Raw genomic sequence first — 62,235 nt, forward strand, 5'->3', positions numbered from 1 at the left:
CAAATCAAACGATACACAATGAAAAGAATCAGTTAAAGAGGCCAAGGGTATGTGTTCAAATATTGCCTTTGGCCGTTGCACAAAACATTGTTTTCCCTCATATTTCATCGTTTTTAGGCTTTGATCATAGTTTTTGGGAGAGAAAAAGACTCTGGGATAGATGCATACTTACCAATCTTACAGAAAATTTCTTCTTTTCCAAAAATACCGATTTTTTTCTTCTTCATTTTTTCTTTTGAACTAAAGGTGCATTTTCCAAGGCGACGATTGCAATCGTCCACGATTTTTTTTCAAATCGGGCGTCAAAAAAACCACAAATAATAAATCGTTCACGATTTTGGGGTCAAAAAAACCATTGATCTCAATCGTTAACGATTTTGGCCAACGATTTGAAATCGTACACGATTGTAATCGCCGCCTTGGAAAATGGACCTTAACATACAATTTACAAATATATCCTTAAAAATGCTCACAATTATTCTGTATTCAAAATGAGTGCAAGTCGAAGTTAATATTGACTACAGCGAAGAAAGTTTATGTGAAAAAAAAATCGATGTTTACCTTTGGCATTTGAGTTTGAGTGCCACAAATAACACCAACATTTAATTTTCTCTATAAACCAGAGACTTCGGGAAGTCTGTTCCATTTTTGGGTCAACTATTTTTCTGTATTAATTGAAATAGGTTCTGTAGTGCAACGATATTTTTTGAACATACGAGTGACTTTCAATGAGATACAATAAAAAGCAGAGCATGTACTAAGCATAGATATATATCCTGGATATTTTGTCCGATATTCATTGGAGCCAGACTTTGAAATAGAGTAAAAACAATAGAAGTTATTGTTATTGTGATTGTAGTAATGTAAATGGTTTTATACTTAGACCTATAACAATCACTTCTATTGTTTTCACTCCATTATAATGTCTGGCTGCGATAAATATCGGATACTCACAAAATATTCCGGATATATATCTATGCTCAGTATATGCTCTGATAAAAAGAGACAAAACATTTGACTCCAACATTTTCTCGGGTGTTGAAGACTTCACAATCGCCCTCAAATCGCCAAGTCCAAATTTCTTCCATCTCCAGTTTTGTTCAGATTTCAAAATAAATTCAAACTTTTCAAAATGTTAAAAGTGCCAGCGAATGCAATATTAAAATTTGAACCCTGGAATGGGGTGTCGATTTCCCGAAACGAAGTTCGAAACTTTAAAATTGCATCTGAAAAAAAATGTGCTACACATTTTTTTTCTGACAACAAATCACTTTAATCTGAACTGAATCCGGTCATTTTTTGGATAGAATTTATTGCTAATTGCTGTCACAAATTTTATGTTCGCTGTCATTGCTAAACTGACAATAACAATAACTCATATCAGAGATTGTCATTATATAAAAATTCAGACTTGTGGACGATGAACAGAATGGAAATAAACAGCATTTGGCACACGTTTCCAAGTTGAATGTCGTGCAAATGATATGAATGTACTGACAGTTTTGCCGTCAATCAACTCTAAAGAAAATATCACAACTAATTGATTGATATTTAATTGAAAATGAAATTTGCTTATTGCATTCCTTTCACTCCTTTTCACTAAATGAATGCATTTCAATCTCATTAAGTATTCCATGAGGCGCGTTGGCTTGTTCACTACTGGTTTGTCGATTCATCGAGGATAAATAGTAAATGGCAAATACTTCAGAGTTGTTATTTTTTTTTCTATTTTGCTTTCCTCACTGCAATCGATATTGGATAAAAGGAAGTTGGAATACAACTTTAAAATGGTTGGCGAAAGCAATACAGCTTGATAAATAACTAATCATATTAATCAAATAAATTTAACCCGACGAATGTAATAAAATCAACTTAACATACCTTTATACATACACCCTTAGAAAACCATTGAAAAATTGATATATCTAACAGAAATATAGCATGCAAAACAAATCATACTTCAAGGATAAAATAAATGAAATGCAAACGCCAATGTCTGGCTGTTGTGTGTCAGTCGGTTTTAACAGTGAAAAGTCATTTTAAAGGTGCATGCTTACATCGTTCGTTTTGTTAAATATAATGGAAAACATGGGTGCAATGCATTTCTATCTTTTTTTCGTCAAGTTTCTTCGGTATAGGTGTATTATTCGAACACTTTCCTATTTGTTTCATTAGTTCAAAGTCGTAATTTCCTTATATTACCTATCACCATCACCTATCAAATTAATGGCTGTTTTGATTGTATCCTCTAAAACAAACGTTTTGAACTTAAGTGGCACATTGTCCGAGAAATTTAAGGGGGCAATCTTTGAGGAGGCAATCTTTTGAAAAAAATAAAACAAACAAAAAATATTAAAAATATTCAAGCGAAACTCATTTTATTTATGAAGGAGTTGGTCTTTAAAATTAAATAAAGGGGGTCTCCCCTTGTCCTATGCACTTGCCTCCCCTATCTTATGCACGGCATTGATTCAATTTTACAGCACGTGTGGTATTTGGCATAACTCGGTTGATTTATTTCAGTTTAATTCACACATGTTTTTGTGTCATTGAAATGCCTTAAATAACTTTTTCAAGCCATTGAATGTATTGTTTTACTAAAGAAATTTTATAAGGTGCAAAAAATACATTGCAGCAAAACATGAATATTGGAACTTTTCGAGAAAATAATTTTTCGCGAATGAATGTTTTCCCCAAAATTCAAGCATTTTTTCCCGAAGATTTCCCGAATATCGGAACATATTATGTTCTGTGTTAACTGATAATTATTATGAGTGAAGCACGCCGAAATGTTTCCAAAATCATTCAATGGTCTAAATGATTTAACGGCTACGTACTCAAAATTTCGTGACCTCGTATTTTTTCATGATCAATATCTTTAACCATCTATACAAGATGTGTACATTCCTGTACAACGAGTACACGATAACAACGAGTTCTCCAAGAATTGATTGAAACCAAATGTTCTGAAGAGTTCACTGAAAAGGCAATTCATTTTTTAGTAAGTCAAGGTGCATTTTTCCCCTGACTCCCTCCGTTGCATACATTTCTGAGCAAGAACAACGTATTTTCAATGAACTAACGAACAATAAAAAAGGAAGCTAATATATATTTATTTTGGTGTGGCAAGAATATTCAACGAATTCCATCATTATTCGTGTATATGTCACAACATGCATTAAGCATTTATATGCAGTCACATTTAGAATAATGCTAGACGATTTCAAATGTTGATTTCATGCAATATCATAGCTGTACGGATATAGGGAGAACGAATGGTAGATATGAGGAGCAAGTATGCGTTTAGAAAATCATACGAACCGCAAATTTATATCAATGACTGGAGTCATTTGGCTGGCATTTTAAAATCCTATAACGTGTTTATTGCGAATGTCTATGATCAATTGCTAAAGTACATAGTGTACAAACAATACCACTTGTCTACTAAAGTTCCGTCTAGATATGAAACAGTTGAAATGGACAGACAAAAAACGTAAAAGTGGACGTGTGTGTGTTTGGTTTTCTGTGTATAAGAGAATATATGCAAATGGTACATAGCCAGATGCTCGCCACAACCTCAACATTCGAATTGAACTATGACCCTTTCCATGCATGCATTATTTAGAAGTCAAAACATCGGCAATATTATAAACGAAATTAAATTTAATTTAACATGGAAGTGCACGCATAAATTTTCAATCGAATAAAACTTACGGACGATGATAAATAGTAGTGTGCATTCGCAGTACTGTCGTTATTTGTACGAAAAAGGAGTGTGACGGTCGTTTGGGTGTTGGGATCATGTTCGCAACTTTAAAAAAAAAATGGATGAATTCAAAAAGAGCGTTTGTGCGAACGAACGGATGAACGTTCGTTGACAGCTCTGTGCATTAGCCAATTCTCTATTTAATTGCTGTTAGTCTGGTCGCAACTATGCATTGTATTCATCGCTACCTTATGTTTCACTATTATTCGATTCTCGTACAACCATCGGTAGTGCAGAACACCTAAGAGTGGAGAACAGGCGAACAGCGAGAGAGGGAGAGAACAGATTGAGATTGAGGAGAGAACAGAGCGGAAGAGTGAAAATGCACACCAAACAAAAATATGAATGAATGCATTGGCTTAAACTAAATATGCACCATCAAAAAATTCAATCATTTATTCATATATCTATGCCAAATTGAACAGTTGTTTCGTTTAAAATAATTCTTTGCAAAATGACAAAACGCAATGTAGTTGTCTCAATGTCAGCTTTCCAAGCTGAAGGAATCACAATTCCATGGAGATGCATTAGTTAACAGGGAACATTTTCACATAATTGTGATATAACAAACACAAAGAAAATGAAACCATTGAAGCGGGAAATAACGTTATTATAGACTTGTTTTATTGTATGTTTGTTTCAATAGCATACACATCGTGTTGCTGAACATTCTTTTCAGTCAGAAGTCGACGACAATTTTTTTTTCTATTTACTCAGCGTTACCCAACTAATAAATGATATGAAACCCAAAAATGTCAAAATTCCATATGGGTGTTTTGATGATAATAAAAGTTGGTTATCAAACGGTAATACAACATAGATCAGCAAACGTCGTTGACCTATGGTTTCAGCATAATTTAAATAATGTCCAAAACAATGACTTCGATTCGAACTAATATTATATTTAGTGGCTGTTGTTAGAGGTCGGACATTTTTTACAGCGTGGCCGCGTATAATTTCAAAATCAACTTGCCTCCATTAGCATAGCAGGGAATTTTTTTTTTGTTCAACATTTATCGATTTCAAATTTTATTAATTTTTATAATTTACGTAATATTTCTTGTGGTGAACAGTCATTTTCATATGCAGACGCCATAGTGAATTGAATCATTTTATTTGCATGCAACCTTTATGGTTCGGCCAATTTTTTGAGTTATCTTTTTTTATTATAAGCCATTGCATAATCACCCATTAGACTGTGTAATGCAAAACGTTTCATTTATTATTGAACGTTGGAATCAATCATCGTGCACATTGGCGCACACTTCAAATTATTCCAACATTAAAATTGCATGACCAAACCTATATTGTCTAAGCGTACGAATAATAACTTTTGGAAGGATATATATTAAAGTTTCCGACAAAACTTTAATGATTACCGAAACAAATTTAATGTGAAACTAAACTTAATATATAATTTAGATTTTGATTGATTCTACTAAATCCTTAAAATGTGGTTTTGCCTATCTATGCTCATTTTATTTCAATTTTGATTTTCAATATCATTTAAATTACGTTCTTTTTTTATTTGCAATCCAACCCTAGGGGGTAGCCATGATTCATTCGTTTTACTGTGATTCAAAAGATTCACATTGTTTAGATGACATTTGAAATGTCATTTGTGTGTCATACAAGAAATATTTATTTAGAAAACATGATTTCTTGACGTTTTTTAGATGTATTAACTCATTATTTATTATCTATTATCTATTTCGTGTTTTTTCTAGTAAAAATGAAATCAACGATAATATTTAGAATTTGTTGAACGATCATTAGTTAGTAAAACCAAAAACGATGCTTACTTAACATTTGAATGATTCATTTGATTCACTGTTATTCACATGATTCAAAGTTTTATAATTCGTGTCTATCCCCTTGATCGCACCAATGTGGTTTGAAGCGATGTTCCTTGAAAGTCAGAAATATAGAAACTACGCATTCATATTATAGTGGGGGGGAGGAACTGATACACTTTTTTTCATTTGGTCACCAATCGCTTGAACAGACAAGTGTCGAAAAAGTTTTGAAACCGTTTAAACGGTATTGAATTTTCGCAACTTATTGCATCAAATGATTTGTTTTATTGTCTGCCAGGGCAATTTTCTTTGAGAAGGAGCGCTGTCCTTGGACTAAGGAGAACTTATGACTTCAGATTTATGGTGTAAAATTGAGGTGCAAATTCACTTTTTGATCGATTGTTGGAAAACTACTTGTCGTGAAATTCTGGATCCAATCGAATCTGGACCCGATATTAGAACTTTATTTTAATCATCCAAGAAATAACGGATACCGTAAAGTCTCTAAAATCCATCAAAAATTGACGGAGATTTTTTTTCGAACACATTTAAAATTCAAATCAATTTTTTTTTAATTTTTGGATCGTGATTAGCTCCTTACCTCTACATGAATTATTAAATTTCATGATACACATTTCATCAGGTTTCTCGTTACCATATATTTAGGTTTTCTAGAACAACATTCTATAAAATCGAAACCAAAACCACTACAAATATTAAAATGACTAAAATATGTTGACAAACGGATATTATAAATTCTTGTTGTTTTTTTTTCTGGTTAAAGCGGTAGCATTATCATTTTAATTCTATACAACGTTGAACTTTTAATTTCATGTATTTATTTCAAAAACAGTTCGTTATCTATATTTTGTATAATAACTTCATTCGATGGAATTCGTTCGAGCAAGAGCATACAAATATTTGGACAAACACAATGTGAAAATGTGGCTTTCACAAGATAAAGAAAAGATAACCCATAGACAATGGCTTGGGTTTATCAAAACCTGCGTTGAAAGTCTTTGTTTGTGTTTCTTTGAATTCCAAATCATCATATATCATATCTTATATCGAATTTTCAATGAATTTAACGTGCTTCATAATTAAAAAATGTTGACACATCATATGATGATAATATGGGAATAATTTCGTCATGTCTTTTTATTGTTGGTGCGTAGCATTTGTTGTGTGTGTGTGTGTGTGTACGTGTGTGTGTGCTTGATTAGAATTTGTGATGTTCATGGATGCTTTGAACTTTGATGAAACTCCTATCACAGTCGCATTCATTTCATTTATAGTGTTCTATTAACACTTTAACAAGCAAATAAATAACATATCATTCGTTTATAATTAGTGTTACATTTTTTTTATTTGCTAAAAAAACAATCATCAAAGAATATTTATTTTTCTCGATTTCATCCATATTAAACGGAAAGGGTAAGCATGAGCTAGCTAAATGAAACAGTTAAATCATTGTATTAAATGAATGCTCATTTATTTATGTTTTTAAAGTGTAAATAGATTGCTTGTTTGGATCATCCATCGAAATGAAATTATGCGGTTGGGCTTGGTTACAAAACGACCACCCAATCGTTTTTTTTTTCTGTTATCGAATTTATGTTTAAGATTTCTCACACAATACGAAGAAAAATGATGTTTTCATGAATACCATGCGAGTAATTAAATTTTAGCTAAATACTACAACTGAAAGGAAATGAACAATTTGTTTCGAATGGGTTTCAAATCATTTTCAAGTCATTTATATACAAACATGATTTGATTGCATGGGAATTAAGCGGCCGCTCCATCAAATTAAAGTCCAAAGAAACACCGATGTGCGCGCATTTACGATCGAAGCGTGATTTTTTTTTATCACGTGTGATTAATAAAATGAGTATGATTTGGTTTGTTTCGTATAGCACCGAACCTGGCTATAAAGTATTACGTCTTCATTTAACAGATTTGGTTTATTACTTGATTTTGTAGTTACATACTTTTAAGTAAACTCTAAACTGACGTAATATTCAATTTTCATTGGCTTAGAATTTAATAAAGTTTTTTTTTGTTTATAATCAAACAATTTTCAATGAATAATTACTGTTTCACGGAAATATCGATGATGATTTAAAAAATAACACTTTCGCCAAATTATCTGGCAATCGTGTACAGGCCACTGTGAAAATAAAAGCACATCAAATCGACTAATGATCAATCATGACTAAGAGGAATTTTTCGATGAAAAAGTTATAATTTGAGACAGTCGACTATTTTGGGACATTCCAGTTAACCGAAAATTCAAATGTGCTGTACTGAACAATCAAACTTAATCACTCAATATTGTTCAAAATTAATTAAATTCCAAATTATCAAATATTCTCACGAGAATTATAGATGACTTTGGGCATATCTTCTTATTTCGTCTCTATTTAATATACTGAATAGAAAAGTCATTGTCTGTAATTTGGCACTAATGCGTAACTGTTTATGATTTACATTATTATTAAGAAGAATTTTTTTACATTATTATTATTTGTTGTTATTCAAAAACCGGTTACTTTCTAAAAATATACATTAAAAAAACGATTTTTGGCATGTTAGAATTTTTCCGATGAAAGAACTTTTACTTGAGCATCATGCTTCGAAGCATGAAATGTGAAGTTTGGGGTTTTGTTTGTTTTTGGTGTAATTTTTTTCGCCAAATTTGTATGGTTATTTATTTTTGTTAGAAATTCTCCACATTTTATTACAGTTTCACAGATTCGTAAACATTTTTGCAGGTTTTAATGGTGGTGAGATCGTTTTCGATCAATGACGCGTTGTGGATTATTTTCGTTGATTTGGCTATAAATAAAGATTTTCAATGTTTTATAAGGAAGTATATTTTCGCGCAACTCAAACTTCAAATTACCAATGTTAAAATTCGGTGATCGAATAAACTCTGGCGTATTAGAACATACACATTTTTTGATACTTTCCGTGGAATTTGAAAATTCGATTGTTTTTTTTTAACAAACTCAATATACATTTATTGATAGCTAAATTTTCGGCTACGAACTCAAATTTTACAAATCCAATCAAATGATAATGAAATATTATCACATAAATTATATTTGTATGACAACGTAAACAAATTCAAGTTAATAATCCAATTACCAAAACCATTATTTAATTATAACAATAGCATTTCTACTGTTCCATCGTATGTCCAAAAAAATCATTTCTCAAACATGTATTAAGTGTGTTAAGAAATGGGATGAACATCAATAAAACCTTTTAATCAAAAGTTCAACTTATGGAATTCCGGTCATTCGGAAGATAAAGCAGCTGGTAAAATATCTTGAATTGGTTATTGAATCATAAGCAAGAAGAATGGCTTCAATTTTCTCGTTCATTTCACTTTCGAAATTCAACAAGTGAAAGTGTATTTTCGCTAGATAAATCCTCATTACTATTTACTATAAATATCCAGTAGTATAATAGAAATGGAGAGCATCGAATGTTTACATGGGAATGGGAAACCAACCCATGTTGCTCAAAAAAGCCGCACAAATGCATCCATGTGAAAGACGAGAGACTATCAGTAGCAAAAAGCAGAGTGTATGTGTGTACGCGGTAATTTTAGGAGTTGTTTTCTCTGTTATTCTTCTGTGCATTTTCTTCGTCTTTTCGGTCGGTTTCTCGTTCTCATTCCATTTTTCTTTGTTACATTTTGGCGCAATTGAGATCTTTAGCATGGAAAATGCTAAGCCATTACGTCCGCATGGCTTTCTAAACTGCTTCGGAAGTGAGCAAAAGCTATCGATAATAAGACAACCATCAAACTGAAGCAAACTGGCTACATATATAAATCGAATGGGTCTTTTGTTGAATGGGTAACACAGCACTTGAGACTCATCATCACATGCAAACGTTACTGTGTTGCTGTTGCCATGAATGCATCCAAATCGGAAGCGCAACACTTCTGCACGATGAAATAAGCACAATAAAAATGAACACCAGAGATGAAGACAGTCGCTTGTCGGCTGACGACACTGTGTGGTGTATAAAGTGGAAGAACGAACGAGCTGAATGAGAGAGCAAGAGAGAGAGAGCCAGAGAGAGAGAGATTACAAAAAAGAGTCAAGGAAGCACACAGACGACTCCAACAATATTAACACAAAGTTATTCATCTTAAAGCGTTCTAACCGAATGAGATATCCGGCAAACTGCAAAACCACACCATAATGCACACATAACGTATTCAAGTACACTAAATAGATCAGTTTTACACTCGATGCACAGAGCACACACACACACACACACGAGCACTTGTAGAAACAGAGCATAATACGGTTTGAGATTGATTGCTTTTGCTTTGTGCTATAGAACACCATTTTTGATCAAACTTACATCTCTGACTATTCTTTGGATAGCGGTTACATTGGCTTGCAATTGACAACGTTTTATCATTAATTACACAAAAATAGAGAAACATTTGTCGAATGAATAAAAATATTCCCTGAATTGTAACAAAATATATTTCTTGCTTTCATAGCGGCAATGAAATGATCTTAGTGTGCTATTTTACGCTTTGCTTCTCATTTTTTATAGACACATAATGAAAAAAGTGTCTAATTTGCATATTCACTGTCTTCAAGTGTGTAAAATTGTACAGGCACAGGAATGAACGCCAATCCAAGTGAAAAATATGTGTATCGTTTTTATTCGGGGTAAATAAATGTACTCACTTTGCATTTCAAGCGAAAGTGAATGAGTTTGAGCTTTTTTTGGTAGAAGTATACCACTAAACAACGAAGTGAACAGATCTTCAAAATATAAAAACGCAAATATTCTTCCCAAAAAATATAGCCCAGTATTTGAAATATTATAAAGTCTCTCAGCACTTCGTTGTCGAAAGAAGCCAAAAAAAAGTTCCATCTTCACAAGATACAACATAAACATCACACCTAACGTGAACAGTAACATTCAAATAGACACGGAGAAAGTGCTATAAGCCAAGGCGATGATGCTTCAATAATAATACGTGTGTAACCGCTTTAGCTTCAGAGTATCATGCACTCAGTTTTGCTCCAGCTTTGTCCGGAGAAGTGGTTTGAGTGAAAATGCTTGCGATGACGACGACGACGACGACGACTACGACTGGTATGAGTATGCCATTTATCCCAGAATAAACCAAATAATTCTTCTGCGTTAAGCACTTGTTGATTCAACCCTTGTATCTCCGCCAAACAATCTTGTTCTTACTCATACTGCTTGCACACAATACATACTTTCGCTTTGCCTCTTGTTCATTTGTTCTCAGTGAATGTGTTCCTTTAGCCTTTAATGCTTGTGACATTAGATTTTACCCCCATTTTATGTTATACTAAACGATTACTCTGCATTCTACGGTTCATACGGTCGACAAATCAATTAATGAGATCAAAAAGAATGTTTGTATACATTTCACACTTCAATCGCCTGTTGACTACGTGTATAATTAGTAACATTCAAGTTATTCTCCTGGGATTTGATGGCTAAATTTGACGGAAAATATTTAGTTTTCATGTTTGAACGCTGTCTGTTTTTTATAAAGACTGTTCACTCCAGAAATGGCTTCTCATCTGTAGCGGAAGAATTTCGGGTGGATACCCGAAAAAATAAAAACAAAATTGCATTCTACAACATCATAGGACAAGTATAGTTGTCAGACATTGAATGGCACTGTATCTATCCTATAAACATCGAACTAATGAAAATGTGTGGTGGTTCATGTCTTATTTAATATACAATAGTGGAAATTTATCCAATGCACAAACCATTTCTTCTAGTTCCTCACCATTTCTTCTAGTTCCTCTTACATTAGTGTAGGGGGATTCTTCTAAAGTTCAGAGAATGACGTTTGCATATAAATACATATAAAAGACACTTTTAGGCTCGTCCTATGTACAACATTTGTGTAATTTGAACAATTTTCCAGAGATACTTGTCCTTTATCATCCTTTGGCAGTGGATCAAAAATCACAAACCGTAAAAAATGCGAAAAAGAACATACGTTCTCTTGGAGCTCATTGGCAGAGATGGTGTTTCAAAACGATTTAAAACAGTATGTAAAAGTTCACAGCATCTTCATTGAGAACTGAAAAAGGCAGACACACAAATAATTTCCTACTATTAACAGATGGAAACAATACACAACTTCATAGACATTTTCACCTTTGTGCCGGTGTATCATGTTGTACACGGAAAACTCATTACTATAGCGCACCATTTATTTGCCATATAAAAAAAAAATTTGTAATGCATTGCCCTCATATAGAATTTCCGAACAATTTAATTGCGAATAATTCAATGCGTGGAAGTAGCTGCGTCTACTGGTGGGACTTAGACTGGTTAGAATGCTCAATATTATGGGAGCTACAGTTTCTAAGCAAAACTAATTTCAATAACAAAAATGTTAGGTGAAATATTTTTGAATTAAGAAATTAAGATCTATTTCAAAAGTGAATTCACAAGATCATTATTGTGACAAATTCGGATTTTTTCAGTTGAATTTATTTACATTTTTCGAACTCTATTAATTGATCGGAATAGGAAGTTTCCCATTTGTTTTTATTTTATCGTATTTTATTCAGAGACAAGCACAGACTTATGGAACTCAAAATAGTAATTTAAGCCTTCAAAACGTCTGTTGATAATAATTTCACATAAAATCAAATTCTGTGTCTGTATATCTGCAGATTTGTTTATTTGATCGTAGCACATTGAATGAATTCAATTCATTATGCCATGTTATACGAATTAAGAATTAAATATGCATATTGTGTACACAAACACATGTAATTTTCAATGAAAAAGTAATAAAAATGTAGAGCGAATGTTAAATGTGGCTCTTCGAAAACAATAGTTGTTAAAATAGTGCGATCAGTATGTATTTTATGTGCGAAAACAGTAATCAAATGTGTATTAAATTGTAATATATTCATATTTCTTGGCCCATTATTTCATGAAAAGAAAACGAAGAAATATTTAATTTTATTATTATTGTATGTTTTATAAGCGTTTCAATACACGTGTTCGTGGTTATATTGTCGTACGTTCCGTCTGCCGTGAGCCCAAATGTGTTGAAATAGATAGAGTGAACAGCGGGTTTGAATTGCAGGCGGCAATATATGCTGTTGTTCCGTATCGAGAAAATCTACAACAAGTGCAAAGAAATGGGCAACCCTGAGGCTAAAGAAAGAGACAAGAAACAATGGCAATATTAAGAACAACAACGAAAACTAAAATAAAATGAAATGTACGGTGCACAACCACATGTCCCCCACATGAACATCGAAAATAACAACAATAAAACAAATGGATACAAATTGTTTTCACTAGCATTTGATGTGTGTATGTGTATGTTGCCACAGATCATTAATATCTGTTTTGTTAAAATTTATGATGGTTTGAATACAAGTGTGAGTGTTTGAACAGCAACGGAAACTCTCTGCCACAAGTCATTCAGTTCATACAATATATTCATTCTCTATATCTTCCAATAACAATATTTGCGATGAATAAATGTAATATGTATACATTTGCCATTGACTTCTTAACTATAGGAGAATACTGGGCAGACAAATATTTCTGAATGTGGCTACTATATTTGAATTACTCTATTATGGCTGAACATTTATATTAGACCTCCGTTGGGTTTCTCGATTGGTCTATTTAGTGTGAGCCGCATCTCCGAAAACTGTTGAAAGGGGGATTTGATTCTACTTGGTGGTCCGAAATCGAGAGGTCCAAAACCATAGCAAATCAAATAAAGCGATCGAGTAACACATCGGACATCGCCGTCAGGAGAAGGTAATCGGACCCCCCGCATCAATGGTCAGAAATACATAGAATATAGTTTGCAGTTTGTCCCCATCCTTCACTATCTATTTTCATAAAAATTGCCGATTAATTAACACAAAATTTATTTAAATTAAAAAAAAATATTATATCTTTCTCTGATCAAATATCAAATAGATGTAAAAATTGAATAAGTTGTATTTCTCGTACATTTATACATATTTCATTTTCCTTGCAACTTCCGTTGAAATCGCATAAAGCACATGGGCCAGTAATTACATGTAATAAATCAAAGAAAAAAGAGAAAAAAATCACCCATGGAAAAGTACTGTTTGCATCGATACAATGAGCTCTAGCTGTTTATATTTTTCAATAATCTCGTACTAGATATTATGCAAATGTATCGCTACCGTATAATATAGGCTCCGACGACGATGACGACGACGAGTCCGAGTATATATTTGATAGCGCCAACTAAACCGAATGAAATCAAAAATATATAAAATGAATGTTGAAAATAGAGAGCGAACGAGTGAGAGCGGGAGAGAGAGAGAAAGAATAAAACCAAAAGGAAAAACCTCATAACAAGCCACATTGTTGGGCTATTACTTGTGCTACACCACCAAAACCAAAACAAGTATAATTACTACTATTTTTAATACACTTATTTTACTTTGGCAAACACACAGAGTAGCAACAGTAACGCAATAATAAACTACGATGGCTTCATTTTTGCATTATTTTTGAAGTGGAAATTTTGCATTTTTTTTCTATATTCATCGCCTATTTGTTCCAATTTCATTTCGACAAATCTTGTTGTTGTATGTTAAAGTTGAATGCATTTCGACTTAGTTCTCCACGTCTTTGCATTAAATCGTTTGCTGTTATGTTACATATTGTGTTTGCGCGCCGTTTTTTTCCTCACTTTTGAATTAAAAGCATAATATGCTCAAAATACTATTTCAATCAGAGAATACAGGCCACATTTTATTGTATTTCACAGCAGATATTACCGTTTTCACTGCACATTTCTATGTACTAAATCGACCACCAGACATAACTATTAAATCTAAAATGCAATAGGCAAGAAGAGTATAAAAAAGAGACCTGTCCACTTTGCCCCTTTTTTAAAATGCAAAGTACATGAAGAAAAAAAACAAACAACAACTCCAAACGGCCACTTCTCTCTGGGTTGCAGTTTTTATTCGCTCTCTATCTCTCTCTCGCATACTTGATCGATCTCTTTTTCTCCTGAAACTTCTTAATGAAATTTATATTTATTATATTGTATGCAATTAAATGCAAATTATTTCCTGTGTACAAGTCCAAGATAGAGATAGAGGAAGAGAGAGAGAGAGCGAAAGAAATGTTAAAATCGCGTAACTCACTTACAAAACAGTTTGCTGTTTAACATTTTTTTTTCTCTTGTACATCTCTTTCTCTCTTATATCACTCATCATACTCGCATGAAAATCAAGCATCCAACGTACACGTTCCAATTGACCGACAAAATAAATATGCAAATGATGAAATTAAACTTAATAATTATCCCATAAAAATGTGATACGCGAGATAAACAATGACCACTTATGCGGAAGAAATTGAAATTTTTTTTCTTGCACATGCATGTACGGTATCATTTTATGCATTTGTGCATTGTGGCAATCGGTGGCGATGGTGTCAACACATAATTTTTTGTGTAATATGTGTGATCGCATTACCGCCTGTAAACCATTTGACATGGTTAGCGGCGAAATGTTAAACATATATTTGCACCACATTTTTCAACAGCACATTTTAAGCTCGTGTACACTTTGGAATGAAAAATGTGTGTTAATGAGAAACGGCACGAATGAAGAGATCTGATCTTCTTTAAACCATCTTTTCATTTTATTTTTGTGATATTAACATTATTGAAAGAAGAGAGAGTTCTCTTTTTTTTTCGTCTGAATTCTTTGGTTTTTTTTTTTATTCAAAACCAATAATTATAGTTTCACCTCGGATTGATCTTTTATGACATGTTTTGCTATTTGAAATAAATTACGCTCTCGTATTTATAATATAATATATACATTGACTAAACACAAACACGGCAATTCAAATTGAATAGCTTACATAAGAAGCGGTATGCAATGGCTGAGATCAAACTAGCCATCAATGGAAGGGAAAAAAACTGAGAGAGAAAAGAACAAAGATCGATGCATTTTTCCTTTGAAATTGATTCATTGAGTCAAGGAGTCGACGTTTATTCGTTACACCATTTATGAACAAATTGAGTGTGTATGTGTGCACGTGTAAATGTGTGTATTTTTGTGACTGTTATAATACAGAGTCGATTTTTGTTTACATTTTACGACGTCTTTAAAAAATAAATATCACATGTTTTATGAATTGATGATTGCCGTACATTACAAAGGGTTCAAAATAACAACAACAGCCATTCAGCGACGGCAGTAATATTTCTTAATTCTTTGATTTAATAAATACAGGCAACGGCGAGTCGACGCTTTTGTTTGGCATTCTTTAGCAGCCACATTAAAAGTCTCGAAGAAATACACACACACAATGTGCACCATGAAATGCGTCATCGTGTACGGAAATCGTGCCAAATGCCTGTAAAATAACCGGCTTCTTTTTTTTTATAAATATATATGGATATGTATATCAAATTTTCAATTTATCCACATACAACTAAAAAATAAATGGAATGAAAATTGAAAAATGTAGAAATGAAAATCAACAAGACTATATTGACGACTTTAGAATTAAAAAAAAAAAACAACAACAACAATTCATATATACAACAGCATCACATCGAAAAGTAAAAAAAAATGAATTTCCTTTGATGTTACGTCTTCTATATAAACCAAACTTATATTTATAGGATTCATATTAGTTGTGAAGAAAATGCCAAAGCCGATAAAAATAAATGCCATATAAAAACAGTGAACGACGCAACATAAACCGAGAATGATGATGCGACAAGAACCATTGCACGCATTGCCCCATCGTTATTCGATTCATCATAATTTTAATAGAGAATCAACACCGAAAAAAAAAATAAATGCGCGCGTGAATTTCGTCCGGTACAGAAGATCAAAATCGGTTTTGGTGTGTTTTATTATTGATTTCATATGTTTTAACTATTCTTTTTTAATAACCGTCAGTACTTATGGATTTATCGTTTTTCCATCAAAATGAGTAAAAGAGCGAGAGAGAGAGAGAGAGAGTGAAGGGAAAATCCGTCTTTTTTATTCATTTTATATGCATGTAGAGTGTACACACATACCTCTAAACTCTTTTGACTAAGTTTTATGTATGTTATGTTATAATTGCGTTACATTCCGAGCATTTTCGATGGTTTTAATTATTCTTTGTTTGATTCGATTCGACACCATCAACATATGGCCATATTTGCCATGAATTTAACGATTTCTACAGTGTGATCGCGCGCACACTGCTCATACATACCGACCGACTCGATAGCAAGAAATTCAACAACAAAAAATATATATACATATATCACGCGTCTATTTTTGATGTTTTTAAAAACAAGTAATCAACAGAAGTTTTATTTCATCCGATGAAATAGTATAATATGATAGAGTGCTTACTACAAATGCAATGCCCATCAAAAGTTTATTTTAAATATAAACATAAAGCTAAAATTTTAATAAACATTTATTGTAGTCGATCCGAAAACCCGAACAGAGTGTGAATTCATTCGCCATATTCGAATGCAAGTAAAACGAATTCAGTTAGCAAGTTCTCTCCAAGTTATTTTCGACTGAAGTTTGCTTATCACTTGTCACACATACATACACCAATAAAAAGGAAAGAAAAGAAAAACAGATTTTTCTCTCAAATGTGACACATAATAATTAACATCTTCGAAAATGAATCCTTTATATGCTATGTCGCATTCAACAACAAATCGATGCAATGAACAAACGAGCAACAGGACATATATCAAAAATAATAAATATTTGCCAAGCAAAATGGAAACGGCAGCACCGAGCAAGAAGAAAAATGTAAAATTCTTTCTCGTGAATTACATAATGAAAGACGATGCTCTTATTTTCATTGTGTTGTTTTTTTTGTTTTTTCTTTTTCCATTTTTCGCTAAGAACTTTATTCGAAGCCATGAACAAAAATAGTATAAAGACAAGGCTCATAAGATTTTCATGCGATGTTTCGCTACTCGATATCTCACGTTCAAACAAACAAATGCAACACGAACAGAGCGAGATTCGACGAACAAAAAAAGTGTGTGTGTGAGAGAGAGAAAGAAAATATGTATATGAAACATCTAACAAATGAAAATATAATGAAACGAACAGCCGATGCAGATGAAAAATATCCAACTAAATATGTAAAGTTCTCCATTTATAATTGAAACGATCATGGAATAGAGTCAAATTATATTTTTAGTTATTTCATGTATGCGAAAATCTGTGCCAAACCCCATATTCAAGCGAAACAAAAAAAGAAAACAAATGAAAATTTTTTTGGAACTTATTCATGAACACCCCGGCATAGCATTTTAACTATGTTCATATGAGAATACGAAGTGCATTGAAATGGAGCCGAATCGTATTGAATTCAAATATAATGCATATCAGGCTAAGTTCAAGATTCCTTGGAGCCTTCCGATTTACACTGATTTTTGGTATGCAAAAAATGCTTTTGGTTGCCGCTACCACCGACACCACTACAAATCATCGCATTTTCGCATCCACAATACGTCGTCTATATGGTCCTGTTCATTTTTTTTTCTTCTTCTTCTTCTTCTCCAATGAACTATTCCAACGTGGATTGCGGAATGTGACAATAGCAACAACATTTAATGTTCCGTAACACTGTAGACAAATATTTACAATGGAACGATGCATTATATATGAGTGAAAACACGAGGACACTTGCTTCGAATTTTTACATATTGATCGAAATTTGTTGTTTTTTTCATGGTCGTGAAATGCAATTTCCACTTTTCTATAAATAATAGAAAATGTTGTATTTCTTCTTTTACTGGATAAAACGTACTTGCATGTATAATTTTTTTATCGTAGGTTTTTTTTTTGTATTGATATTTTAAGAATAAAACGCATTTTTGACTGTATTAAACAAATTTTGACCTTAGTAATAAAAAAAAAGCGAAGCAAAGCCGATTTTCTATTGCTATTGCCTCGAGGCCAGTCACTTTAGTAAAATAAATGTTTAATCGTGAAATGTGATGCGAAATTTTGAATCGATTTATGATGTGTTTTATTGATGCCTAATATTTTTTACACGGAATTCCTTATAGAATTAACAAAAAAATGTTATCCATGGAAATCAATGGAGTTGATTGGATTGTTATCCAGTGTTTAGTTGATTCATGGCCAGATTACATTCTCAGATATCACGAATATGATTTCGGCCCAGATTTTCAGTGATGCAAAAATCCATATAATAACAACCAGAATATTTTTTTTCCACACCATCTGCTGTCACTCCCCGCATCTCAGAGCATCACATAATTCCTTAAAATATTAATGCCCGTTGCTTTCTATCTGTCGAAAGAAAAACAGTGTATTCCTTCTCTTTTTTTCGCGTCGACGAAATAAACAAAATAACAAATATTTTATAAGGACAAAGTGGAATTTTATTTATATCTTTTTCTTTTGCGATTATGTATGTGTTCTCGGTTGTTTTAACCAAATTCAGTTTGATTTTCATGGAATATTTTATGTCTGTTTTTTTGTCTAACAATATCATATATTCAATGGCATCCAGAAATGACTTAATCAGAAAGGAAAAAACAATGATAGAATCGGTTAGAAACCGGCCGTAAGTCGTGTTTACATAGAAGAAAAAAAAAACAAATGAAACTGTCAAGCTGTGTGCGACACCGTGCGTGATACAATGTTGTGTTATCAACCAATTACAAAATAAAATACAATTTATTATTAAGATGAGGTTTATAAATTGACTACGATAAGAGACGTCTGGTAAGAACGGGAAGTGATGAAAAAAAAAATAACTTACTATACACACAAAATACTTATCATCAAAGTAAGAAGAATATGGGGACACAGATTGTATTTTTATGCCTGTTCAATCGCAAAGAACAATAAAATTATTTATTGTTAGTCATGTCGAGTGATTGACCCAGATATATGGATCGTATGAACAGGATTGGAATGGGATTTGAAACGTTCTACAGGTATTCATTTTGATAAAATTATACAATATATTCAAACAGAAGCAGCCGCATTGTTTAATCTTTCATTCAAATAAAATGTTCAAAATAATTTCATCATCTTTTAAATCGTCACACATTTGCTATTTCTATCTAAAAGAGATTGAAACATTGTTGCTATCTGGATCATTGTCATCAATTGAAATACGTAAGTATGTAAAAATATAATTTTTTTTTCATCACATTTAATTGCAAATCATTAAAACCAAAAAAAAGAAAAAGAAAAAAAGAACAGTGAATGGTTCAATAGTTTATCTCTAGACGTGTAATACAATGTAGTATTGTAGCACTATAAGAACAACTTATAAATATTCTTCATTTCATCACAATTTTTGTTTTAAATTACACTTAAAAATAATATGAAATGTACGTATATATATTTGATAAGAGTTGCTCCTCCTGTTTATAAAGTCAAATGCCGTACACGAATGAGACACTTAGAAAAAAACCAGTAACCAATTTAATGTGTGTTTAAAAAATGTATAGCATTTATTGCAGTTAGCTGGCAGTGGTGTTGAATGGCACTTCAAAGAACAGTTTCGGTAATTCATGTGAATTATGTACCGATTCGAAATCAAATCAAATGCAAACACATTTTATTTTATCAACATTGATGGTCAAACATAAATTAGTAAATATGGACATAAGCATGACTTTCGAATAAAACAGCAACAGAAAAAGTACCAACGAGCTCGAGTACAATGTGGCTTAAAATGTTCAATTTAATTGTAAATGTGATTCAAATCATGAATTTCAGATTCAAATATTGCAAAATGCATTCTTTTATGCATAAAATATGTCGTAAGAGAAATGAACGCATTTACATCAATCGCACGCATAATAGACACACATATACGTATGACGTATGTGCATATCAATAGAGAAACCAAGGACGGGGGAGAGAGAGAAGCGCCCAGAAGATCAATGTTAACACAATGAATATTTAAAAATGAGTACACATGTACCGCACCGGGCACAACGGGATATTCAAGATACTAGAATTATTCGTTACTAAGATAAAAATGTCGTTTCCAAATCATAATTCATAGAATATTCAACTTCCGCATTCACGTGCATTTCAGATTTACGGCATGTGAAACAAATTGATGAATGTCATCCCTGTATAAAAATACACGACATGGTATTTACATGCATTTCTGCGATGTAAAATCTGTTATCATGAGAATTTTCAACTTTAATCCGTCCAATGGAAAATACCTTAATATCCAACCGAAAAAGCGTATATATTGGTGATTCAATCGAATTTCGGTTGAACGAAGAAGAAGACCAACAAAAATGGATTCTTTTAGAAAAATGCATGTGATGTGTATATGTTCTAGGTATATTTGCTTAAAAATTATCACTTGAGCAAGAAAATAATCGACTTTGATGTTGCCCAAAAACTTCCAATCAATTTTCAAACGCAAAACTATAACGAGTATGATAAAAATGCATACAAAGTATTCGGACATTTGGTTGGAATCGCATTAGCTTCGTGGAAATCAGAGACCATCAAGCTTGTGAATTGTACAAATACAATTGGGCCTCTCCCGCTCTATGTCTATGCCTATTTGTACATAGAGTGAAAAAGAAATGAACACATTTCTGTTGATTCCCCACTCGCAATATTCAAATTTTGAGAGTAAAAGAGTAACATTCGTCGTGTGTTGTTTTCTTTCTTCGTTGTGTTTTTTTTTTGTTTTCATTCTTTTTTGAAAATTGTGTGTATTTTGCTGTTAGCGGTGCGCTGAAATTACCATTGCCATCGCCATCGCTGAGTCGATTACCGTTACCGTTGTCAATACTTTGTATTGTTTTCTGCCGTCTTTTTTTTTTTGAATTGCATAGTTGAAAATATTGCAATTTTTACACGGAAAACTTATCGAATACCCAGTGGTTGAATATTGTAGGCGCATGACACGATCGAAACAACATCGATTCAAAACGTAAAACATAACAGCAGTGCCAGAGCACCGAGCTATTCTATTTGTATGTGTGTTGTTGTTGTTGTTTTGTGTGTGTGTGTAGCTGCTGCTGTTTCTGCTACTGCTTGCTTTTGATATTGTTCAATTTTTAGTTTTTGTTGGTGCTTTTAATTTTTTATTTCTCAATTCTCATTTCTATTCATCATCTGTGTGCGCCTTTATGGAATCCGCACTTACAAAATCATCAGCAGAGTGTTTTCTATTGTATAGAAACGTACGGCATTGTATGCATGTGTGTCGCACTGGACTCTCTTTAGTCCCGCTGCTGGCAAACAGACGTATTGGAGGCGAAGCATACACAACAAACATCTACATATATATATATAAATATAAAAATTAGTTTTTGGTTGGCGTTCGTCTATATTGTATATATGAATACACACTTATTTATATCTATATATACAAAATATTCACCTTTTTTTCTGCATGTGCACGCGTGTGAGCGAGCGAGCGAACGAGCGCGAAGCCTGCATATATACGCTGTGCCATATCACACTTGGCTTCAAAAACTGAACTGTTAACTTGGTGTTGTGTTGTGTGTCGTGTCTCTGCGTTTTCTAGTTGGTTGCGTGGTGAGACTATACGCTTGTGTGTGCGAGAGCCAAAGACAGTCAGTTGCCGAATCATGTTTTATATGGTGGAGGAGCAAACTACGGTTTGTTTCAATTTGTAAGCATTTAGTATCGTGCTACATGTATTCGGTGCCAGAAGTCACAGCAAACGACACCAGGCTCATACAAAATAGATACATATCTCGTCAACAAAAAGATATCTCGATTGTTTTGATGTATCTTAAAATTTTGTTTTTGTAAAATTTAAAACTGTGGTTTACGTAAACTTTTTGTCCTTGTTGTCATTGTTTCTTTGCGTTTAAAGAATTTATTTAATCTTGTTAAATGTGCAACTCACAATCAGCTTAAAATTGGAGACGAACAAAAAAAAAGAGAATTAATTGAAAAGTGCGCACCTTGAATTTTCGAAAACTTTCCTTTAAGTTAGTAGAGATCGGTTTCCGTTCGTTACAGACATTATAATTGGTTTTATTCAAATTGTTTTTCTTATCATATTTTCGAGATTTGTGATAAAAAAGGAAGGAAGGTGAAAAAGAAACAAACACACACCAAATATTAATCAACAGAAAAAGAAAAAAATCATAGCAAATCCAATAAAATTGTTTACAATCGCGAAATGCAAACATTCAATTCGAACTCCGGCGCAAAATTTTCTTGTGCTCTGATTTTGTGATCCAAATGAATTCGAATATACACTATACCCATACAAAGCATATATTGTCTTTTATCGAATTAGTTTGATCCATTGTTTTCAATTGTTGATGCAATTTGCAATATATTCGATTTTGTGGTATTAACAGCATCAATCACGTGCAAGTGTTATTGTTCTAATACATTGAAGAAGACAAGTTGATAAGTGTTATCATAAGTGAATTTTGTGGCTAAGTTGAATGAAAAATTCGACGATCAACATGCCATTTTTCCAACAATCAGTGTGAATGAAAGAGAAAAAAAAATTCACAAGAAGATTTTTTCCTTTTGGCAAGAATATATTGACTTGCAATTGATTTTAAATTTAAACTACTAATGTGAATCGACGCATATGAACTAAAATTTGAGAAAAGAAATAGACATAAAAAAAATAGTTTACAGTTACTACATCACTCAATTAACCTTTTGAACGTACACTGACAATGTGATAACTAAACGTTGTTTATATGAAAATATGATGTGAATAGAAAAAAAAACAAGATTTTCTTTCAGTTTTATATAAAAAATAAGAAAAAACTGGCCGTTTAAATAAAGTGAAATTATATTTAAAAAAATCCAAAGTTTGAACTGAATTAAAGTGATATTGAAAACGAACCGATATTTGAAAATTAGACTGGTTAAAATTTGAATTTGACAAAACAAATAATATAGCAACAATGCCTGACAGTCCTCAGCCTGTTTCGCGTCATTCAACGTCGCCCAAGACACCAGCTTGTAGTCCACCATTGATTGCTGATGTTAAACCATCGCCATCATCAAAGGCTAACTCGCCAACCGCATCGCCGTCGCTTCCAAACTCATGGCACAATGCACAGGTTAATATCTTGCAATGCATCGTTTATTATTTCTGATGTAAAATAAAAATGAGCGCAAAAAAAAACTTGACAAAGGCACCTTAAAGGCCATTACAAAGTTTAGGATCAATCAAGAGTTGAAGGAGGACTGGCACACAAAAATACAATGAATTTTTTTAAAAACTTGATAAAATATTAACGTAAATAGAAAAATTAGATGTTAAAGAGTAAATTTGGTGTTATCAACGATCGCTGCCACTCCAGTTTCACTTGATTTGAACTATTCATTATGTTGACTGATAAGTTTTTAGCGGTTCATTTTTTGCAATGAATTTTTTCTCTCTACATCTCTCTCCCTCTCTTTCTAACAAAAAACCCAAAATGTAATCAATTTACAGACCAATTATAAACCACAAACAACGTCCACACCGTTAACCAGTGAAAAATCACCATTGAATCCGCAACAGTATTGTTTACGTTGGAATAACTACACATCAAATCTAACGAATGTATTCGATCAACTGTTGCACAATGAATCGTTTGTTGATGTTACACTTGCCTGTGATGGCAAATCGATAAAAGCTCACAAAATGGTCTTATCAGCCTGTTCACCATATTTTCAATCATTATTTTTTGAAAATCCATGCCAACATCCCATTGTTATATTGCGTGATGTTAAATGGGCTGAATTGAAATCGGTCGTTGAATTTATGTACAAAGGTGAAATAAATTTGGCCCACGATGAAATCGGGCCGCTTCTCAATGTTGCCGAAATGCTAAAAATTCGCGGTTTGGCCGATGTCAAAGGTGATCATGATGCAATTAAATTGGAACATTCATCAGCATCATCGGGATCATTGCCCGAAATAATACCGGTTGCAAAACAACCGAAAATAAATGCATCACCCGATTGGGATCTAAATAAAATCGATTTTCTAATGCGAAATGTGTCCGCATCATCGTCACCATCAGCAACCACCAATGCCAACAACGTCAATCGAAACCAAAGAAAACGTAATTGGCCCAATGGTAGCGGCACAGCCACACTAGCAAACCCATCGAATTCAAGTAGCACAAGCAATCACACAATTAGCCTAAGCAGTAGAAATGTGAAAAACAATAATGGCAACAGTAACAGCACAAACAACAGCAATAACAGCAGTAAGTGTATATTTTAATAAATTCGATTGATTTTTTATTAGACATTAAGTAAAATGTGAATGTGTTTATGTTGAAGTCAATTTTGATTTGTCGGTTTAAAATTGCATTGGCATCCGTACAGTGTGAAAAAGTTCATTAAAAAAAATATATTTCTTTCAAAGAACGAAAATGAAAGATAGATATTTTGAGAGACAGATTGAAATAAGTCGTAACTCATTTCACTTTCTTTCATTCGTACTGTTAATTCACAACGTTTTGGCTGCCACGCGCTTTTGAAAACGAGCACAAGTGTAGCAAACAATGTATAAATAATAGAACAAATAGAAACAACTACGCTTATTTAAAATATATATATATTTTTTTTTTTAAATTTCCACTCATTTTGAAATATTTTTTGTTTCAGTTTTAAAGAATAATAACATTTAAATTGAAGAAAATAAAAGAAGAGTCGACGTAAGCAATTGATTAAAATGATTTTTTTTGTGTACAGGTCTTCCACACACTGATTCACAATCAAATGATGATATGGAAATAAAGCCTGTGAATCCGATCGATGGTTTAGAGACACGTTCACAGTCTTCACTATCGGAAGATCTGCCGGTTGATGCATCAAACACGCCAACACCCCCGACCGTTCGAAATTCTGGATTAAACATTCCCGATGCTGGATCGTTATCATCACTTAGCGGTACTATGAATATTCCTTTTCTTTAAATATCTTGGCACTGTCTTCAATTATTAATATTCTTTTGATTTTGAAACATTTGCCTTATGCAAAGTGATATTAATAAAATTGACGAGAATTTTTCCATTCGAACTACTTCATCGACTATGTATGTTTATGAAAAACTCTGTTCTATTTTCTGTCTACAGGTCTTCCGCACGCCGATTCACATTCAAATGACGATATGGAAATAAAGCCAGGCATCGCTGAAATGATACGTGAAGAAGAGCGCGTAAGTTTTTAGTCTTTCGTTTTTGTTTTGCATTTTGTTGTATTTTATTTCTTATTCTCTCAATTTGCTCTTTATGCGTTGCCAAATGAATAATAAAAGGCAATTGCTTTATTAAGCATTCGTCTATAGCAAATACAAAGAGCTAATCATGTATAAATGTGAATAGTAAACGACAATATTTTACTATTTTATTTAAAATCAAAATATATATTTTATGATTTTTTTCGTTTTGGAATACAAATGAACAAATCACAATAAAACTTAAATGAATAGATATTAAATTTGTTTTTGTTAATTTCTTTTGAATATTGATGTTTTATGGGCGTTTGATTGGAAAGATAGAGATTTGATGTCGATTTTTGTTATTTCTAGGGGAATTATTCATATCAATGAGAATAAAAAGACAATTTTTCATCTCATATCTCTCTGTTAAATGGATTTCTGTAAATAAGAGTAAACATATATCCACGACATCTGGCGCACAGTTGACGCCGTACGATGTCATGACTACATTTTTGTCTTTGATAAATATGGATGGAAAATATTTAGATTTATATTTATTGCGTTCATACTTACTTTCTAAAGTTGCAGATTTAAAAGGGGGTGATTTGAAAAAATGAGAGAAATTAGTAGAAAATGTCAATCTATCTAGTGTAAATCACATCTCGGAAAAAAATTGAAAATGGATTTTTAATTGCACTCGTATGAATTCGAATTATGACCCGAAACCCTAGCAAATCGAAAAAAAGATGTTTTCAATTTCGAGACAGTAACGCATCGCCACCAGGACCTTTCAGGTCCTTGCTCCGGAAGTATGCCTGCACTTTTAGTTCAATTAGAATGATCTAATTCGCCATTATATTCAATACTTACATACTAAATGTCTCTGTATTTCACTTAAATCATATTTCTGTGCAAAAACATACTCTCGTTTATCGTACAACAAGTCATAAAAACGTGCTAGATGTATACCGCTAGCAATATAATAAGCGTTTTATTTCTCGCTGTTTTGCATTTTCTTGATGTTGACAGTATCACCATTTTGGTATGAAGTTTTATTGTTCGCATTGTGCTTTCTTCGTTTGCGAACGAATAAAGCAAAATAATTCAATTCGGCAAAACAAATATTCAAAGAAAGCAATTAAAAGACGAAAGAAATATTAATTTTGTCAACGTTATTTAAAAAAAACCAATTGGTGAAAAAAAAAAGTCTTTTTTCCAACAAAAATTTATAGGTGTTATTAAAAAAATTGCCTACGAATAGTAAAACACAGATACAGACAGGAGTTGCTTGAGAATGTTCGAGCAAATTATTCGAAACGATTAAATTGGTCGCCGTCACCTCTGTCATACGTGCCATGTTTCCTTTACACCTTTTTTTATTATGGTGCCACATTTTTCTCAAATAAGAGCTATTAAGCACCGCATATGCACACGCTTATACATAATAAACCCATCACATTCATCGAGCACAATCGTACTAATCAACGCATCGAATTATTTCACATTGCACCGTACTGCATTATAACCCCAACAAGCATTATGTTTATATTAAAATATTTTAATTTTTTATACATATATCTGCTTCCATTTAGATTCAATCTATTCACTATTTCTCTCTTGTGTGTGTGTGTGTCTGTTTCGTTGAGCAGGTCAAATATTGTGTAAGTGAGTGTTCGCCCTTCGCGAAAAAGTGTAATTTTTTTTATCCATTTCTTCGTTTTTGTTTGCAGCAAAAGCCTTTCATCACTGTTTATTTTAATTATTAAAATTGTTTGTTAATATCGTTGATTGTTTTTGCCTTTGGTTGTTTCCGTCTTCAGATCACAACTTGGCTGCAACTATAACGTGATGATAGAATATAAAATTTCTTTTGAAAGTAGTTTTGAAGTTTATGTCTACATCATGAAACAGCTCAACGCGTCTACGAAATTTAACGAAAAAAAAAAACAACAAAACTCTCTCACACACACACATAGTGTTATGCTTAACCCCGCCGATGCGTAAGAAGGAAATGCGACAAAATATAAATATATAAAAAAAACGAGTAAAAACAACGAAGAAGAAAAAACACACATGCACACGATCGTCTGACGGACGTTTTCAGATGAACATCATGTACGATTTTCTTCTTCTTTTTTTGTTTCAATAAATAAAAATGGAATTACATATAAGTGGAAATACCATCAGCACATCAGATAACTGTTTTCAGTTGAATACAACGCCGACAGTGAGATTATGTGTATTTTCTGTTTGTCTTTCAATAGGTTGATGCCGTGTGCACACTCACAATATATGAATAAATTCATTATATTTTGCTTTTCACTTAAAAATTCATTTCGAATTTACCCTTCATATTTTCGTTAAATCAGAACTCTATCTGATCACTTTACATGTTGCTATTGCATTACATTTTCCATTTACTTAATGTTGTTTAGAAAAAAAAAAAACGACAAAGAAAAACACTATTGGTTAAACGATCACATTATCTTGTTTCCTTCATTTCATGCATTTGAATTTCGTCATGGATTCAAATGATAAAGAAAATGTAAAATGCTTTCAAGGAGAGGAAAATAACGATGAAATGAAGAACAAAAAAAAACAACTAATGATCACATGCGTTGAATTAACGTGAAGCAAAAACATGATACATCTTTTATCATTTGGTTGATTTTTCGGCATTTTCCAAATACAAGTGAAACGACGATTGAAATTTGTTTGCACCATATTTTTTATTCTAAGTATAGAAATGTGCGGCAAATGACAATTTTGAAAATGAAAATGATTACTAAATATGAAATTTATTACGGAAATGTGCATAAAATCCTCTTCAAATTACCATCGACTAATGTTCAGCGTTCTCTGAGTGAATTCAGTCGATTTGGCGTTAATTGCACGACATTTTTTCTCTTCAAAATCATCTTTCTCTCTCTCTCTGTGTATGTATGTATGTGTCTCTCTCCTCTCATTCTTATTTGATTGAATGAACAAGACAGCGGACAAACAGAATGCTCTCTCATCATGAAATCACTATGGTTTCCTTAAAGTCAGACTAAATTGTTTATATTTTTACTAACAAAACAAAACCAAAAATGTTCAAGCAAATAAATTAATTATTATTTTATATGAAATGCCGAACGGAGGAAGGTACATGTGTCACCACAATTTCTCCTTAAATGGTTGAATGCAAACACAAACACTTACAAAATGATGTTTAGTGATGCATATGCAGTGTGTAAACATCGAAAGGAAATTAAGAAAAAAAAATACACACAAAGAGAAAGAGACAGTACACAATATTACAATCGCACGATTACAATTTACAGAATAAATGCAATGTGAGAGCAAAGAAATTAAAAAATATATAAAAAGAAGAAGAAATGAAATGGAATGTTTATCTCACTAAATAACTCAAATTATAAAAATATAATTATAAGTTATAATCGCATTTCGAATATATACACACATACATATCTCAAGTGTACACACAGCGAGACAGAGAGACGATCATTTAAAGCAAGTCACTACCAAAAAATAATAATAATGATAAAAAAACACAACACTAAATGCATTTAATGCAACCGAACATAATGCGGCAAGCATCAGTGTTTTTAAGTTCATATTTTTAGATTTTCCTTTCGAAAAACATTTAAATGTGTTATATTACCGATACAATGAGAGCACGCGGTGTTCCGTTCATAATCTCAAATTTCTCTCATATTTGAAAACACTGGCAATAATAACAAATATCCGTATTTTCAATATTTATATATATATTCATATGCTTTTTTTTTTGTTAATCCATTGAGCATTGAACATTTGTACCGACGACATTTCGGTTTTTCCGTCTTTGGACGGCTGTTTTGTTGGTTGTTCGCGGTGTGCAATGATTCGGTGTTCCTTGTTACAGTGTACAGTAAGAAAGTGATGTGAATGAACGACAAAGAAAAAGAATTAAGAAATTACAAAATTAAAAACGATAAAGAAGAAAAAAAAAATAAACAAACACACACAAATGCAACAACAACAACAACAAACATACACACACCGAGAGAGAATGAAAACAAAAAAACTGCGCCAAGGAAAAAAAATATATCTCTCATTTTAACCGAGAAGAAAAATCATGTAAACATTATATTTCGACCAACATTAACATCGTACACAAAACAAATGTTGCATATGGTCTCCAGCTGTTTGCTTCCATATCATTCATTTCATAGTGAACTCTTTTTTCGCTTCATTTCATGCTATCTTGTTCGCACTCGTACACGCGATGACTTGAATGCGATTTCGTATTCGCATCTTCGTGTGGCGTTCTCTTTTTCTCTGTGTATCAAGACTGTGATTTTTTCCATTGAACTGCATTCTATTTGTCTAATGTGAGCGCCGGTTTCTCATACACATCTTCATACAACTTTTTTTTTAATATATAAGCCTGCTTGTCATCTTCTCGCTGTCCCATATGAACCAAATACTCACTCCACTCGATCAATTCATTTTATTTTTCTATTAAAATTATTTGATCATTCAACTTTTGATCGCAATATAAAGAAAATATACAAATAAGGATGCATTAAATTTGGAAGAAAAGTTCATTTCATAAAGACGTTCATCCAATTTGTATTGGATAATGGAATAAATAAATATTGTTTATTAAATAATAAGTCTGTTTTATACTAATATCGAATGAAAACATAAACATGTCGCCTGATTTTTCATTTCAAGTGATTTTGTCCTCACATTCGTTTTCGGTTTTTTGTATTCATACACAATACATATAGATGGCACCGTCTCTTTTATTATACGCTGATATTAAGTAATTTTTATTTGGATCAACAATTAAAAATAAACCACGAAGACGACGTTTAAGAACGTGTGTGCATGTGTACGTGTTTAATCTGCATGCAATTTGTTTAGTTAACAAACCGTTCGAAAATTTCATCCAGGAAATTATCTCAAGAGACGGGGCTCAAGTGTATCGAATCATTTATACGAAAGAGATGAAGAGAAGAATACCCGATTCAATACTACGAATTACGATTTAATAATAATTTCTCATGTGATTCTCTTTCATTCCATACGAATATTGTTTTCATTTTCAGTCGTGTGGTTGTTTTTTTCGTTGTACGCGTTCCGTTGGAAAAAGAGAGAAAAAGAGAAAAATGCCAGCGTCATTATATAGCATATGAAATACAATTTAGTAAAATATTGTGTTGTTTTGATTATCATTAAAAACTTTATTGATACTTTTTAGCGGTTATTTTCATATTCGCAGTATAATATCTCTTTTTTTTTGCGCTTTTCATTCTTTCGTACGCACACACACACTTTAGTTATTTTAAAGCGCTACGCGTTTTTTTTTTCAAATAAATTGTTTGGCGAACTGATCAAACATAATAGAAATGACAAATGAAATACTTTATGATGATCACACGGCTATAACCACATCCAAATGTTTGGTTTTTTTTTCCTTTAATGGACAAATAGAAATATCATAATACGCACACACTACTTGCGTATAATCTTGGTTGTTTATTCATTGTTGTCAAATCGATACTTTCATTACCATAGATGCAACTATCTTTTTATTCCACTCAGCATCGATCGTATTGTCTATGATTACAAAAACGGGCTCAATTAAATGCAGCTGAAACAAAAATATGATTTTTAATTAAATTTTGTTTTCTCTCCTGAACAAAGATTTAAACATGAATTCCCTAACTGATTTTTATGGAATCTTCCAAAACGATTTCATTTATGAGTTTTTATTTTTAAACTATAATAATGCCGACAGTTTTTCGATTAGTTCCAGAAATTTTTTGGGTTAAGAAATAATTAACCTTTTTTTTTTTTTGATTTTCACGTCCGTTTCTCTACATGTAAAACTCAACAAAGGATACCGCTAAAACACATTTTTATAGTTCTAAAAACAAATCTTAGTAAATAGTTTTCTCAGACTAAAATATTGAAAACACATGCATAAGATCTTATCCTATTATTGTCGTAAGAAATTCACGATCATTCACGTTTGAATTGGATTCAATAAAAAAAAGGAACAAAAATGTAGCCATAATATGTGTAAATAACAAGTTATGCAATGCCAAAAAAACGCTTGAAACACTCCTTACGTTGATTCTGAATGTTTCCAATAAAAAAAACATCTCATCCATATTCAAATAAAATGAAGCATCGAATGGAATTAGTACAACTATCAAATTGAACTTGCATCAACAGAAATTTTCTGTTTACTCAGCAAAAACAATAAGTGCTATAATGTAATTCTCATATATGTGTAGAATCCATCGACCGATTCTGTACATATAAAAATATTTATTGGTTCTCTGGCTCTCTGTGTGCATAATACACACGCATATCATCGTATATGGACAAAGAAATAATTCAAACGAATAGTCGATGATCAAAGGCAAGTCTGCCAATCAATCGACAAAATGAAAATCTCGCAATAGAAATAGAGCATCGCCCTTCGGTTTAAATAAGAAATCACATCATGCGAATTACGGTACGAGCAAAACGCACATTCATAGAGCAATAATTATGATAAATTCAATCAATATCCCTCAAACAATTCTCATCATTTTGAATTCCTACTAGTCTCACATGTATGTTCTCCAATTCTTTCAAGATCCAATGGTTTTCGATAAAGATGAACTGAAGTAAACGGCACACCAAAGTGAGATGGAGAAAAATCGAAACAAGTTAATCATTATTAATAGTTTTTTTTCTCTTCTTTCAACTATTGCTACTTCTTAACTTCGGTCTTTTTGTTTCAAACCTCTTGGAACGCTTTCTACAATTCATTATCCAACCGATAAAATTAGACGAAATAAAATCTATTGCATTTGAATGAATATTATTCATATAAAACTATATAACCAATTAAAATATATACATATTTGGCTAAAAAAAAATGTTCAAATTCATTTCGGACGATGATATTGCAATTAATATGGAGATGACTCAGAGTGTTTATTGTTCATCTTTTTTACTTAATTTCCAGCATACTAATAACTCAAATTTATTTTATTAATTTATTGAAATGAATTAGCTGTTTCAGTGACGCAGAGCCACACTGAAATCGTAAAATTCTCATAAGATAATGATCACAATATTTCCAAAGTCTGTATTGAGCTATTTGAATTAATTTCTTAAATTATATTCCCGAATGTTATTGCATATATACCCAGAAACGGCGTCAAGAATTTTTTTCGCACCGGCACGTGTAATCGCGGTGACGATTAAAGTAAATTACAAAACATATTTTATGAATGCCATTTCGTGTGCGTTTATTTGAAAATATTTTTTCTATTTTTTACGTTTACACACCAAGAAACCATACTCCCTCGATTCAAACGGATTGGGACACCAAGTAGGTTCATTGTAACTAAATAGCACATGCAAAAAAAAAAAAATAAATTTAGCACGTTTATTGACTCTTGATGACATGCCTGAGTCAACTAATGTAAATTGTAATAAACTGGCTCAATTTTCTATACAAAATGAAATAAATTTACATCGAATCATGTATGTTAGCACTTATCTGCTTCGAAGCAGATATGAAAATGTTATAAAACGTGTCTGATGTTGCTCCACAATACAATTGCAACAGCGCACAAATACAAACATAGATCACATCACACAACACCACAAATATTATCATCATGATAAATTAATAATAAAAAAAAATACGTCTCTGTATATTCACCGAAATAGAGAAGATTTCAGAAAAAATATACATATATTTACGAGTAAAATAATAATTGCCGCCATCAAAATGATGTTAATTGCAGAAACAAATTCTTTTGTTCAACATTTGATGTGCATGTAGACTTGACACACAATGTTAGAAATAGTTCATTTTCAAATAATAATAGAATTGAACAAAGAAACATACTATCTGCACATTCACAACACGTGAATCATAAGCATTGAAAGCACATCGGTTTGATGCGACGACAATATTTGAAACTAATTTTTGTTACCGAATCATCTCTTAAAACTGTCTCAATGAACATTAAAAGAATGTTCTACTGTTGAAATTCATGGACCCATCGGATTAAATCATTTTGAATATGAAACGCACACTTAAATGTATCATTCAGCTTCAAATAGATCAGTGTAATTGTCAAACATGCTGAAAAAGACTGAAAAAGAGAGAAAGATGGAGAGAAGGAGAGAGAGAGAAATGGCCACATCAGCTTAAATAGCTTAACAAAGACAATAATACAAATAATGACCGAATATAAAATTATGATTACACTTACGAGGATTCGGAAGAACTAACTAAATAGAATATCAAAACGAAAGTCTACGCATTCAAAAACGTAGTCAGAGAGTCATAAATTAAATTATTATATGAGATGAAGTAATAAAACGTGTGGTTTTAATTAAGAAATAGTTGTTAATTCCACATGCTCAGTGCTTGTAGCAAATTTCATTTCATTTTATTTCATTTTTTTTTCTTTCAAAAACACGAACAATCATATAAAAACGAGCATCATTTCGCAGGCTGTAAGAGAAGTTTTGCACTAATATTAAATAGATTTGCGTCAAAAATGAAAATTTACTCATAAAATATTCGCCATCTGTAGCGATTTTAATAATAATTTCATGTGTATAAATGATAATTTCTGTAAATAAGTTCTTCTAATAATATGACGTTCGCCGTGTTAATTAGAAAAATGTACAAGAAAACGAAAACGACAAAAAAATGATCTCGATTTTCCATTTGGCAAAATGGTTCAAAGTGATTCCAATGACCTTTCGCTATATATGTTTGGCATGGTTGTGTCTCATTATGTTTTCATGCTTCAACGGCAATATCGCACTTCGAATCAGAGACCGGTGTATGGGAGCTCTGGCACACAATGAACTGAAATGAGTATCGCCCATCATCGATTAATAAAATCGTAGTAAACACAGTGTGAGTTCAACTAATATTGTTATTAACGTAAGAAGGATACAGAAATAGTCATAAATTTTAGTTCAATTGCATTCAAAATATTCAGCTTTCCCTTTATTGTAAACCATTGCCACATAACGGCGACAACCGGCTCAACATTGGTGTGTGATTGAGCACAAACTGCTTTATCCACATGCAGAGCGCCTTTTGTTTTGTTTTTTTTTACCTACAATATTCTCTTTCATTCGGATTTTTACATCGATGACGGTGATGATGTTGATGCTGATGATGCGGATTTTTGTTCATTGAAAAAAAAAAAGAAGAAGAGAAACATAATAAATTCACAATATTTTATTGATTTGCATGATAATAAAAACCAAAGAATATTTCAATTTTGCTGTAATTTTACCTACATTGAGTGCGCTTATGAAATGTTTTTGCAATCGCGCTTTGCACTCAATAGATTAACATGAGAAAATTATGTTGGTTTGTTTCGACACATTGATTACTATTTCTGTATTGTTTTTGTAAAAGAATTTCTGTGAATTTCAATAAATATCGGTTTTGTCGTTACAAATACATTATGGAAGTATTCACCATATTTCACCATTCAAATAGATCAGGCAATTGATTGTCGTTGTGCAGATATGATGTCACGCGCACACACTTGATTGCTCCGCTCCGTACGCCAATTCGAACTGGTAAACGAACTGGCTGAAGAAAATAGTGGAAATTGCTACTGTTTAATTTAAACAGATCCATCATGAAATGCATGGGTAACTTCGTGTTTATGTATTTTTAAGATTCTCCTTAATACACTTAGCCAACAATTCCTTATTCACAAGTTGGAAAACGTGGAGCAAAGAGCAAAAAAAAAACATGCAACAACAGTAGCATTGACGGCAACAGCGACGGCAGCAATTGCCGCGCAGCACACAATGAACGAATGAAAAAAAAAACTGTAACACGGAGCAAACACTTTGCTGTACCATCGGAACGAGCAAATTCTGGCGGAAAAAAAGAGAGAAGACACATATACACACATTCAAAAAAGCGAGATTCAGCGAAGAAAAATTGTTTAATATTTACGGCCACATAAATATTAAATACAACAAAATGATGCTGCGAATGTTGTGTTTTTCTTTTTAATTTTTTCTTTTCATTTCTTTGGCTTTTTGTTTCGCTCGTTTTGGCTTCTAATGTTTTGTGTGTTACTGAACAGTCGTGTATACGAACCGTGTTCGAGTGCTTCAATGCGTGCTAACCGATGTGGAAATATTTTTCAGGACCAAGTACACTAAGTGCTGCGACCGAACGAGTCACTCTTTTAGCCACTCGCGCGCGGTGTATAAGTCATAAAAAAAAACTTTTGTCTGTGCTATGCTTGTGTTTAAAGAAAAAGATAGGTGTCAGTCGGAATGGACGATATGAATGCCCAAGACTTATTATTATGATGATGTTCTTAAATTTTATGTGCACTTAACGAATCGAATTCGTATATCATGTGTTCAAAGAGAAAGGTATGAAAGAAAGAGAACGAGAAAGAGAGAAACAAGTACGGATGACAACGAATTTGATGAGTAAAACACTTTGTTTATTTCATACAGATTCATTGTTGAAGAAATAACATTTAACCATTTGTGAAGTAAAGAAAAAAACGTGCTATTTTTCCTATTACAATTGTCGAAAGTTGGCATCGTTCATCTAAAGCTCTAGTACTTATTTAAAAGAAGAAGAAGAAAAAAGTCGTTCGCTTTATTTCAATTTCCTTTAAACCTTTTTTATGATTTAACTTATGAATACTTTCATGAAATCCAAACAAAACAAAAACATGTATCCATGACTGTCCGATCCAACCAGCACTAAATAATTTCAAAATTGCTAATATGTGCAACATCAAACACATTTTCATCTATTTCATGGCATGTATGCATGTACGTTTCTTCGCATTTCATCGCGCCGATCTCTATATGAGCTCTTTGGTTCGTTCATTGTGTATGTATATGCGCGCACACACACACACACTTATACCGTAAACTTCTATCCATGTATATTAAAACTTTGGAGTGCAAGAGTCGAGAGAGTTGAATTAACATCGATATAAACGTGTTATTTAACGTGAAATTATGATTAATTTATTATTCAGTAGGCTATAAATATTCTTCTTATTTTGTGCAAGATGCTATCTGTGTACGGGTAAGATTCTGATGTATTGCCATCGAATCCGATTCGTATATTGCCAACAATGTACAAGCTGACTTAGTTTCACGTCCAGATTTATATTTATTTATCATCTCGTTATCAAATATGTATTATTGGAAGGTTCAAGTGGAATCTGTATATGTGCTGTGGCAGATAGAGAGAAGAGAAGAAAAGAAGTTCTAATCATTTTATTTGTATGCGCATGTATAGTATTATCACGTTGATGTGAATGCCCAAAATAATTACTTCGTTATTAATTCCATGCTTTTATTTCGAACATGTTTGGGTACTTTATGCATCTGCTGCAATCGAGCCTTTTCCCTTTTCACAATTACTCTCCAATATCTCTCATTTGCAATCTATTCCGCGGATAGAACAAGAGCAAAAAGAAAATAAATAAATAAATTGAAACAAAACTGAATATTCCGAATGTTCACGAAACGATAAAATGTACAATTTCCAACGCATGAGATATTTAATTGCACATAAAGCAATTCTCGACAGCATTCTATTTTCCCATTGCAATAATTTTCAAGTGTAAAAATAAGCACAATTTTATGTAAAACGTTGACAAGCAAGAAAGCATCGCATTGCATTGCAAATACGAAAGCGAATTCATTGCGCGTCTTTGTCACATTTACTCGATGCTTCACATTACATTACCGTATAACAAGTAATGTATTGTATTTAGTTGAAAAATTTAAATCATAAATTTCCTGTAATTCACCAAGTCATACCTGAAATGACATACATCAATTAAGATGGGCCTAATTAAATGTTTCAACACACACACACACAACCAGCGATCGAGTGTGCATTTCGGCACAACGCACACTAAACTCGTCTCTCATCCACCGAATGGCACGCATACACAGTGGCAAACATTTTTCACTTTATATCATTTGTATAAAATAATTTACGTAATTTACATCTCTGTTATGAGATATTTCCGCTCAAATCATAATGAATAACGGATTTCGCTCGCGAAAAACGTCGCACGAATTTCGTTTTCATTCATTAATTTGGTAAACATCGCCAACAATTTCTCTGTGATTCTTTTCGTTGTTGGTGTGAAAATGCGGTTTTTATGTCAACATAAACACCAACAGTACAGTATAAAAGCATACACAAAAGACCATATCAATTTGATAAAAATAAATTAGATGGCCTCGAGTTCTGTATAGATTCAAATATGACGTTTTCCTTGCATTTCTTTCTTCATTAAGATCACTTAATCCAAGAGTTCTGTTCCTGAGATTGGGAATTTTGTCTTCATATGCATTTTTCAACAAAACATGACATTTCTTAAAATTAAATTTCTACTCTTGGTCCCATAATATTTATGAATTTCTCATTGGATCGAACACACCGATTGTGTAGTGCAAAAGCAGAGACTATGGTCCAGAGACTGTTTTTCAGATCAATATATGTGAGCTCTAAGAAGCACTGAGGGGATATTGTTGTTCTTCACTTGGCTTATCAATTTCGAATCGAATATGTACATAATCAATGCAACAAAATACGACTTTACGATTGTGATATGCTTTGTATTTATATTTGACCATTCATATGTTGTATTTTTGATTTATTTTACATATTAATATTATTTATTTTTAGATACATTGATATTTAGTTCATCGGTTGTATAGATTTTGTTATTGTTGATTCTTATTTGTGGATATATTGTCTTGTGTGACCCCATTAGAAATCATTTATATGAATATTTGTTGTGGAAGGTGAATGGAATGACTTTCGATCCACAAATCTTTCAAAATTCAATTAGAAATTGGAGCTTTAGTCCAAAGAAACACCATTATGGATTTAATGAAAAATAATTTAAAACAACTGGCTACAACTATTAAACCGCTTATTTCGACCGTACAAACAATATTTCAAATTAAATCATTAGATTATTTATGTTGATCGTTCTTGAACTAAACAAATGATTAAAAACAAAATGATCAAGAACAAGTGAAAAACAAATTATGAAATAAATAAAATAGTGCATATATATAATTAATTATAATATCGAGTTGATTTGATGTAGTTTAGGACAGCGACTAAAATTGATTCAAATCCACGGAAATAAAATGAATAAATCTTGCACAATGGCAATGTTAATGTTGGTTGAGTCTCGAAAGAGAGGGGGAGACAGAGTGAAAGAAAAAGAATCGAAAGATTTAAGCCGAAAGAGTCGAAACAGGAGCCAAATCAATATAAGGCAGCACCTTTTTAGAGCTTCATTCGGTCGTGGAACAGCACATAATTCATAATATAAATGCATAAAATATTTATAGTTATTATGTGATATGTTTTAAGTTCTTTCTGTTTTGTAATAAAATCAACGTTACAAATAAAAGTCAAAGCAGTTGCAACAACGATAAAAAACCCATACACACATACAGCTAAACATCATTGAAAAATTTTGCTCAAGAAGACCAACGGGAATGGTTGGATTTAAACACCAGCGACGTAAAGGAGCGAGAAGAGAGAAAAAAAATGTTATGGCTCTAACATTGTGGGCTAAGTCGTCGGGGCAAAATGAACATTAAACAGCATCATTTCATTCACAATACCTGTGTGCAATCACGTATTCGCTAGTCTTTTTTTTTGTTCGTTCGTTCATTTATTTGTTCGTTCATTCTTTCTTTTGCATTTGTTAAACATTGTATTTAAAGCAAAGAAGTAAGCAGGAATAATTACAGTGCTACCGCTGGCAAGGATATAAAATACATACTGAGACAATGTAGTTATAATGATACCAGTTACGTTTATGCTATTCATTTTGCGTTCAGCGCGCGAAAAAAATATATATATACAACCCTCTTATTGTGTATGCCTGGTGCCAATTTTTGCAAAGTTTTGTTCATTCGCGCGGCTCATTTGCAAGCTAAATTCAAAATAGACATGATATCAAATCACCTTCACTGCCGCTGGTTTATTTTTATTTTATTTCAATTTTTTTTTTTCAAATCGAAATGCAATTCATGCGAAGTGAATTGAAACAGCACATGACAAATTACAAACTATAACAAAAACGTCACAATAGCATTAAATGAATTTGAACTTATATAAAAAAAATCAATAAATAAAGCCAGAACACATTAAAATGGCCTATTTTTGACTTACTTATTTTCTCTCTTTTTTAACAAAAAAAAAATACGAGACCGTTGTGTTGTTACTTGTAAAATTAAATGAACCGACAGTAAAAGGGTGCAAAGTGAAATGCATAATTTAATTTTTTTTCGGCTAATTTAAACAAAGCCACTTTATGCTGTTGTCATTTATGAATATAGTACACGCTGTGTACGTCGTTCTTTGTATATATATATTACGTTGCATCGGCCCAACATGGCTTCGACATTGTTTCCGGTGGCAGTTTTTTTTTACTCTCTACGATTTGACGCGATTGTGAACACAAACTTGTCTGAATTCAATTGATTTTAAGATGTGCTCCATTCTTGAATTAACTTGTGTCGCATTCTTTGAACGAAAAAAAAAAGTTTGATGAAGCCATCAAAAATGACAGAGTTTTGTAATAAGTGAACGAAGTAAAGTTTTCGGACATAAATATTTTGCTTGGATTTTCGTTCATATTTCAATTTATTTTCTTTCATCATTTTTGCTCATTTGTAAAAAGTTCACTTAGCACCTGCTTGAATTATGTAAATCTATTAAAAACTAAGGAAATATTGATGGGAATTTATGCATTGAATAATGACATGGCATTGTCGATTCTTGTAATGATTAATAAACATGTAATGCATCGTATTTGTGCCAAAAAAAGCTATGTTGTTAATGATTGTGTAATGGATTCAGATTCTTGACACGAATGTAAATGTGCAATGGGGGAATAAACTGAAAAAAGTGCAAATCTTGTCATTCCCATAATCAGACAGGAAACCATCCAATTAGCAGCATTTTTTGTGCTTGTTTTTTCAATTTATCTTATAAATATTCAAGAAGAACATTTAAGGTAATCCAATCTAAGTCATTTTGGATGAGCTAATGTCATACATTGATACACTGATATGCAGTCAATTGAATTAAAATTTACACATTGAAAGAGAAGAGAAAAAATATTGTCTGAATAACAAAGTGGTGGTTAGCCGCAAAACGAGCTAAATTATTGAGTAAATAATGATAGTTGAATTTTCCATTGCGACTTTTCCACTGTTTGGACGAATTGAATGAATTGACGATGATGATATAACACAATATCTAATAATGCATGATAAACAAGTGACATGACATATTTGATTTGAACATGTGTCAAACAATGTGCCAAGTGATGGTACTTTTCAATTCTGGTTGTAAATTCATTTATTGTAAACGCCAGCGCCGGTACGACACATTATAATTCAAAGTGAATAGGTCAGGTTTTTTTTCCATATTCATTCCTTCTAGTTTGAGTTTGATCACGGTGTAAATATATGCAGGCAAAATTGCATTGCTTTCATATTATATTGACTGGTCATTTTCTCATGCCACATTTGGTGCGCGCTTGTTATTAGTCCACTTGTTTTGGTCGCCGTCGATGTATATGCACTGCAATAGTTTGTCCATATAATTCATTTTTCTTTCTTTCTCTATCGCTGTCTTTCTTGCTCGTGCTTATTCTCTTTTTATTCTTGTTTTATGGAATAGACTGTGGTCGCATAGTAAACGGAAGCAACAACGGACACCGCAAAATATATTAATTATTTAACATTTTCTAGTAATCGAAGACATACAAACACACATTTATTTATTTGTACTAGATCACATGCGCATAATAAGCTAATAAAAAGCGATTTACATAAATTACTGCATCGATCGAGCGAATATGTAAAATATTTTCTAATTTCTTAGCTCAGTTTGTCTCATTCACTTTATGGAAATTGCTATATATAAATTTCTTTCTGAACATCCATTCAATGTTCTCTATTTACAATGGTCCGTTATCATAAAATAGTTATTAAAACTTAAACATTCGCTATAAAACGGTTTCAACGCCAGCGATTTTATATTTATAGCAATTCACTTGTAAAATTAAAGGCAAACAAGTTTACGAAATGAATGCAAAAATGAGAATGTGAATGAAACAACATGACAAAATAAACACAATCAATCAAAATGACGAAAAATTACTGATTATGACAAAAAGGAAAGACAGCCAAGTATAAATCACAATATTCACATATAAAGGTCTATGCATTTGTTCTGCACATAGTAATAATGACCAACAATGATGATTGCCTTTAAATTGAATCCATTTCCAATTAACTTTCAAATCCTTTTTTATCATAAATGATTCATCGTTCAACTATATATACATATATATGGTGAATTCAATATATTATGGTGAATTGATATTTAGGAATGAACAGCAAATTTAAAACTCATATTGTCGAAACTATTGAAATATTGATACGATACATACACAATTTGTGTCATAGAAAATGTAGCAAACGAAAGCGCGTATCTAAATCCCTTTTATTTTGGTTAATATATATTGAATTTAATGAGACTGAAATGGCAAATCTCAATTCGATTTTGTTCGAATTTCTTTTGATTTTCCAGTTAAATTGCCAATTAAACGTTCCATTTACGTTTCAAATCTTTTGAAATAGAATTTCAATGTGTAAATTAACTACGACCTAGTGAATAAATTATGAGATTCGTTGACAAAGTCCAAAACGAAGAACCATTTCTCTTCAATGTAAAACCATTTAATAGAGAAAAAAAGAAAGATAATCACGATCATCAAGTACTCCTTTCATAATAGCCGATAATTATCCAGACGAAAAATGTGCTTTAAAAATGTATCAAAAGATTATCTATTAAGTATTGTTTGTGCTGTGTGAATCAATTTGTACTCCTTTGAACACACAGAATTGTTCATAAATAAAAATGCATTGGACAATTATTTAGTGCAATGTCACGTCTCGCTCGATTATTATTATTATAAAAACGTGAGTAATGAAAACGAATTGTGGAATGGACGTTCTTGGATTCAATCAAAAATACAGAATTTTAATGTACTTTAAAATGGCCACTTCATCATAACTGCCGTTCTTTCTTTCTCTTTCATTTTGATTTGACAATTTCTAACATTTGATGGACTTTTGATTCGCGTGATATAACGAACAAGTAACGAAAACTTTACATAAGTAAAGAAATGCCAAGATTTTTCAAAATGATCTGCGGCAGCGCATATCATCAATATACAATTGTGGCCATAATGCATTTTATTTTCCAACAAAACATCGCGCAGACATACATGCTTTATTGTTTAATATTTAATGAGGCTCATTCGAATAATTGCGCACAAACGCGATTCATTTTTATTGAATTTTAATAAGTTAATAGGTAAAACACATGATTGGTATTCGATTTAATGTTCGTTATATATATAATATTGCTGTTTGAGGCGGCGAGTACACGACGCCAAAAAAAAAAAAAAATAGCCGTGGCAAATTGGAAAAAATACATGCGCTATGACGATGGGGAAGATGGCCATCATCATCTAAATGGTCAAGAGGGGGAGACAGAGAGAAAAAGCGAAAAAAAGCGACCAAAATGAATTTTTATGCTTTATTGTTTTTCTTAATAAAAATTCCGTTTTACGCCATTATTTATGCGCAATTTACAACCGATTTCAATTAAAACTTATGTGTGTATTTACTTTTTTTCAGGCAAAATTAATGGAATCGAATCCATGGTTGGCTCCATCAACGTCTGCATCGCTTGCAGGTAATTGCACTTACTCGAATTTATACAATTTTGTTTGGCTGCCGTTTTATTTTTTCAACTAAAATTTTGAAACAAAAAAAAAACTGTTTTTTTTTTCTCGTTTTCTCAATTTCTCGGAAATTAAACAAACACCAGAAAGCTATCAGTACCAATTGCAATCAATGTGGCAAAAATGCTGGAGCACAAATCAGAATTTAATCCATAATTTACGTTTTCGTGAACGTGGTCCACTAAAATCATGGCGTCCCGAAACGATGGCCGATGCCATAATGAGCGTACTGAAAGATGGTTTGTCATTGTCACAAGCGGCACGAAAATATGACATTCCATATCCAACATTTGTTCTATATGCAAATCGTGTTCATAATATGCTTGGACCATCAATGGATGGTGGCACTGATTTACGACCAAAGGGTAGAGGCCGACCGCAACGAATTTTATTAGGCGTTTGGCCTGAAGAAACAATCAAAGGTGTGGTAAAAACCGTTGTATTTCGTGACGCAAAAGAGCTACGATGCGAAGAGGCTGGCATGCAACTCACCGCTTTTGGTAGACACTCGGTAAGTTTATCTATCGACAGAATTTCGGTATTATTTATTTTGATGTAATTTAATTGATGATTTGTTTGACTCATGTGTTGTTGTTTTTTTTGTTCTCGTTTTGTTTTGTTTGCTTTCTTCTTTTTTTTTATATAGCCAATGTTTCCGTTCAGTGATGGTCAATTAGATTTCTCTGGTGGTTTGCCAAATCATGCACTGAACGCAAATTTACCGGTCAATTTGGATAGCGAATCGTTAAATTCACTAGCAATAGGCCGTTGTTGGCCTTCATTAGCCAATCAACAAGCATCTTCCGGATGAATAAATTCATCATTGATACGAAGCAAACCGATTCTATTACGCCGCAATAGCAGCCACTCAATCCATTGAATATAAATGAACTGAGTTAACGAAAGACCACGACCGACGGATTCAACTAGATGCATTTTTCTCCAGCACTTTTACACAAGCATTTACACATAGAATCGGAATTCGGCAAGAGGAACAAACTCTGAATTAATTAGCATCCGCGTATAGTTTTTATTTAATTTGAAATCCAGGGATTTAAACATTTTGTTCATTTTTTTTTCTTTCGTATTGTTGCATCGAATGCTTGGTTAGACGATTTCGGTTGGCCGTAGATTTTATGATAATATATTTGATTGAAATTTATCAATCGAACTGTTAAATAAACCAATTTCATTAAAACAAAACACCGTTAAAATGAATTACCTACATTTATTGGGAAAAAAGAGTGGAGATAACATACATATTACAATTATAATTCAAATGACAAGAGCATTTTAGTTGAATTTAATTTCACAATTATATATATTTATTTGTTTATTAATTTTTGTGTCTTGGTTTACGAAAATGTAGACTTTGATTGCAGTTTCATGAATATCGATACATTGACAATTTCTTCGCAATCATACAGTCGAAATACTCATAAAAATAAGTGTCTAAATTTATGTTTGAGTCTCTTGATATCTGTCGATTCAATAGAGTTTTTAGAGAAATGATAAACATATTGGGACTTAAGGCAGTGCTCGAATTGCACAACCGGTACATACACAACACTAAAATAATAATCAAGTGATAAGTACAATTCACAGAGAGACAGAGACACAATCACTTACCCACAGTTATTAGATGAATTAATATGAGAATGGAAACAAGCGACAATTTATAAATTAAAGCGTTAGAATTTAATTAAGAAAAAATGAAGTAACATGGAAAAAGTGCATTTTTAGATCAATAAAAAAATAATTATTATAATATGTATTAGTTAGATTTAATATTAAGATCGAACACAAATACAAACACAAATATACATTTACATGATGACACCCAAAAGGGGCGGCCCATGCATGTATCAAATATTTCGGAACAATCAATTAGGATGGATTCTTGGTTTTCTTTCGAATCGAACTCAATCGATGGAAATCGGCAAGGCAAAGTGCTTCAATGCACCAAATAAACAGCAGTAGCAGTCAATAAGCAATAATAACAGTACATGTTTTTTTTTGTAGCGATATAACTATATAATTTGACCAAACCACATCTGTTATCTATGCTTTGCAATCGATATGGCCCAATCATCATTTTTTTTTCTTAAATTGCATTTTTAGAGTCGTTTATTTTTTTAATATACTTTGAATAATTTCGATTAAGTTCTCGAATGATTATAATATGTATTTGTGATATTTCCGATAAAGAAATGAACCTATCAAATCGCTGTAATAATAATTCGATGACTTTTTTGTTCTCGAAATACAAAATAAGAGAATTTGAAGGCGAACTAGCGAAAATGAGACGGAGTGAAAGATGTGAAAATCGTATTATACACACAACACCTGTAGAAATTGTAGGAAAGCAACAGAGTAAGTTTTATGTACCAATTAGATGAAAATCTGAACACATTTATGTAATTGTGACGATATTAAAAATAGAAATAATACAGACATTTATAAAAACAAATGCGATGCAGAATTTCATTTATCCATTAATCGTGACGATCGTAAGCTGCTTATTTACTTTTTTTCAGATTGTAAGGTGAGTATTTGGAGCTCGTGTAAATCTTACTAATTATGTGTGAAATATATTTCCGTCTATCTTTTATATGAGGGTCTTAATCATTTAATCGGATGTAATTCGATTTGATCAAATTGATATAGATCTTTGATAAATCCGCTTAGGATCCAAAGCTGACTTTTTTAATGACTTGATTTATTATTTTTTCATTTTTTTTAAATAAAAAAATTGTTTTTAATAAAGAAATTTGAAAATTAAAAAAAAAAACATACGGAAAAATTGCGTTAATTTTAAAATATAGAAAGGAACATATATTCAAAAAAGCAGCATCTTCAACATACGACCTATGTAAAAAAAACTGAGCAAATTCAAATGGCATGATGATATGAACAAAACGCGGCGAATTGATCAGTGTAACTGGTAACACTAAGTTGGCAACATATTTGACTGTTAAACGATTTTGTTGAGGTATTGCCACAGCTGTTTCACTGTCACTGACAGCTATCAAAAAAACCAATTGGAAAAAAGGAAAACACAATATATACGAGCAAATATTGTGCAAACTACGACATACATCATTGTAGAAAATCTCATGTTCGTAGTGCTTTCGTTATCGAGTTTATTTGCTTGGTGATGTTTTTGTTTAGTTTTCTGTTTTGAAATGGTTAAATGATGGTTGCACATTTCAATAATATAAAACGTAATTTATTAAATTTTTATAAACGAAAATTTGATGGTGAATTTAAAACAAAAAACAAATGTGTTTGAACACCGTATCAATCAATAATTCAATGTGGGAAAATCAAACGAAGTTCAAATGAAAATTAATAACATAGTTCAGCGTCTTCGATAATATTCCACCGTTGACAATTAAAAGTCGAATTTGAAGTGGCATTGTATGGCGTTTCATTTGTCAAATTGATGTGATTTTCATTCAGAAACAATTTAAATAAACTTCATGACATTTTTCCTAATTGACAAATTTGTGTTCGCTTTCTATTTTTGCAGTGCAACATTTCTGCTTTGCTTATGCATCTTACTTACACAGCGATTACCGTTTTTTTTGTTGTTGTTGATTAATCGAAATAATTGTTTTGTGATTGAATGTCAAATGAAGAGAGACTATTTACAACAAAGAACAACAAATCGCTTTTGTGTTTTCTGATTGATGTGCGTTCGTTGGAATTTTGCTAGCAAAATATAAAATTGTTCGAGACACATTACTAAATGAATGAAATCAATTTCATTTACCGACGTAGTGACTTCAGTAGTGGGGAAAAAATACAAAACAAAACAATTACGACAGACGAACATAATAGATTAAAAATATAACTCACATCCGATTGAAATTCATGAAAATTGAAGAGGCTGCACAAATTCGAAACATTTTGGTATACGCAACGTCAAAGCAATCATCATGTTTGTCAATGGTAAGAAGAATTGTAATCGATTGTGATATTAGATAACCTCGTATCTCGACAATATTCTATTATTATCCATTAAAACCCATGAATCATTTTGTGATTGTACTATATATATGCATGTATGGTTTTTATTCGGTATAATTCATGTGAATATGTACAGATTTCATTCAATTTATTTGACCCAAGCGAAAACCGCAAAACTTACCAAAAACATCCGAAGACGAAACAAATTATCTGTATGAATGTAGCAATAGAAATTTTAGTGTGGAAACAAAGGAAAGAAAATGTGAACATTTTGCAACGTCATAATTTGATTAATTCAACACCATATGTTGTCGCATGATTAAATCATGCATTCATTAGAAGGAATCTTGATGAATGTTGTTTCATGCCATTCACGGTATGTTTTACGTGTATGAATGTCATTTATAATGTCATTATGCCGAAACTGTGTGACCCATTCGAAGAACTTTAACAACAAAAAAACCATGAACCTTAGTAAACACCCTACACTTCCGACTTGAACACACCAAAAAATATCAAAGCATAAATATTTTGCTTACAAATAAAACAAAATTAGTTATATGGCCTTAAATTTCTCGGCAATTGTGTATAACAAAGTTGTGATTGAAAACTTGTATTCTTATCGCCACAACTACACGCTTGAAATGGAATGTAATTTTCGACTGGGCTTTGTTGGAATGTTGAAGTAATAAGAATGCGTCAGAAATAAACATGAAAAAAAAAACACTTGTTAGATGTACTCTTGAATGTGCGTGTGTCGTATCATAGAGCAATTTATTTTTAAAAAAAATACGAATTCATTCGAAATAATGAGTAAAGTCTCATAGTATAGTGGCAGATAGTGTATTAAATAAACATGTTGATCGTAATATGGGCTGCCAATAGTAGTATAGTTCGTAGTGATTAAAACATCGATTTGTGATTGGAACTCACACACGTGTGATGGTTTTATTGTATGCGTGTGTTGTTGCTCAGCTCAATTAGTCATTGAGAGAGTTTTGTCAACTTGAATACTCTGACGAATAGAAGAAAGACTCGTGTGAGACAGTTCAAAAGATCATCATCGCACCACAAACTCTATTGAATCAATTTCTGTAGAAATTCAGCAACAAAAAGAAACTAGATTTTATATTTAAAGCCGTGTTTTAAAAGCAATTGTTTTTCTTGTGTTTTTGTTTTATCATATATTCTTTTTCGTTTATTTTGCTGTGCATTTTTTTATAGTTTCAAATAATTTCGTAGTTTTGTGATTTCACGTCCTATTTTGAGGCACACTCGCGCGCATATTTGAAAACGCGATTGCTGAATGGAGACAAAGCGGCACAGATCATTTTCAAATAAGGACTAGAGCATCACTCTTTTGTTTAAAATTCGATTGAAGCACGTAATTATCATTAGAGCGATGCCGTCGATTTTCAAAAATCCAAGAAATTTGAAAGGCCTTAAATGTGTGTACTAAAATGTATTTTTTATTTGATTTTTTTAGTAGCCGCTTTTAATTTTTCTATTTCGTTAGTTTTTGTAGTAGTGTAAAAATGTAGTAGTTGCGCTTAATTTTCAAATTCGTTTTTTTTTTCCTGCTATTTCGCAATACACAATAATTAAATCAATTTTACTGTATAATATTGACGGATAAAAATTCATTTGAATATAGTGCTACGCAGTTTACTTGGCACCGATGCTGGTCCGAATAAGGTAATCGAGATCAAAACTGATTCGCTGGGAAATTTGCCAGTGTTGCTACGTGATGAGGGAATGGTATTGTATGGGCCGGCACTTGGCCAAATTGAAAATCGAAAAATCCAGTATGAAATTGTAATGAATCGACTATGCAGCGACAATCTGAACACAGCATTCAGGTAAAGACAAAACACATTAATGCTTTAAAATGGCAAAATAACGATTTTTTTTTACATTTGTAGCTTGTACCGTGCAACAAATCAGACTGAAGCCGAAGAAAAATTCAACTCTTTTTTGCATCGACTGCCAACGTTTGTTTCAATTGCCAAAGAGGTGAATTTACATCAAATGATTGATGATAAATAATCAATTTTATTGCTGTTTTATTGAACTCTTGATCTCTTCTTTTTGTCTTAATAGATGTATAACATAAATGGTCTACAAAAAGTGTGCGACATTCTTTTGGAGAATCCATCGTGGACAATAGCTCATTTGATCACGAATTTTAATTTAACCGAATACATAAATCATCCTAAAGTATTGGATCTAATTGATGAGGCTGACTATGTTACAAACATGACACCAATTCAAGTAAGTACAGCTAATATGCCACAAATTTAACATGGAAAACTAAAAATAAATAAGACGTTTGAATTGTCATCATATCGCTTCAAACAAGTTCCAATTTGTGAGATGATTTGACACTTTTATAACTTATGTTGCGTGAAATAAAATTCTGGAAATTCAGCAATAACACTGTTAACATTAAGTGAAATCATAAAAAAAAAAAAAATAAAAACAAAATATTTTTTTTCATTCGGAAAAATCCTGTTTAAAATTTTTTATTTTAAAATAAACAAAAACTTAATTTTTACAATCTCAATTGAATTAAGGGTTTCAAGACAATTAAAAATTTAAATTATTTCCGCAATTTTGAATAATTTCTTTATATTTTGTAAATATTTTTTGTAGCTAGCTATCAAATGCAGTCACCTCGAAATGGTTAAAAAACTATTACCGCAGTGTAAACTCAATCATTTGGATAATAATATGAATTCGATATTTCATTATGCAGCACCAACCACGAAAGAAATCATCAATGTAAGTTTGACTCAAATCATTGACATGCTCAGTGCTCACACGCACTCATGCACACATGCAAGATGTCTTTGCCGTGTATCGGGTCACATGTATATGCTATACATTCAGATTAATTGTAATTTAATTTGTTGAACCGTTTCTTTCTTCTTTTTTTTCTTCCTTTCAATATTTCATTCGTATTACTCATTCATTTACCACAAAACGGTGTTGTGGTTGACGGTGCTTGCAAACTTTGACACATTTGGATCGCCATCGCCAGTTATTAGTCACAAAAAGCACTGAAAACATAAATAATTTGAACAACGAAGGCTATACACCGTTACATCTGAGCTGTCAATGGGATAAACCGGACTGCGTAAAAGCATTGCTGGCCGCTGGTGCTGATGCCAATATACAAAGTGCTAAAACTAAAGGACCAAATAATAACAGTAAGTGATTGGCTAATAAAAGCTTGAAGCAAATAACGAAATACGTTTTTTTTCATTGATTCACGATAATTAGCTCTAATTGAATTGAATTGATTTTGCTTTCAAATCTCCGTCAGTGTAATTCACCAGAAACGCTGGTTTGCTCGATTTAATCTAGTGTAAAATTGAATGAAACAACTGAAAATTAAGCATTTTCAATTTTTTTGCGTGAACAATTTTATTTTATTGATTTTGTATTCCAAGCGGTTCCAAGCAATAATTTAATGCTGACAAAACTCCATGTAATTGATGGAAAATGGATTTTACCATGAAATAGAGTACGAAGTTTTGCCAGAACCGTTCAGAAAATGACAGAAACCTTTTCGAATACTCGAAATTTTCGAAACTGATGATTTGTCGGGCATAAATATTCTATTCCAAAAGTAATAACCGAGTAGTCAGTCATCAGTTTCGGACGTTTTGGATAGCAATTTGTTTGTTAATTTAATTAAATGAATATCTTACACTGTGTTGTTCTATGTTATAAATTAATTTAAAAATATTCCATATATTGTAGTAATTACGTGTATTTTTACTCATATTACGTGTCCATTTTTTTCTCTGTGCCTAACAGGTACTATAGCCGTTTGCCGTGAATTGGACACACGCAAATTGGCAACCAGTGAAATGAAAAATGGTGGAACACCATTGCACTGGAGCACTTCACGCGAAGTGTTGTTAGAGTTAATTTTACGCGGATGCAATGTAAATGCTGTCAATTTTGACGAAAAGAGTGCACTGCATATTATGGTCGAAAAGAACAGCATTGAGTGTGCCGTTGCATTGTTAGCACACGAGGCTGAAGTGGATATTGTTGACAAAGATGGTAATACACCGTTGCATATTGCCATTGAAAAGAAACTACTGCCAATGGTACAGTGTCTAATTGTGTTTGGTGCTGATTTCGATCGACCAAATGGACAAGGAAAAACGCCACGTCATATGGTTGGCAAAAGCTCACATCGAAATGCAGACGATAATATTTTGTACATTCTTCATTCGGTTGGTGCACTGCGTTGCCATGAGAGCAATACAACTTGTCCCAGTGGTTGTAACTTCAGCGGTGATTACAATGGTATTAAACACCTGAAATTAAATTTAAAATTCTGCCAAAAATACTTAATATATCCAAATTGATTTTATCAGGTATTCCACCGGAGCAACCCGAATCACCGGAACGTCGTGAACAAATTTACCAAGTGTTAGCATCCACAAGTCGATCGCATCGAAATAACATAGCCAATAATATTACCAACTTTCTATCGAATTCATCCAGCATAGACTCACCAACTGGGTAAGACATATTTTTCTTTTTAAATTTATCAGTTGTGTGAGTTGAGAAAAGAAAATGATGAAATTACATACTTGATTAGTCCTCAGGAGCCAGTTCGAGCGATTGTTGATGTGAGCGCTGAGGAAAAAGGACGTACAATTATGGATACTTTGTTGAGTATGTTTTTGAAGAAGGAAACAGCACCAAATCTCATCCGTTTTGACAATGAATCGGAAACGATAAGTCATGGTGACGAAGCGGACGAAGACATGGAAGGTGTTGATGCAGCCGATGGTGAAAATGATGAAACCGAAACCACCGTCCATACAACCACCGAAACCAATGAAAAACGTTCGGAGTTGGGTCGTGGACGGCTATTATGTATGGATGGCGGTGGTATTCGTGGATTGGTTTTGGTACAAATGCTATTGGAAATTGAGCATATAGCAAATACACCAATACATCATATGTTTGATTGGGTTGCCGGTACAAGTACGGGTGGAATATTGGCGTTAGCACTGGGCGCCGGTAAAACAATGAAACAATGCATGTGCTTGTATCTGCGCATGAAAGAACAGGCATTTATTGGTTCACGTCCATACACCAGTGACAATCTTGAGAATTTATTGAAAGACACTTTAGGTGCAAATACGGTTATGACTGACATAAAAAATCCCAAGGTTATGGTTACAGGTGTTATGGCTGATCGGAAACCAGTTGATTTACACTTTTTCCGCAACTATAAATCGGCTAGTGATATTCTGGGTGAGTAATATTCAATTTTTTTCTGCACTAGAGCTGATATTGATACCGGAGAACTGTGTGGGCACTAGTGACTCACAAAAAAATTGTCCTATCCTTCGTGGTTTCTGTAACAGCTCTGGTGTACAGAAAGAAAGAAAAACACATCATATTAATTGGACGATATTATTTTCATATTTTCAATTTTGTAGGCATCGTAACACCAGATCGTAAGTATTTCTTAATGCGCTTAATTCGAATTTGAAATAAACATAATTTTCAATGTTCAAATCGTGTAGAAAATCGTCGTTGTCCTCCACCACCGCCTGATAAGCAACTCATTTGGAAAGCAGCTCGTGCAACTGGTGCTGCACCATCATATTTCCGAGCATTCGATTACTTTTTAGATGGTGGCCTTATCGCAAATAATCCAACATTGGATGCAATGACCGAGATTCATGAATATAATATGGCTTTACACAGTGTTGGACGAAAATCGGAAATAATGCCCGTTTCAGTGGTTGTTTCACTTGGCACTGGATTAATTCCAGTCACTGAACTAAAGGATATCGATGTTTTTCGACCTGAAAGTTTGATTGATATGTATAAATTAACTCAAGGCGCATCGGCCATTGGTAAAATCAATATTATTTCGTCAGTTTAAAAGTTAAAAAAATAAAAACTGAATTTGATATTTTAAAAATATAGGTAATTTGCTTGTCGATCAAGCAACAGCCGCAGATGGACGAGTTGTTGACCGAGCAAGAGCCTGGTGTAGTATGATTGGAACACCATATTTCCGGTAAACAAAAATCTTTCACAAACACTGTTCGACATAGAAAATATAATAAATATTATTTGTTTAATCCACAGATTCAATCCACAAATGTCCGAGGATATTGCAATGGACGAGAAAAACGACATAAAACTAATTAAAATGTTATTTGAGGCTAAAGCTTATATGCATAAAAATCGAAATAAGGTCATCGAAATGATAAATTTAATCAAATAGATTAGAAAACAATACATCCTCAATTCTCTATACAAACTGTTATTTGTTATTTTGTCAACAATTTGATGTAAGAAAAAAAAATCACCTCACTTTATCTATCGATGTCATAAAATATGTTAACTATTGAAAAAGATTTTAAGAGAAAACCAAAAAAAAAAAAAAAAAAAAAACAATTGCACACGTTCCAAATAAAACGGAAACCAACTACAATTACAGTGTACATTTTCAAATATCGGCTCATTTGTTCGTAGCCTGAATGCAGGTTTATTCATAATAGAATATGTCTTTTCTTGCTTGTATTGAATTGTTGTTGTGATTTCTAAACGTTAAGTAATGTGATGTATTAAAATTATTTATTTATCGAAAGAAAATCTCATATTGAATACCAGCGTTGCACACTGAAAATAAAAAAATTTAACAGTTCGGTGAACAAAAAAAATTCAAAATTCACAACTTAAAACCAAGGTGAAAGTTCAGGATGTTCATAAATTCCAATTACTTTTAAAATCTGATCGCTCACTGTACTCCATTTATAAAGAAAATAAAAAAGACGATTAAATGTGAATGGATCCAATGCATTCCTTCGTAAAGAAAACAGAAAAGATTTATTTATTCAGAAAATGAAGAAAAAAATGTTCAGCAACAAAAAAAAGTATTTAAACCATCAGAAATGACATAACACAAAATCTCTATACTTTTAGTAACTTATTCACAACAATGTAGTAGTTGAAATCGTTAATGTGCCAAAGTTGGAAATAAAATTGACGTTTTTTTTTTTGTGTTTCGCTTTTTAAATGCCGCATATAAAAACCACAAGAGATGTATAAATTAAAATCATATCCATTCATTAAAATGAAAGAATGTTACCGAAATTTACAAATATTTTTTAAGTGTCACACACAAATACACGATTGTTATATTTCTGAATTCGATACCAAAACACCTAGCATAAACATTCAGAAACGAGATTACCAAACACAAAAATTAAAGCTTTAAACCCACAAAAGATCAATTTACCCCCAAAAAAAAATTGCATGAATATTTTGAGAATTTTTCGAGTTGATTCATTTTTCATTTCCGATTTGATAAAAAAAATTTAATGACAATAAAATCATTACAACTGCTTAAAAACAAAAATGCTTCAATAAGACTTTTTAAAGACAATTTCTCTCACACAGACAAAAATAAAATAAATCATACTATTTACGCCATTTTTTCTCATAATTCAATTCACACAACAACAACCAAAATTCCCAACGGCAGTTCATTTGCTTTTTCGACAAAGATCACCTTTGGATCAAGTGCAAGCAAAACAATTTTTCCCTCCACAATCATATTTTTATTTGATTTTTTGTACCTATTTACAACAACATGTGCGACAGAATTTTAACCATTAATAGTTTTCATACTTTTCTATGCGAGATGGTTTAACATTCAAGATCAACAAATAATTTAAGACAATTGTCAAGGAACTCGTTTATTAATCAATAAATGTTCACAAAATTTGAATGAAGATTATTGAAATTGACAAAACAAACAAAATTGTACCTTGTAATAATGTTTTTAATGTATCTATAGAAAAGTTTTATTGAAACATTATGAAATCGGATATTATATTATAAAAGTAAAATGCATTTCATTTGAATGAAAATGTCATACACAATATATTGAAAGAAAGTACATGATGAAATGTATTGATTGCATGAATGGAATGCTGAATGCACTACACAAAAATGAAATAAATGATGAATAAAATGTGCATAATTTGTGTTAATTATTGTAGTTTGTCCGACTTGCGACAGCAGAGATATTGCATTCAACATGTTATTTGCATTTTTCATATAGCGGCTACAAACAGGTAAAATATTAACAAAAAAATAAAACATTCAATTATCTCCTCATAAATGAAACAAAAAGTAAAAAAAAAAACCTTACAAAGTCAATGACGACGAACTTTCTTGTAAACATTCATTATGACATGTATTACATGTGCATGTACTTGTACATACATCGTAGTGAATTCGCCATCTGAAATGATAATGTTTCGACTTGAGCAACATTTCGCCATCATTTGGCTAAATCAATTCATCGGAATAAAAAAGTCATGCGAAGAAAACTGACAGATCAAAATGATATTCATAATAAAAACATAAAGTTTTCTATAAATGGAATTTAATTTTTTCAAGAAATATTTTGTACTTAAATCAGCCTTATATTATACTGCATACCATAGAATTGTTGTCTTTTCGCCAATCAATCAGCGTGTGAAATTAAAGTGAATACCACTGCGAAGCATTGAATAATTGGTGCAAAATTATTGTACAATTGTGAGTTACATTAAAGCCGAACATATCGATTTAGTTTTTTTTATTTTAATTGCGTGAAACAAGTGGAGTTTGTGTTAGAAAACTACGACGCAATACCATTGAATATTCTTTTTTTTATTGTCACAATTATATTTATAGGAAATTCGATATATTCCGATCGTTTGAAGTGAGATTCTATTTTGCGTTGTAAATTATGGCAACAAATAAACCAGCCGCATCAACCGCTCACCAGCATCGTAGTCCCGTCAAAGGCATTTTAAAAACATCCAAAAGTTTCGAAAAGCATGAAACACCCGGGTATGCACACTTTTTCCGTGTTCCAATTGATTTCAGTTTGAGATTTTATCGAATATTTTCTTTTGCTTTAATATCGGCGAACACAACAACAACTCCAACAACAACAACAACAACAACAACAACAATAAAATAAATACAGCATCAATAAGAGTACTAAGTTTGATGAAATCAATGTAAATTTAAACAAACATTAATCAATTTAGCAAATATTAACATATTATTGCATTTAGGTACAATTGACACATCATCCTGCCGATAAAGATTATGGTCACATGAAAATTAATGAACCGAAAACTCCATTCCATTACGAACATGATGTCAATGTCGATGAACTAGATGCTAATTTATTGGCCGAAAAGTAAGCACCATTAACACTTTTTTTTCGTTCTTTTGCGCATTTTTTCAATTTAATTTGGAGTTATTTTATTTTAAAAAATGCATATGTTGTTCTTTTGTGTATAGACTGCAAAAGACGCTAACACACTCTCAATTTATCGATCAATCACTTGAAGAGGATAGTGAAGATGAAGATCAAATCATTGAAACCGAAGAGGAATTACGTAAGTTGAAAAACGATTACATGTGTATTTGAATATACAATCGGCTGTTGTGTGGGCGAATGAACAGTGCATTGCATTTAATGTAAATTTAAAATCGTTTCGTTTCTATTTCATTTTACGATATATTTGTTGTTGTATTTATAATAGAAAAACGAAAAGATTTTGAAAGACGTCGCAAATTGCACTATAATGAATTCGAAGCAGTTTTACGGGCACGTCAATTAATGGAACAGGATGAAGACGAAGATGAACGAATTGAAGTAGATGAATCATCACCATCAGCGAAGTAAACTGGAGTGTACTTTACCGGACCAATTCTTCCATGCAATTATAACCTTGAAAGCAATCCGCGCCTTTGATGTTTTCCATCAATAATGATTTCAGGATAAATAATTCAATGTGATTTTTGTCGACCTTAATCAAATGAAAATCAGCAAACAACATTGTTAAGCAAGATAAAGAGAACAATTGAGTTGATCACTCATACACATTACACCATAATATGCATAAACATGAGCTTCACAACCATTTTTTTACATTAAATGCGAAATGATTAGAATTGTAAGAAATCGATAGGCACTTCTATGCGACTACCAATATATTGATTAAGAGATTGATTTATAATTTAATAAAAACAATTTACTGCTCATTCAAATAACATTAATAAAATGAGACAATAACACATATGGTTTGTTGGCGTTTTTTTCTCATTCTCGTTTCCACAGAATTCAATCGGCCTCTTCCTGAGAAAATATACATTTCTATATTTTAATGTGATATTTTATCGATTTTTTTTTTGTCTCCTACGTAATAAAATTATATAAAAAATCCGTCAATGATATAAAAAACCATGTTAAAATAAATCCTAAACTCATTTGATTTTAATAGTGGAACGATCAAAGAGCGTATGTATGTAGGGAATAACGTTCTCATTGTGTGGCTATGTCTTCAAAAAAAATCCTGATGTTTACATGAATATTTATTAAAACTAAGTCCGTCGATGGTCGAAAATCGACAAATTCATTTCAAAGTGCTAAATTTATACGCTCGAAAAAAATAGATGAAATGAATTCAATGATACACACAAATCATTTCACCTTGTATTTCACACTGACCATATTTCTATATGTATTAGAGTGGTTCGATTTTTATATTTTTTCGAGAATCAAAAATCGTACCCCAATAACCTTTCTAGGAAAGTCATAGAAACGACTATGACAACGAATTCAACTCGCCAGCCCTAGACGATTGAAAAGAATCATTTTTTTGGTGCATTTTTAGCACTTTGAAGCAGAATCTGACGTTAATTTTCAACACACTTCTCATAAAAACATTCACAAAAATCCTATACCAGACAATGTAAGGGCATGAAACTTTACATGGTTTTTTTTTTTTTTTTCAACAAAAAATAACATTCTGAAAGTTTGAAGCAATTTGAGTCAAAATTAGGAACACTTTCAATACAAAATTTTCGATTCTGAGCAAAAAATCGAAAAATTGATAAAATCCTTATTTTCCATTAAAATTTCCTCAAAACTAGCCAGATTATGTATTTTGTTAATAGTGTAATATTCACAAGCTTCTACGGTGCTTAAGTTATTGCAAACGTGCATGTATATCACAAAACGAACATCAGATTCGATTTTGTAAAGGTAAACATAAACCAGCATTCACATGGCGATACATCAATACACGCAAGGGCTCACTGTCACTACTCCCACGGATGACAACTTCATCCGTACCCGTCACGGATGCGGATATATATTTTATCCGTATCCGTTAAACTAAGCTGGCGAATACGGATGAATTGTATGTCCGTGCGATGTGTATCCATGAAAAGTTCTTAATACATCCGTCGCTATTTCTGTATTCACGGATAAAATATTTATACGTATATGTAGTTGTCGACTTATTCGTGCTGAGACGAATATATACTTTTTCCCTGTTCATTTAAATCTGCAAAAATATTCATATAGCCCACCTAAAAAATGTGTTCCTCGCTACGTATGGTGTAAGGAAACTGTCATAAAATCTGGATTTTTACAAAAAACACTTTTTCAACATATCCATATAAATCGACTCAAAAATGAAGTTTGCCTCCACAGATTTATGATGGAGCGTGATAAAGGCCTGAATTATGGATGAATTCGGTGAATTAAGGTCCAATCTCAATTTCCCGCTTGCTAACTCCTTGGGTGTAGTACAAAAAATCGCCGGAATAGCTCATTGAAATATCAATATTTTTCAATTGCAGTTGTTGTTAGTGATCGTTAGCGTACCCCTCTTTGTCCGCGGAAGATCCATACCACATTCAATTCTGCACGCTCTCACATATTTATTTTTCCATAAAATATATTTTGGGAGAAAATACCTGATATATTTCAACTACAATACACACGGCGAAATGGTCTCGAACGATACAAATCAATTTTATACCTCGAGTTTGCTTAATGTGTGTGTGTGTGTGTGTGTGTTTCGGTCACCGTTTTTTCCTTTGCAATGCTATGCATGTGAAAAGTAGTTGCTGTTATAATTACCATTTACGAATTTCAAATGGTTCACAACGTTTCACATTTTGTTGTTACAATTGTCACCGTCACCGTCACCGTCGTTGGTAAATGCAATTGCCATAATATCGTGTATGCGTAACTGCATCTGTGCGTTTGGATATGAGAGCGAAAACCACCTTCAAAAATAATGACGCATTTCGAATGGGAGAGAGTGGCAACTAGAGAAAAGTAAAAACGCATACACGTACAAACTCACCCATGCTCATGCTAACAAGCAAACGATAGACGAACGAAATAAGCCTTCAAACGAAATGCACATAGAACATAACTAACTAAAGCAACCGCAAAATGAACGAAATCAAACCACCATCTACACATATTATTATCGTTCGATGCTTCGTAATACCCATTTGGATTGCATAGAAATTAGAAAATTTGTGCATTTGATCTCGATGCAAATACGCGTCGTTTCTCTGCCATACTTTGTTGTTGACTCTTCAACATTTTGGCCAGCTAAGGCTTTAACATACATTTTTTTTGATATACAATACTTTTGCCTCTTTCGATGACTACATATATGCATACCTTCAACACTCTTGGGCCCCGTTGTTTTGCATTTTGGCGCAATTCGTTCCAGTCTTCGTATATTACTGATGTAACAACATCAGAAAATATAAACGCGTCCATCATATTATTTGCAATGGTTGTCGTCTTCATCTCCGTCGCAATCCTCGTTGTCTTCGTTGGCGTCGTTTTTAATGTTGTATACGTTGCTGTTTTTCACGTTCAATGTGTAGGCTTTTATGCAATGCACATTGGCCCCGAGGCTTAACAAAATTGATTCGCAAGAAAAATATAGTCAATGATTGCGTTAGATAGCCATTCACATACATAGAATAGCTCAAAAGATAGACAAATACGCACTGTCTTCCTTTCTCTTTCTATTATACACACAAATACACGCATACACAAAATCACACATATATTCTTTGGGTTTTTCAACGCCTTTATGCATACATAGCACGAAAAAGCCCCGAAGATGTATTTGTGAGTTTGTATATGCTGGAAAGCAATGCAACCTGGTTTATAGCTTGATCGAGTTTCTGTGCATCCAACAGGATGAAAAAAAAACGAAATAGATAAAACAAAGACCATATGCAGTACTTTTTGTTTTTATTTTGCTTTTGTTATTTCCCGTATCCTCTTGGACAATATATGAAGTAAAATCAGTCAGTCACATTCACTTATTTACAAATCAATAATCAAAGCTGTACAAAATAAACGATATCACTGTACACTTGTACAGTGCGAAAGATATACAATTGAAATCGATATATTGGACGCATATTTTACTTAAAATTAAATTTTGTCATACTAAAAAAAGAAATGGTCCTAATTATGTGTAGATTCTACTGTAGTGCAAAATATTTTTTTTTGAATTGGATGAAGAAATATTCTTCAGAAAATGGATCTTTTTTTGGAATTACTCATAGTTTGTCCCGTGGTATTGTTTCCAAATCGAATATTTTATGCACACTGTGGAAGCATTGTCACTTTCCCATACAAAATCACTACTAAATTTTGTTCAAGGTATTGGCCCTCTATCAACCAGGTAAGCAGTTGACAATGTCAACATAATATCACATCTTGTCAACCGTCTAAAAACGATACAAACTCGTGTTCGGAGAAAAATTGTTAGTGGTGCTTTCTATTTCTTCAAACTTTCAGAATATTATTTTTTGGCGGAAAAATAATCTGTTCAAAGTTTCACGTCATTACGATACCATGAAAGCATGGCTCCCATACGAAAATCAAATTTGGGGTTTTTGTATGAAAAGTCTGTTAAGAAGTCTCTTAAAAATTTGGCCTTCTCATACCAGACACCTCCCCTCACTACACATTCTGTCAGTGTTCAAATTTCAAGAATATCACTTTAGGGCATCGATCAACCAATGTCGCTGATATTTTGACCAGATATATTCCTACCAGTCCCCAACTATCCCGTAAAGTCATATTTTGAAATTCGTGTCTGGTCAGCGTGCTATAGAGTCACCAAAATGGCTAAAAATGTATGGATGTGACACACCGGGATCGTGGTAAAACTAGCATTTTCGAAGGATACCTCTATTACACTTTACCGGTGTTGAACGGTATCAACTAATGTTACTCGAAATTTGAACAGATGTACTCCTCGCAGTTCCATAATCCATATCATCCAGTAAAATCAGATTTTGATATATTTTCTGTGTGATAAGTTATTATACAAAATATAACAATTTTGCGGACAGGACACAGGCTAGATGGCACATCACACACAGCGAAGCATATTAATATGCCCCAAAATCGCAACCAATCGTGTTTTCTACATGAAATATGCATAGAAAACATGTTTTGGTGTTACTTTAATTTTTTGGCCTAATACCAAGCATTCACGAAGAGATACATCAAAACAAAACGTTACAGCTTGACGCGCTATATTATATTAATAACATATTTAATCACAGCGGACGGCAGTGAGTTGAAAATATATTAGTTCAAAAGCAGGTATTTATATGACGGCTAAGCCAATTCTACGTACTAAAATTCAAG

At 32.3% G+C, this 62,235-nt stretch overlaps 3 protein-coding genes across 7 annotated transcripts; all 3 read left to right on the forward strand.

The window, feature by feature from the left end:
• Window positions 1-22,269: 22,269 nt before the first annotated feature.
• On the forward strand, window positions 22,270-46,176 carry LOC116345314 (protein bric-a-brac 1-like). Its single transcript, XM_031774570.1, has 7 exons — window positions 22,270-23,704; window positions 24,082-24,844; window positions 25,335-25,532; window positions 25,718-25,800; window positions 43,600-43,657; window positions 43,793-44,217; window positions 44,353-46,176. The coding sequence occupies exons 1-7, from the start codon at window positions 23,546-23,548 to the stop codon at window positions 44,515-44,517; spliced, it is 1,851 nt and encodes a 616-aa protein (XP_031630430.1). The 5' UTR covers window positions 22,270-23,545; the 3' UTR covers window positions 44,518-46,176.
• Window positions 46,177-46,812: 636 nt separating this feature from the next.
• On the forward strand, window positions 46,813-54,747 carry LOC116345150 (85/88 kDa calcium-independent phospholipase A2). Of its 5 annotated transcripts, none has more exons than XM_031774264.1 (15): window positions 46,813-46,930; window positions 47,239-47,660; window positions 48,903-49,126; window positions 49,333-49,537; window positions 49,601-49,691; window positions 49,779-49,949; window positions 50,331-50,459; window positions 50,719-50,887; window positions 51,501-52,001; window positions 52,073-52,220; window positions 52,300-52,964; window positions 53,153-53,170; window positions 53,240-53,575; window positions 53,649-53,742; window positions 53,814-54,747. In XM_031774264.1, exons 3-15 carry the CDS (start codon window positions 49,081-49,083, stop codon window positions 53,950-53,952), a joined length of 2,712 nt encoding a protein of 903 aa, XP_031630124.1. In that variant the 5' UTR covers window positions 46,813-46,930; window positions 47,239-47,660; window positions 48,903-49,080; the 3' UTR covers window positions 53,953-54,747. The 5 variants fall into 5 exon arrangements, with proteins under 5 accessions (XP_031630124.1, XP_031630126.1, XP_031630129.1 ...); XM_031774266.1 differs by having other exon boundaries at window positions 48,921-49,126; XM_031774268.1 differs by having other exon boundaries at window positions 46,820-46,930; window positions 47,490-47,660.
• Window positions 54,748-56,064: 1,317 nt separating this feature from the next.
• Window positions 56,065-57,785, forward strand: LOC116345226 (protein phosphatase inhibitor 2-like). Its single transcript, XM_031774430.1, has 6 exons — window positions 56,065-56,279; window positions 56,418-56,576; window positions 56,716-56,749; window positions 56,807-56,934; window positions 57,039-57,136; window positions 57,284-57,785. Exons 2-6 carry the CDS (start codon window positions 56,473-56,475, stop codon window positions 57,424-57,426), a joined length of 507 nt encoding a protein of 168 aa, XP_031630290.1. The 5' UTR covers window positions 56,065-56,279; window positions 56,418-56,472; the 3' UTR covers window positions 57,427-57,785.
• The last annotated feature ends 4,450 nt before the right edge of the window (window positions 57,786-62,235 follow it).

This window comes from Contarinia nasturtii, unplaced genomic scaffold, assembly GCF_009176525.2.
Source record: "Contarinia nasturtii isolate CC-2019 unplaced genomic scaffold, AAFC_CNas_1.1 Cnas_scaffold_1240, whole genome shotgun sequence".
In the NCBI taxonomy this organism is placed as follows: domain Eukaryota; kingdom Metazoa; phylum Arthropoda; class Insecta; order Diptera; family Cecidomyiidae; genus Contarinia; species Contarinia nasturtii.

Bases quoted from the DNA above. Each gene is read 5' to 3' on its own strand.
- LOC116345226 (XM_031774430.1), top strand. From the start codon at position 56,473: ATGGCAACAAATAAACCAGCCGCATCAACCGCTCACCAGCATCGTAGT. The intron at 56,577-56,715 runs GTATGCACACTT...AAATAAATACAG, and splicing joins GAAAAGCATGAAACACCCGG to CATCAATAAGAGTACTAAGT. The intron at 56,750-56,806 runs GTAAATTTAAAC...TATTGCATTTAG, and splicing joins CTAAGTTTGATGAAATCAAT to GTACAATTGACACATCATCC.
- LOC116345314 (XM_031774570.1), top strand. From the start codon at position 23,546: ATGCCTGACAGTCCTCAGCCTGTTTCGCGTCATTCAACGTCGCCCAAG. The intron at 25,801-43,599 runs GTAAGTTTTTAG...ACTTTTTTTCAG, and splicing joins TGATACGTGAAGAAGAGCGC to GCAAAATTAATGGAATCGAA. The intron at 43,658-43,792 runs GTAATTGCACTT...AACAAACACCAG, and splicing joins AACGTCTGCATCGCTTGCAG to AAAGCTATCAGTACCAATTG.
- LOC116345150 (XM_031774264.1), top strand. From the start codon at position 49,081: ATGCCGTCGATTTTCAAAAATCCAAGAAATTTGAAAGGCCTTAAAT. The intron at 50,460-50,718 runs GTAAGTTTGACT...CGCCATCGCCAG, and splicing joins CCACGAAAGAAATCATCAAT to TTATTAGTCACAAAAAGCAC. The intron at 52,221-52,299 runs GTAAGACATATT...ATACTTGATTAG, and splicing joins AGCATAGACTCACCAACTGG to TCCTCAGGAGCCAGTTCGAG.